The following is a 71,767-nucleotide window of genomic DNA, read 5'->3' on the forward strand; positions in this document are numbered from 1 at the left end:
AGCACTCAGGTGAGCACCGCTATCATTTCAGTCCATACCAGGCACAGCACCATACTGAGCCTGGCATTACAGTTTGGTCCCAATCACCTGAATATGATGCAGCCATTCTCAGACCATGTGACCGATGTACTTGACATCACAGTCCTGAGAAGTGGCTGCAGTGCTCCCCCGAGTGCCATGGTCTCTTCAGTCAGCTGACTGACAGGGATCCCGAACAAATATAAGAATGTATAAAATTAATTCCATTATGACTGCTTATTTTAACTTCTGATCACTTAAATGGGTTTTTCATCATTACACTATTGATGTCCTATCCTCATGATAGGTCATTAATAGTTGATCTGCAGGGATCACCACTTGGGATCCTCACTGATCAGCTGAGTGAAGTGGCAGCAGCGCTCAGGTGAGTGCCACTGTCATTTCAAGTTTATACCATGCACAGTGCCATACAATAAATAGTGGCTGTACCTGGTATTACAGCTCTATCCCATTCATTTTAATCTGATAGGGCTGCTCTCAGACCATAAGACTGATGTACATAAATTCACAGCCCATCATCCAAGTGCCTCTGTCCCTTCAGTCAGCTGAATGATGGGGATCCAAAGTGGTGGATCCTTGCCAATCAACTATTAATTACCTAACCTAAGGATAGGTCATCAATAGTGTAGTCCTGGAAAACCCCTTTAAGCCAACAGTGTCCTTTAGTACCTCAACTCTAAATCCAGTTCTGTTACCAGCACTTACTGTAAGTTCATGGAGGATTTTTGTTTAGAGATGCTGAAAAATCACATATACAGTGCTCAATGCCAAGCAGCAGCTGCAAAAGCAAGTAGAATGTCTGGTACATAGAATTATGACATTGGACTATTTCCTCCAAGACCTGCATGCTGAGCAGCATCATTTCCATGTGGAGGGGCTGCAGTCTGAACACCGATATGGGAAATGGGTTTCTTTCAGGAAGAGGACAGTAAGCCACTTCCCCCGCAGGCACATTACAGGAAGCTGCTGTATGAGGTTGGACGTTCCTGTTAATGGCGCAGACCTCAGACAGGATGTACTGTGTGGGTGAGCATCTATTAGCTGACCTCAGTTTAATGCAGCTTTGTCTCAGAGTCTCCAATTATCTATACATCTTTGAACACTTTGCAAAAAATCAGGTGTTTTTTTCCGCCTGTAGTATCAGGTGGGGGAACTTTCTGTGTTCTGAGTGCTACATTACATGTCAGAGCTGGAGCGGCGTCACATACAAGCCTGGTTGTGTTATTAAGTTAGGGCTTTTTCACATATGCGTATTTATGGCAGCAGGAAAATGGTACCCAATGACCAAATGGAACAGTCAAGAACCAAACATCTCCGAATGGACCCCATTTTGTACAATGGGGTCCATTAAGTTGCCAGCAGGCATTTTACAGGATTTGACATGATGAAATAGTGCTGCATGCTGCGCTATTTCATCCTGTTTTTTTAACAGAATTCAGTGATGAAACCTCTGATGCTGATGTGAATAAGCCCTAACAGTGTCAGCCGCACCAGCATGCTATAAAGTGGTGGTGGGTGCAAATGATGCAGGGATTCTATATACTTAGAGCTTTTCACGTGTTCCATTTGCAGATGCCACCATTACAGCAATAAAACAGCCGTCTGCAGCACCCCTCCCATATAAATCACTGTATAATCCAAGTAATACCTATGTCATTGCCCTCCAAAGCTCAGTGCCCTCCCCATATAGTACCCATCTACCATGGCAATATTATCTGCCAACCTATATTGTGCCACCACCATGCCAGTTACTGTTCTAAACAGTATCAGTCATAGTGTCCAATCTGTACAAATCACAGTACAGTAGCCCTTTGTGTAGTACTTGTAGTGCCCCTGAAACAATCACTATGCTTCTAATGTGCTCCCTAACAATGACCGTTCCTCTATTTAGTGCTAGTTACAGTCCCACCCAATCACAGTGCCCCCCGAAACAATCATTGTGCCATATAATGTGTATGGCATTCCGCCAGGATTCCTGTAGGTCTGGGCTTCAATGAACTTTGTGATTCGATGTTCCTGTCTGATGAAGGATCTGCATTGCAGAAACTTTTCAGAAGATAAAGAAATAAATTGCTGAATTCAAGGTGCTCTCCTGATGTATATTAATGAAGCTTAATCTCTGCATAATGACAAGTTCTGCAACTTCCTAATAGATTTTGTGTTGCAATTTCTAATCATTGTCAAGATCTGTATCTGCTGTCAGTGAATGAGAACAAACAGCCCAAAACAGAAACCACGTGCACAACTAGTTCTGCTTTCAACTGAATTGTGTCTAGTCTTGTTTGCTACAATGTATCAAGTTGGAGTCCAGGCTCTTTATCTCACAGAACATTATGTAGATTGATATAATTATATCTCATTCTCGGCAGATAGATATGAGACAGACAGATACGAGATAGATAGATAGATAGATAGATAGATAAATAACAGGATCCCCCTCGTCGTCCCCCCATCACACAGGGTCCCCCTCTCCCCCCCCCCCATCACTTAGGGTCCCCCTCGTTCCCCCCCATCACCCAGGGTCCTTCTCAGTCCCCCCCCCATAACACAGGGTCCCCCTCATACCCCCCCCCCATCACTCAGGGTCCCCCTCGTTCTCCCCCCATCACGCAGGGTCCTCCTCGTCCCCGTCCCCCCATTACACAGGGTCCCCCTCGTTCCCCTCAATCACACAGGGTCCGCCTCAGTCCCCCCCATCACTCAGAGTCCCCCTCGTCCCCCCCATCACACAGGGTCCCCCTCATTCTCCCCCCATCACACAGGGTTCCCCTCGTTCACCCCCTCATCACACAGGGCCCCCCATCACACAGGGTCCCCCTCGTCCCCCCCATCACACAGTGTCCCCCTCGTTCCCACACTCCCATCACACAGAGTCCCCCCCCCATCACACAGGGTCCCCCTCAGTCCCCCCCCCCATCACTCAGGGTCCCCCTCGTTCATCCCCCATCACACAGGGTCCCCTTCATACCCCCCCCATCACACAGGGTCCCCCTCATTTTCCCCCTATCACACAGGGTTTTCCTCATCCCCCCATCACATAGGGTTCCCCTTGTTCACCCCCCCCCCCATCACACAGGGTTCCCCTCATTCCCACCCCCTATCACACAGGGTCCCCATCGCCCCCCCCCCCCATCACACAGTGTCCCCCTCGTTCTCTCCCTCCCTCCCCCAATCACACAGGGTCCCCCTTGTTCTTCCCGTCACCGCCCCCTCCCCCAATCACACAGGGTTCTGCACCCTGACCGCAGTGACTTTCACTAAGGTCTCTGCGCGGGCCGGCAGCTTCTTCTGCATACCGGCGCTTCCTCCCGGACCTCCGCTCATACTCCCCCCCTCTGATGATCTCAGTGCAGAATCAGATGGGGGAGGAGCCTGAGCAGGGGTCCGGGAGGAAGCGCCGGTGTGCAGGAGAAGCTGCCGACCCGCGCAACGACCTTAGTGAAAGTAACTGCGGTCAGTCTGTGTTGAAAGAGGGTGACCCCAGCAACCCCAATATGTACGCCTATGGATAGATAGATAGATAGATAGATAGATAGATAGATAGATAGATAGATAGATAGATAGATAGATAGATAGATATGAGATAGATAGATAGATAGATAGATAGATAGATAGATAGATAGATAGATAGATAGATAGATATGAGATAGACAGTGTCTGCTAAACTCCCACCCCCTTCCCTCCTCTCTGCCCCTTGCTTGCTGTTTGCAATGGGAGGCGGCGAGAGCTAGTTGCTAAGCTCCCACCCCTTTCTGCGCTCTTCCATTGCTGGCAGCTGACAAGGGGCGGAGAGGGGGAGGGAGCTTAGTACACTAGCTTCCGCCCCGCCCTCTTCCTTTGCTAAGAGTTGTCGAGAGGGCGGAAAGGGGGAGGCACTTTAACAGAGGTAAACTTTCTCCTCCCCCCCACCCCTTACCCCGGGCCGACGGCAACCTGGTTTGCTCTATATGTGCCAGACCCAGGCCATCTGAATGGGCACACAAACGGCAGATTTGTGTGCCCATTCATGCGATTTTACGTAATGATGCCTACACTCGTGTGATTAAGGGCTTAGTAATAGAAAGCAGAGGGTGTTTATAAATGGTACATGCTCTGATTGGATCACCATTACTAGTGGAGTACCACAGGGGGCAGTATTGGAGGAGGTACTGTTACTAGTGGGGTACCACAGGGGGCAGTATTATTGGAGGTGTCACCGTTACTAGTGGAGTAACACAGGGGGCAGTATTGGAGGAGTCACTGTTTTGAGTGGGGTACCACAAGAGGCAGTATTGAAGGAGTCACTGTAACTAGTAGGATACCACAGGGAGCAGTATTGGAGGAGTCACTGTCACTAGTGGGGTACCACAGAGGGCAATATTGAAAGAGTCACTGTTACTAGTGGGGTACTACGGGACCTGGAAGAGGCCTTCACAGGGTGATACTGTAACTGGGTATCAGGTTGCTGCGGTATGGGAGAATAACCTTTCTAAGACTTCCTATATTAAAGGGCTTATACAGCACTCCATTCAGAGTGACGTCACTGTGAGAAGAGACGTGACACCCACAGTCACAGGAGAGCGGGACATGGGAGTCTTGTTCTTCACATTGGCAGGGGTCTCAGTGGTGAGCCCCCACAGATCAGCAAGTTCTCCTGTCATGTAAATAGTGGACAACTTTATATTCTGGTACAACCCCTTTAATATAAAACCCCAGATCAGATGTAATTTAACTTAAAGTAAACTAAGACTCCACATATATTAATATGAAAGCCTAAATATATTCAGCCCCCGGAACACATATTTATATCAGGCGACGAGCTTTATTCAGATGACTGACCAAATCCCCTAAATATAGTCAGACACCGAATCAGACAAAAATGTAATATTCAGTCCCCAGACCAGACTATATACTTACCCTCCTCACTCACAGTGACGTCACTCTGAATGACCAGACTATATACTATATACTTACCCTCCTCACTCACAGTGACGTCACTCTGAATGACCAGACTATATACTATATACTTACCCTCCTCACTCACAGTGATGTCACTCTGAACGACCAGACTATATACTATATACCTACCCTCCTCACTCCTGACTCTTCTTTAGCTCTCTACATCGCAGCACTGGGTCCTGAGCCTCGTCCCGCATAAGAATCTTCTGCACCCACTACCTGCAGAATGGAGTCAGGACACAGTAGACCAGGAGTGAGAAGGGTACGTAGTAATCCAATAGCTAATGGGTGATGTTGCTTTTTAGTTTTCTTTTTGCTGCACCCTATTTTTATCCTCCCTTCTTGGGAACAGGGTGAGGGAAGCTAAAAATAGGCTGACTAACTGTTACATTGCGTGAGGCAACATGTCTGGTTCTCAGGTGTGAAGAATTAGCTGTTGCATGTGAAGCAGGTGAACAGTATGTGATGACGCAGTGGTGACAGACCAAGGAGCAGGCAGTTTAATGCAGCAACAATCAACTTTACTAAAAAAAATCCCTAATACGTATATACACTCTTGTCAATCCAATCCCTACCCCGAAGTCGTTGGGATCAAAGTAAACGTACTCTGTGTGATTGTAACGTTGATATTAATAAGTGATTACAATATCAGAGCAAAAGGATTATTTATTATGGAGAACTGATTCCATGAAGGGAGGCACTAGGACCCTGTTGTACCGCCTCTAGCTTGTATACAAGATGTGATATGAGTGGGCATGGAGACTCTAGTACCCTGTTGTACCGCCTCTAGCTTGGATACAAAATGTGATGCAGGCATGGAGGCTCTAGCACCCTGTTGTACCGCCTCTAGCTTGGATACAAAATGTGATGCAGGCATGGAGGCTCTAGCACCCTGTTGTAGCACCTCTAGCTTGGATACAAGATGTGATATGGGTGGGCATAGAGGCTTTAGTACCCTGTTGTACCACGTCTAGCTTGGATACAAGGTGTGATACGGGTGAGCATGGAGGCTCTTGTACCCTGTTTTACTGCCTCTAGCTTGGATAACGATGTGATACAGAGTGGGGGCTTGGGGGGACATGGAGGCTCTAGCACAATGTTGTACCGCCTCTAACTTGGATAAAGATGTGATACGCACGGGCATGGAGGCTCTAGTTCCCTGTTTTACCGCCTCTAGCTTGGATAACGATGTGATACAGAGTGGGGGCTTGGGGGGACATGGAGGCTCTAGCACAATGTTGTACCGCCTCTAACTTGGATAAAGATGTGATACGCACGGGCATGGAGGCTCTAGTTCCCTGTTGTACCGCATCTAGTTTGGATGCAAGATGTGATACAGTTGGAAATGGAGGCTCTAGTGCCTTGTTGAGCTGCCTCTAGTTTGGATGCAAGATTTGATACGGATGGGCATGGAGATTCTAGTACCCTGTTTTACTGCCTCTAGCTCGGATGCAAGATGTGATACAAATGGGCATGGAGGCTCTAATACACTGTTCTACCACCTCTAGCTTGGATACAGGAAGTGATATGGGTGGGCATGGAGGCTCTAGTACCCTGTTGTACCATCTCTAGCTTGGATACAAGATGTGATACAGGTGGGCATAGAGGCTCTCGTGCCCTGTTGGGTCACCCCTAGCTTGGCTAAAAGATGTGATACAGGAGGGCATAGAGGTATACAGGTTCTTTATGGTATCCTGTGCTCTATCACTTCATATTTGCAGTCAATGAGCGTCTTAATAGTGGAAAATCATAGACTGTCAAAGTTGGGATCCCTGGTGGTCCCATACATGTTCTATTGGTGATAAATATGGTGACCGGCAGCCACGCAAGTGTGATAATGTTGTGGGGGCTCCTGTGACCCCCTTGTGTGTGCGGCCGAGCATTATCCTGCTGCCTATTGGATGCCGCCAGGAGAGTAACACATGTGGCTGCAGGATGTCCTGAACATATCGCTGAGCTGTCATTGTCCCCCGTATCTCTACTAGGGGTGACTGACTGTCGTATGCAATTGCCTCTCAGACCATGACACCAGCAGGGGGCAGTGTGCCACTCCACAGCAAAGACAGGACTGAGGCGCTTACCCCGAGGTCTTCAGACATGAATACGGCCGTCGTCAGTGCCAAAACTAAACCTGGATTTGTTGCTGAAGAAAAAGTGGCTCCACTGCATAGTAGTCCAGTTTCGGCGTTCACAACACCACTGCAAACAGAGGCTACGGTGGGTGTCAAAGGCAGTAAATGTAATGGAACTGAGAGACCAAAATGTTCTACAGGCAAGTACTTTGAAATGGTTTGAATAGACACAGGGGCCTGTGACACTGGTGCTACCTGTCTCTGGATGGTGGACAATTAAACAGTTGGAGCTGCTCGTGCTTGTCGGAGGATCAGATGATCCTCTCTACTGATGAACTGTAGAGGGAGTCCTGAGCCCATTCTCTTTCTGTGCCCTAACACATCCACTGGTCCCAACACCTTCTAACAGTCTGGACACAACGGCCCGGTGGGAGACAATTCATCGATACGACCATCCAAGCTTCTCACATCCCAATAATGCGCCCCTCTCCAACTCTGGTAATGGGATGAAATCTCTTCTCTGCATCGTAGAGGCGTCTAGTAGTCAACAAGCTCTGCACAAGCGAAAGAAGAGGTCACTACACACAAGAAGGCCAAAGGTGGAATGACTTTTAGAGCCTCAGGTGGTAAGACCGTTCATCTAATCACGACACAACTCTAATCATTTGCATATCTTCATGAGATGTAATGCATGTCAAGTTTTTTAGCAAATGGCAACTCTTTCTAAGGGCTTGATTTTCTTTTGTAAAGCGTGTACATATATAATAAGAGAGTAGACCCTGAGCTAGTACAGCTCCCTGATATTGACCCTGTATCAGGAAGGTCACCTCGGACTGGGCACCATGTAGTCACTGGTAAGTAAAGAAACTGGTGCTTGTGGAAATGGTCAACCTTTTAGGCCGCGTTCACATGGGCACGATTTTCTTGCGATGTGCCAATCGCATGTATGTGAAGCCCATGCTTTCCTATAGGTTACTTCACATTTGCGATGTTTTGTAGCATGCTACATTGCAAGTCAAAAACCCTGTGGGATTCGCGTTATGCATGAGACTTGTGAGGTTTGGTAGCCCATTTTTTCCTAAGGACTTTCCACTCTGTTGCATTGCATCACGTGAAAACGCAATTTTCGTGCGGTGCGATACAACTTTGACAGTAGAAAATCCTACTGTCAAAGCCCTAAACTAAGCCCTAGCTGTAGGAAAGAAAACAAGAATACATCACCTTGAAGCACTGTCCGGGGGTCCACTGCATCTTTTTCAAGGTCCCCGGCGCTGTTCTTCATCATCTCTTCTGGCCGGGGATTTTTCAATCCCCACCTCCTGGAAGTGCTGTCTCTGATTGGCTGAGCGTTGTGACTCTTAGTCCATCAGATCCAGCGCTTGACAATCTAATCATAGCCATTCATTGAGCACTGGCTCTGATTGGCTAAACATCACAGCACTCAGCCAATCAGAGGCAGCGCTTCTAGGAATCAGGGATTTTTTAATCCCTGTCCAGAAGAGATGATGAACAACAGTGCTAGGGACCGGGAAGAAGTTGCAGTGTAACCCTGAATGCTTCTAAGGGGGTGTATTCTTTTTTTTTTTTTTTTCCTGCAGCTAGGGCTGATTTTCAGGGTAGCGCTTATATTTCAAGCCCCCCCCCCCATCCTTAGAAGTGGTACTACAAAGTCGTGCAACTTTATAGCAGCGATACTGTGACAAATCACAGCAATATCATACATACCACTGATGCGATATTGCTGCAATTTTCTCGCAGTGATATCGCTTCACCCGTGTGAAGGAGGCCTTAGTGTGCCTCCACACGGGCGCTAAAATGCCACGTTTTTTTGCTTTATGTGAGAGTGAGTAAAAAGCAGATTTATGAAACCAATTTCTTTCAATTGTTTTATTTACATCTGCAATGTGTTCGCTGTTGTGATGCTGCAATAGCAAAAAGTTGCGGCATTTTCTATCTTTCAGGGGTTTTTTTGCCTTTTTATGCACCTATGTTTCCATATGAAGCCATCATTTGTTCGATTTTGGTGAAAAAAGGCTCAACGATGCACTTTACAAAGCAGACACACAAAAACGCAAACACCCGTGTGGAGGCACACTAAGGCCACAAAGCTTACTTGGAGAAAGTAACACTTGAAGTACATTATGTGCAGTCAAAGTCATTGTGCCGCATGAGCCATCTCTCCTCCATCTGCTCACCACTATCAAATTGCAGCATTTCAACTGTACCTTACTACAACACCGCATAAACAAAAGGTGAGTACCGTCTAGAGACATGGCAGGTATCTCCTGGGATACACGACCTACAGAATACAGAAAGTGTTTATACGCTTAGTCTTTGGTTTGTCTCATCCTGACTGTCCTCCTGCCAATGTATATTGGTTTGGTTCTGGACTTCACATCTTCACACTGTTTCTTGTCCAGGCTTTCCTTCCAACGTACCTGGTGAATCCTTTAAGTACCACAACTTGGAAACTCAACTGGGAAAGTTTACACCTCCTTGCTGGGTTAAGGGTGAAGAGCGGGGAGATTTCTGCGGCACACAACTCAGCTTTGCCATCTCCAAACTGCCTTGTGGTTCAAGCATTCACTTCTCAAGTAACATTTGTCATAGACTCACCTCAGTCACTATCCTGGAGTTACCAACTCCATCATCTAACTAGGTGAATAATGATGGCAGTCATATATTCAGCTTGCTGAATTCCCACTTCTTTCTACTTTACCAAATCTCTTTTAGATTGTAATCTCATATGTCCAAGAATCTCTGTACATTGTGTCCTGTGACATGTCATTGCTGTCATTGTTTATATTTGCATTAGGCAATGCAACCAGGAAGCCTCCAGGCCGTGTGTCCTAATCTCAAGATATTTGTTTAGACCTCATTGAAGCTATTTACTAATGTAAAGCAGGAAGGAATCAGCTGACTTTTATTCTACTTTATTCTAGGTGACATAATTAAAACTAATTAACCATTTATTGCATGTCCTCTGCCCACTATACTAACCCCACCATAAACTCCAGTAAAGGGGGCCACACAAGTGCACCAATAAATTTCAATTGACTCTCCTGCATATAAGTGAGGATGGCCTTCTTTACTTGCAGAACACGAGACCCCAACATAGTTGAGGACAGTTCCCAGAAATGAGACACCCACAGTCTTACTGGACACTAATGGCAGACACTGCTGATATGAGACACATTTATAAAGTAGAAAAACACCTTTAACGTCCTCCAATTATAGGGGAGTTCTGACCTTTGATGATCTTGTTTGAGCGCTCATTCATTTTGGGCATTTCCAAAAACAATGTCAAAAGAACATTGTAAGAATTGATACAAGATGGCGTCATCCACTGATCTCAACATCTCCTAACAGTCTGGTCAGAACGGCCCAGTGGCTGACAATTTGTCGATACAACTATCCAGCTTCTCAAATTCCAATAATGTGCCTCCTCTCAGACTCTGGTAATGGGCTGAAATCTCTTCTCTGCCTCGTAGAGGCGTCTAGTGGTCAACAAGCTCTACACAAACAGAAAAAGAGGACCACTACACACAAGGAGCATAAAGCAGCCCCCTAATATTGACCTTGTATCAGGAAGGTTACCTTGGGACTCGACACCAAGTAGTGACTGGTCAGTAAAGAGACTGGTGCTTGTGGAAATGGTCAACCCTTTAAGGATGTAAAGCCTACTTGGAGAAAGACTTTTGCCATGCTGGGCATGAGGACCTTGTTTCTTTTAGATCTTTTTTAACGCTTGAAGTACATTATGTACAATCAAAGTCATTGTGCCGCATGAACCATCTCACATCCATCTGTCTACCGCCATGCCATTGCACCATTTCAACTGTACCTTACAACAACATCACATGAGCACAAGGTGAGTATCATCTAGAGACATGGCAAGTATGTCCCGGAATACACGAACCTAGGACCTACAGAATACAACCAAAAAGTGTTTCTACCCTGAAGTCTTTGGTTTGTCTCATCCTGACCATCACCCTGGCAATGTATTTTGGTTTCAGACTTCACATTTTCACACTGCTTCTGGTCCAGTTTTTCCTTCCAATCTACCTGCTACCAATTGGTTTCTACTTTGTGGACCACAACTTGGAAACACAACTGGGAAAATTTACACCTCCTTGCTGGGTTAAGGGTGAAGAGCGGGGTGATTTCTGAGGCACACAACTCAGCTTTGCCACCTCCAAAGCACTTGTGGTTCAAGGATCCACTTCTCCAATAGCATTTGTCATAGACTCACTTCAGTCACTGAGGTGAATTATGATGGCAATTATGATTATCAGTCTAACTTGGTGAATTATGATGGCAATCATAGATTCTTCTTACTGAATTCCCACTTCTTTCCACTGCACCAAATCCCCTTTTGATTGTAAGCTCATATGCCCAGGGATATGTGTACATTGTGTGCTGTGACATGTCATTGTATATATTTGTTGACATACATTAGGCAATGCATTCTGTATATTTCAACAAGGAAGCCTCCAGGCCGTGTGTCCCAATGTCAAGAGATTTGTTTAGACGTCATTGCAGCTATTTATTTATGTAAAGCAGGAAGGAATCAGCTGACTTTATCCTACTTTATTCTAGGTGACATAATTGAGACTAATTAACCATTTACTGCATGTCCTCTGCCCACTATATTAACCCCACCATAAACTACAGTAGAGGGGGCCACACACGAGCACCAATAACTTTCCATCAACTCTCCTGCATATGGCTGAGGATGGCCTTCTTTACTTGCTGAACACGAGGCCCCACCATAGTTGAGGACAGTTCCCAGAAATGAGACACCCACAGTTTTACTGGACACTAATGGCAGACACTGCCGATATGAGACACATCTATAAAGTAGAAAAACACCCTTAATGTCCTCCCATTATTGGCGATTTCTGACCTTTGCCGACCTTGTTTGAACAATCATTCTTTTTGGGCATTTCCAAAAACAATGTCAAAAGAACAATGCCACAATGGCATCATATGGACATTGCCGTGTTGACATAGTTTATAAGTTATCCATTTAGAAAGGGGAAAAAGTCTCCACTCCTTTTTTTCTCAAGGGGGGACTAACCGTTTATGATTCGAGCGGTGCTGAGGGTCCATGGTCCGTGGTAAGTAAAGGCTCAATAACTGCATAAACAGAAATGCAATGTATAACTGCTCCTCAAATCAAGTGCATTGTAGCTATGGTGAGGGATAAGGGCCCAGGCCAGTAATGTCCAGGGGTCCAGATTATTCTCAGTCCTCCATTGTTCTTTCCTTTGCACTCAAACTCAACCCAAAGTTGCCCTAATATTTATTACAGCTGAATGGTGACAATACAGAGTGGGAGGGGAAGTGTTTCTCCTTGTGGAGAGCAGCAAGTTGGTGTAAAAATACTTATAGGCCATGCAATGCTCTTCTGTATAAGGGGTATGGTTGTTAATAGAGATGAGCGAGCACCAAAATGCTCGGGTGCTCGTTACTCGGGACGAAATTTTCGCAATGCTCGAGGGTTCGTTTCGAGTAACGAACCCCATTGAAGTCAATGGGCGACCCGAGCATTTTTGTATTTCGCCGATGCTCGCTAAGGTTTTCATGTGTGAAAATCTGGGCAATTCAAGAAAGTGATGGGAACGACACAGCAACGGATAGGGCAGGCGAGGGGCTACATGTTGGGCTGCATCTTAAGTTCACAGGTCCCACTATTAAGCCACAATACCGGCAAGAGTGCCCCCCCCCCCCCCTTCCAACAACTTTTACTTCTGAAAAGCCCTCATTAGCAATGGATACCTTAGATAAGCACCACACTACCTCCAACAAAGCACAATCACTGCCTGCATGACACTCCGCTGCCACTTCTCCTGGGTTACATGCTGCCCAACCCCCCCTGCACGACCCTGTGTCCACAGCGCACACCAAATTGTCCCTGCGCAGCCTTCAGCTGCCCTCATGCCATGAAACACTCATGTCTATTTATAAGTGCGTCTGCCACAGGAAAAGCAGGCACACACTGCAGAGGGTTGGCACGGCTAGGCAGCGACCCTCTTTAAAAGGGGCTGGGCGATAGCCCACAATGCTGTACAGAAGCAATGAGAAATATAATCCTGTGCCACCGCCATCAGGAGCTGCACACGTGGGCATAGCAATGGGGAACCTATGTGCCACACACTATTCATTCTGTCAAGGTGTCTGCATGCCCCAGTCAGACCGCGGTTTTTAATTCATAGACACAGGCAGGTACAACTCCCTATTGTGAAGTCCCTGTGGACCCACAGCATGGGTGGCTCCCTGGAACCCACCGGCGGTACATAAAAATATCCCATTGCATTGCCCAACACAGCTGAGGTAATAATGTTGTGCTTAATGCAGGTGGGCTTCGGCCCACACTGCATGCCCCAGTCTGACTGGGGTTCTTTAGATGTGGAAACAGATGCATTTATAATTCTCTGTGGACCCACAGCATGGGTGGGTGCCAGGAAGCCACCGGCGGTACATAAATATATCCCATTGCATTGCCTAACACAGCTGAGGTAGTAATGTCGTGCTTAATGCAGGTGGGCTTCGGCCCACACTGCATGCCCCAGTCAGACTGGGGTTCTTTAGAAGTGGAAACAGATGCATTTATAATTCCCTGTGGACCCACAGCATGGGTGGCTCCCTGGAACCCACCGGCGGTACATAAAAATATCCCATTGCATTGCCCAACACAGCGGATGTAACGTCAGCTGTAATGCAGGTGGGCTAAAAATTCATTTGATTACACTGTAGGCGAGGGCCCACAAAAATTGCTGTATCAACAGTACTAATGTACATCCAAAAAATTGGCCATGGCCAACCAAGAGGGCAGGTGAAACCCATTAATCGCTTTGGTTAATGTGGCTTAAGTGGTAACTAGGCCTGGAGGCAGCCCAGTTGAACGAAAAATTGGTTCAAGTTAAAGTTTCAACGCTTTTAAGAGCATTGAAACGTATAAAAATTGTTTAGAAAAATTATATGAGTGAGCCTCGTGGCCCTAAGAAAAAATGCCCGTTCGGCGTGATTACGTGAGGTTTCAGGAGGAGGAGCAGGAGGAGGAGGAGGAGGAATATTATACACAGATTGATGAAGCAGAAATGTCCCCGTTTTGGATGGTGAGAGAGAACGATGCTTCCATCCGCGGGTGCATAATACGTATTGCTTAGGTATCGCTGCTGTCCACTGGTGGAGAAGAGAAGTCTGGGGAAATCCAGGCTTTGTTCATCTTCATGAGTGTAAGCCTGTCGGCACTGTCGGTTGACAGGTGGGTACGCTTATCCGTGATGATTCCCCCAGCCACACTAAACACACTCTCTGACAAGACGCTAGCCGCAGGACAAGCAAGCACCTCCAGGGCATACAGCGCGAGTTCAGGCCACGTGTCCAGCTTCGACACCCAGTAGTTGTAGGTGGCAGAGGCGTCACGGAGGACGGTCGTGCGATCGGCTACGTACTCCCTCACCATCCTTTTACAGTGCTCCCGCCGACTCAGCCTTGACTGGGGAGCGGTGACACAGTCTTGCGGGGAAGCCATAAAGCTGGCAAAGGCCTTGGAGAATGTTCCCCTGCCTGCGCTGCCTGATCTCTGCGCCTCCCCTGCTACCTGGCCCTCGTAACTGTGCATTCTGCCACTAGCGCTGTCGGATGGGAAGTTTACCATGAGTTTGTCCACCAGCGCCCTGTGGTATAGCATCATTCTCGAACCCCTTTCCTCTTCGGGAATGAGAGTGCAAAGGCTCTCCTTATACCGTGGATCGAGCAGTGTGTACACCCAGTAATCCGTAGTGGCCAGAATGCGTGTAACGCGAGGGTCACGAGAAAGGCATCCTAACATGAAGTCAGCCATGTGTGCCAGGGTACCTGTACGCAACACATGGCTGTCTTCACTAGGAAGATCACTTTCAGGATCCTCCTCCTCCTCCTCTTCCTCCTCCTCAGGCCATACACGCTGAAAGGATGACAGGCAAGCAGCATGGGTACCGTCAGCAGTGGGCCAAGCTGTCTCTTCCCCCTCCTCCTCCTCCTCCTCATGCTCCTCCTCCTCCTCCTGAACTCGCTGAGATATAGACAGGAGGGTGCTCTGACTATCCAGCGACATACTGTCTTCCCCCGGCTCTGTTTCCGAGCGCAAAGCGTCTGCCTTTATGCTTTGCAGGGAACTTCTCAAGATGCATAGCAGAGGAATGGTGATGCTAATGATTGCAGCATCGCCGCTCACCACCTGGGTAGACTCCTCAAATTTTCCAAGGACCTGGCAGATGGCTGCCATCCAGGCCCACTCTTCTGTAAATAATTGAGGAGGCTGACTCCCACTGCGCCGCGCAAGTTGGAGTTGGTATTTCACTATAGCTCTACGCTGCTCATAGAGTCTGGCCAACATGTGGAGCGTAGAGTTCCACTGTGTGGGCACGTCGCACAGCAGTCGGTGCACTGGCAGATTAAACCGATGTTGCAGGGTCCGCAGGGTGGCAGCGTGCGTGTGTGATTTGCGGAAATGTGCGCTGATCCGGCGCCTTTCTGAGCAGGTATGACAAGTGGGGGTAGCTTTTCAGAAAGCGCTGAACCACCAAATTAAACACATGGGCCAGGCATGGCACGTGCGTGAGGCTGCCGAGCTGCAGAGCCGCCACCAGCTTACGGCCGTTGTCACACACGACCATGCCCGGTTGCAGGCTCAGCGGCGCAAGCCAGCGGTCGGTCTGCTCTGTCAGACCCTGCAGCAGTTCGTGGGCCGTGTGCCTCTTCTCTCCTAAGCTGAGTAGTTTCAGCACGGCCTGCTTACGCTTGCCCACCGCTGTGCTGCCACGCCGCGTGACACCGACTGCTGGCGACGTGCTGCTGCTGACACATCTTGATTGCGAGACAGAGGTTGCGTAGGAGGAGGAGGAGGGTGGTTTAGTGGAGGAAGCATACACCGCCGCAGATACCACCACCGAGCTGGGGCACGCAATTCGGGGGGTGGGTAGGACGTGAGCGGTCCCAGGCTCTGACTCTGTCCCAGCCTCCACTAAATTCACCCAATGTGCCGTCAGGGAGATATAGTGGCCCTGCCCGCCTGTGCTTGTCCACGTGTCTGTTGTTAAGTGGACCTTGGCAGTAACCGCGTTGGTGAGGGCGCGTACAATGTTGCGGGAGACGTGGTCGTGCAGGCCTGGGACGGCACATCGGGAAAAGTAGTGGCGACTGGGAACCGAGTAGCGCGGGGCCGCCGCCGCCATCATGCTTTTGAAAGCCTCCGTTTCCACAAGCCTATACGGCAGCATCTCTAGGCTGATCAATTTGGCAATGTGCATGTTTAACGCTTGAACGTGCGGGTGCGTGGCGTCGTACTTGCGCTTGCGCTCAAACTGTGGCGCTAGCGACGCCTGGACGCTACGCTGAGAGACATTGCTGGATGGGGCCGAGGACAGCGGAGGTGAGGGTGTGGGTGCAGGCCAGGAGACGGTAGTGCCTGTGTCCTCAGAGGGGGGTTGGATCTCAGTGGCAGGTTGGGGCACAGGGGGAGAGGCAGTGGTGCAAACCGGAGGCGGTGAACGGGCATCGTCCCACCTTGTGGGGTGCTTGGCCATCATATGCCTGCGCATGCTGTTGGTGGTGCCTCCCCAGCTGATTTTGGCGCGACAAAGGTTGCACACCACTGTTCGTCGGTCGTCAGGCGTCTCTGTGAAAAACTGCCACTCCGTAGAGCACCTTGACCTGTGCAGGGTGGCATGGCGCGAGGGGGTGCTTTGGGAAACGGTGGATTATTCGGTCTGGCCCTGCCTCTACCCCTGGCCACCGCACTGGCTCTGCCTGTGCCCACACCCTGACTTGGGCCTCCGCGTCCTCGCCCGCGTCCACGTCCTATAGGCCTACCCCTACCCCTCAGCATGGTGTATTACCAGTGATTTGATTTCCCAGGCAGGAAATAAATTGGCGCAAGCCTGCTGTTAAACGTAGCTGGCTGCGTATGATTTGTTTACTATCTCCACCCACCACACACGTACACAGAACGCTGAGGACTGACAGAGGCAGGGCACATAGAATGTTTCCCTTTTTTAAAAAAGAAAAGGCCCACTGACTATATTCAATCAGATAAGATATGTGTTGCACAGAAATGCAGTTATATGAAGTGCAGCACAGCGGTTACTTTTCCCAGGCAGCAAATAAATTGGCGCAAGCCTGCAGGACAAATTGAATGTTTCCCTTTTTGGGAAACGGAGGGCCCACTGACTATATTCAATCAGATAAGATATGTGTTGCACAGAAATGCAGTTATATGAAGTGCAGCACAGCGGTTACTTTTCCCAGGCAGCAAATAAATTGGCGCAAGCCTGCAGGACAAATTGAATGTTTCCCTTTTTGGGAAACGGAGGGCCCACTGACTATATTCAATCAGATAAGATATGTCTTCTGGCCCTGCCTACACAATTCTCTCCCTGTAGTATTACTGCAGGGCGCAATGCTCTGCAGACAGCCGATTTTGAAAAGAAAAAAAATGCAACACTGCTAACAGCAGCCTGCACAGTACTGCACATGGATAGATGTGGCCCTAAGAAGGACCGTTGGGGTTCTTGAAGCCTACACTCACTCCTAACACTCTCCCTGCCTAACCACCACTTCTGTCCCTGTACTATTAATGCAAGGCGCAATGCTCTGCAGACTGCCGATTTTGAAAAAAAAAATAATTGTGCAACACTGCTAACAGCACCCTCCACAGTACTGCACACGGATAGATGTGGCCCTGAGAAGGACCGTTGGGGTTCTTGAAGCCTACACTAACTCCTAACACTCTCCCTACAGCAGCTCCAACATGATACCACTGTCCCTCAGCTAACTCACAAGACATCTGAGCCGAGCCGCGGGAGGGGCCGACTTTTATACTCGGGTGACATCTGATCGCCCCAGCCACTCACAGCAGGGGGGTGGTATAGGGCTTGAACGTCACAGGGGGAAGTTGTAATGCCTTCCCTGTCTTTCAATTGGCCAGAAAAGCGCGCTAACGTCTCAGAGAGGAAACTGAAAGTAACCGGAACACCGCGTGGTGCTCGTTAAGAGTAACGAGCATCCCGAACACCCTAATATTCGCCCGAGCATCAAGCTCGGACGAGTACGTTCGCTCATCTCTAGTTGTTAACTATTTTATTGCTCATTTGATGTTCTGTGGTGTCACTTATTTGCAAACAACTGTGACTATAAAGAGCGGAGGCAACGAGGAGCAGAGCTGAACAGGAAGAAATGACAGGAAGTAGTTAGTCTTTGGCTGGAGATACTCCTCTGTGTCTGTGCAGCTATGCTGCAGTATGGGGAGCTGGGAATGTTCATCTGTGTCTGTGCAGCTATGCTGCAGTATGGGGGGCTGTGAATGTTCCCCTGTGTCTGTGCAGCTATGCTGCAGTATGGGGAGCTGGGAATGTTCCTCTGTGTCTGTGCAGCTATGCTGCAGTATGGGGGGCTGGGAATGTACCTCTGTGTCTGTGCAAATAGGCCCAATGTCCGCAGGCAGATTTTGGCTGCAGAATCCGGAGTGGGCATCCACCTCCGGATTCCGCAGCAATAACCCTCGATAGCATGCCATGGAAAAACGATCCTTCATGCACGCGTGCGGAAACCAATTGCAGTTTCTGCTCGCGATTAGAAAATTGCAGAATGCTCAATTTTTCAGCGGTTCCTGCACAGACTGCTTCCATAGAGGTAAATTGAAGCTGTTCGACCCGCGGTACGTCTTCAAGGCCCGTGGATTCTGCAATAAAAGCATGAGATTTAAAAAAAACAAACCTATACTGCATATGTTTGATGTCGAGCTGTGTGGACCATCCTTAGTAAAGAAATAGAAAGAAGATGTGACGTATGTGTGTGACGCCGCTGCTGGCAGGGTCAGATTCTGCTGCTGGCTTCCGCATGTGGAATTCGACCCGCCTGTGGACATGAGGCTTTACGCTGCAGTGTGAAAGTCTGTGCAGCCATGCTGTGGAGTGAGAAGAATGGGATACTCCCTGGTGTGCATGATTAGCCCTACCTGTGTGAGCTCCTCAGCAGGAGGATAAAGGCTGAGCTGCATACACGCACTGAAGAAACCTCTGCCTCCTTATTTCCCTCCTATTTTCTGCCTGGCAACAATGATGTCATACAGTAGAAACAAGCAGTTCAAGTGCCGTTTCAGGGCCACTCAGGACTGTATATCGGTCAGCTCCTACTTAGGGTCCACGTATATTGGGCTTCTAAAAATCTTTACCCAGTAACCGAGGTTTCAATCTTGGTCCTCTTTTGCCTTTGAAATGAGCTTCTATAAAGTCCTTGCCATTAATGTAGTCTTTGGCAGCCGCTGTATGACATCATTGTTGCCGGGCAGAAAATAGGAGGCAAATAAGGAGGCAGAGGTTTCTTTAGTGCATGCATGCAGCTCAGCCTTTATCCTCCTGTTGAGGAGCTCACGCCGGTAGTGCTAATCCTGCAGCCAGCTCATTAAAAATGTTAGTGTGGTGAAGTGGGCCTATGGAAAATTGCAACCGCTGTGACCCCTATAGCTATGCCACTGACCATGCTCCGTATATAACGCTAGGGGCTTCTTATGTGACAGAGAGGTCCTTCAGTGTTACTCCTATATCTGGATCCCCCATAGCTATACCCTGAGCAACGTATCCTGGTTCAACTAGTTCACTCCTGTTTAGTATTCAAACCATTGTGTGGAAAGAACAAGTGATGCAATAACTAGATCCTCTAACTTTGTGTAAAGAACTTGCTGAACAGGATGACAAACTTAGAAGCAGTGATTAAATATGCAAATATCCAACCAGAAAAGGCTGCTATAAATATAGGACCAGGACTGAGAGTCACACATAACTGTTCCAGAACCGGACTGGCAGGTAAAGCTATACTATTACACTATTCTTCTTTGCTGGCTTCAGTGTGTGCAGATGTAGCAGATAAGTTTGTAATTTGGTAACACTTCTGGTTTTCCAGATGACATCAGACTATTTCATTATTTTATTTCAGTCATTTTCGCCCCAAAAGGTAAAAGGTTTTTCAAGTTATTTCTTTTATATAGTTTTGGGCTCCACATGCCCAAAACTATATAACAGAAATATACTCATTGCAGTGCCGGACCGCCATTTGGGCAGCCCAGCGCTGAGGCATCTGACAGGTGAGGTCATCCAGCCAGCCCCGGGGCAGGTTTACATTGCTGCATTCAAAGTCCCATAACATTTTATTTTTCCATGGATGAAGCTCTGTGAGGGCTGGAATTTTACATGACGAGATGTAGTTTTTGTTTATACCTTTTGGGGTGCACCCAGCTTTATTAAATACTTTTATTGTGTTTTTTTGGTGGGAGGGGTTTTCTTTATGGTCCTGTTCAATTTATTGTGCAGGACATTATGGACATGATGATGCCAAATATTTGGGATATTTTTTTCTTTATTTTTACATTTTTTATACAAATACGGGAAAATGTGCAAAAATTTTTTGGATTTTACAAAATTTGTGTATATTTTCTACACTTTTTTATCTCCCTGAAGGGGACTTGAACCATAGCAGCTAGGATCATTATGATAATGTATTGCAGGACTTCTGTACCTCAATGCTTTATTGCTTACAATAGTGACTAAACACTATTATGCAGCTCAGGATAGATGGCCGCCCCGATAGTCATATATAGGCAACAGAATAAAAAATTCTGCAATCAGAAAATAAAAACAGATTAGAGAAATCGAAAATATTTCTCTATCTGGTTTTAATTGATACAAAACCTTTTTGGGTGATGTAGTCCCTTTAAAACTCAGCTCTGCTACATCGACCACTGTTGATATGTTGTCTTATGTTTTTTGTCTTTTGTTATTTGCTAGTCAACCGTGACCAACTCAGCTGTCCTATCCGGAGACATCATGGGCTTCTTAAGATGGAACGTGCTTTTCTTGGTGGCAGGTAAGTGAACCCTATGCTGCTCTTGCTTGTTTTATTGTTTCGGATTCTAGAGCTTCTCCTGGACTTTCCTTGGGTGTTTTTGCATATTTTTGTATTTTTAAGAACTAAAACTGATGCTCTGAGTGATGATTAGTGAGATGGAGAACCGTGACACAAGGTTTTAAAAATGACTATATCACCAACATTTTTTTATTAATTAAAACCAGATAGAGAAAGATTTTCCATTTTTCTAATCTGTTTTTACTCCATGATTGCAGAATTTTTATTCTGTTCTCCATATATAATTATGGAGGCGGCCAACCTTCCTGAGCTGCATATCACAGCATTTAGAGAGATGCTTTACAGCAGCTTCATGGGCCATTTTTTCACTATGGACAGGAGAGGAGACCTACTGACATGTATGCAGACTAGAAATGAGCGAACATACTCGTTTCGAGTAATTACTCGATTGAGCACCACGATTTTCGAGTACTTCAGTACTCGGGTGAAAAGATTCGGGGGGCGGGGGGAGGCGTGGCGGCACGGGGGGTAGCAGCGGGGAACAGGGGGGAGCCCTCTCTCCCTCTCCCCCCCCCCACTCCCCGATGCAACCCCCACTCACCCACGGCGCCCCCCGAATCTTTTCGCCCGAGTACGGAAGTACTCGAAAATCGCGGTACTCGGGCGATAAAGGGGCGTGGCCGAGTACGCTCGCTCATCTCTAATGCAGACTGTTCTAGACATGCTCTGTGACCTGTACATAGGTGATTGTGCAGGGAGGGGAGCAGATAGCCACAGGTTGTACCTATGGTGAATGGTGGAGACATAACGATCATCACACGTTTTTGTTAGTTTGAATGGATTTTGCGAGATAATCATCCCATGTAAATAGCCCTTGAGTGAGATGACTGCTGCAAGGTTTCCTCTACAGATCAAGAAGTGTCTGACAAGTATTGAGCTCTGTGGTCAGTGTAAAAAATGCAGGCTATAAGGATTTTTTAAAGAAAATATTGATTGTGACTAGAGATGAGCGAACGTGCTCAGCCACGCCCCTTTTTCGCCCGAATACCGCGATTTCCGAGTACTTCCGTACTCGGGCGAAAAAATTCGGGGGGCGCCGTGGCGGCACGGGGGGTAGCAGTGGGGAGTGGGGGGGAGAGGGAGAGAGAGAGGGCTCCCCCCTGTTCCCCGCTGCTACCCCCCGCACCACCACGCCTCTCCCCGCCCCCCGGCGCCCCCCGAATCTTTTCACTCGAGTACTGAAGTACTCGAAAATGGCGGTACTCGGGTGCGTAAGTACTCGAAACGAGTACGTTCGCTCATCTCTAATTGTGAATGATAAAAAAAAATGCAAATCTGGCATGCCACACTTTTTTATGGCCTTCATTGCACAGAATAAATATTGCCATATTTTTATACTTTGTATACTTTTACGTACATGGCGATACCAAATATTTTTTTAACTTCTAGAATTTCTTATGGTGACGGGGGTATTTTTTGAACTTTTTTACATTTTTTACCTAGTCCCTAAAAGGGGGTTAAACTAGCAATCATTTGTTCGCTGTACTATATAGTACAATACTGCAGTATTGCACTATATAGTGATTTTTAATGTTGCCTATCAAGCCTTGCCATGTAGGCTCTGGCCTGCCATGCTAAGACATCAACACCCCTTGATCGCATTATTGGGGATGCAGGTAAGGCGCAGAAAGGTGTTCCGCCCTCCCACTGACTGTGTAGATATGCAGTCAGTTTTGATTGCAGCATCTAAGCAGTTAACTGCCAAGATTAGAGCTAACTCTGACCGCAGCAGTTACCGGTGGCTGATAGCTACCAGGTCTTGAGCAAACTTGGCTCCCGAGCCCACTCCATATACTCTCCATGACTGCATGACATGTATTTATGGGAAGGGTTTAAAGGGGGTCAGTGGCCTATTTTCAAGACAGCACTTTTTGTCCATGAGCAAAACATGCCTGATACAGCAGCCCATCCCCATGGATGTGATTGTGGCTGGGATGTAATTCCATACATAGCCCATGGACAAGAGCAGCCCTGGTTTGAGAAAAGAAATTGGGAAAAAATGCAGACCTCTCTTTTTCAATCTTGCACATCCCCTTTAAGGAACACACTTTAAAGTGACCCTCTAGTCCCATGATGAAATGTTGTCCTGGAACAGGAGGACAGGGGTTATATCACCTGGTACCCTCTTTTATTCCTGTTCAGTTTACCCAATACACACAGTTAGAGATGAGCGAGCACGCTCGGTAAGGTCAGTTACTCGAGCGAGCCTCGCTCATCTCGAGTAACTGCCTTCTCCTCCGAGCGTGCTCGGGGAAGGCGGAGGGGAGCGGGGGGAGTGAGAGAGATCTCTCCCCTTACCGAGCATGCTCACATATCTCTACACACAGTGCATTGGTAGACTAAGACACTACACACTGCTCTGATTGGCTAGTGCTGCTCATGTGAGGAGCACTGGCCAATCAGGAAGCAGCATGCAGTGGCCATCTTAGAACACCAAAGTAGGGCCCAGCAACTCGATTATTCAATTCTATGCGCAAAAGAATTAGCGTCCAAATTTTACGTACGGAATGTATTTTTCTCACTTTCCGGTGTCATAGAAACGTGAAATTTGGCACGAGCATTGATTATGTCATAAATAGGAAAAGCTAATGGGTCCTAACTCGATTATTCAATTCTATGCGCAAAAGAATTAGCGTCCAAATTTTACGTACGGAATGTAATTTTCTCACTTTCCGGTGTCATAGAAATGTGAAATTTGGCACGAGCATTGATTATGTAATAAATAGGAAAAGCTAATGGGTCTCAACTCGATTATTAAATTCTATGCGCAAAAGAATTAGCGTCCAAATTTTACGTACAGAATGTCATTTTCTCACTTTCCGGTGTCATAGAAACGTAAAATTTGGCACGAGCATTGATTATGTCATAAATAGGAAAAGCTAATGGGTCCTAACTCGATTATTCAATTCTATGCGCAAAAGAATTAGCGTCCAAATTTTACGTACAGAATGTATTTTTCTCACTTTCCGGTGTCATAGAAACGTGAAATTTGGCACAAGCATTGATTATGTAATAGATAGGAAAAGCTAATGGGTCCAAACTTGATTCTTAAATTTTATGCGCAAAAGAATTAGCGTCCAAATTTTACGTACAGAATATAAATTTCTCACTTTCTGGTGTCATGGAAACGTGAAATTTGCCATAAGCATTGAATATGTCATAAATAGGAAAAGTCAATGGGTCCCAACTCGATTATTTAATTCTAGCGCAAATGAACCAGCGTCCAAATTTTACGTACGGAACCTAATTCTCTCACTTCTTGGTGTCATAGAAACATGAAATTTGGAACGGGCATTGATTATGTCATAAATAGGAAAAGCTAATGGGTCCCAACTCGATTATTCAATTCTAACTATTCTATATATTATACCACTGAAGTAACATGAAAGCTGCGCTGTGATTGGTTATCTATATATATATAAACGAATGTATGTATGCCTGTCTCTCTTCGCAGCAATGCGCGACGGGTAAGCTAGTGTAATATAAACCATCCTCATTTGTTTGTCCCTGGAAGTGTAAGGTTGTTTTTTTAGTTGTTTTCAGAGATTAAACAGATTCATTGTTATCTTCAGGTTTTCCATAGAAAAGTGACATTTCTAATCAAGAAATGTTTTTGCAAAATAAATGACTGTTTCTAGTAATGAGATCTCTTCCTCCTTCTCCTTCAGTCCTGCAGCAGCAGATTGACAGATCCAGTCAACAATTGACTCCACCAAGTATGTATAATTGTCTAATGGTTCCCCTCCATCTAGTGCTGACTAAATACTGGGGCATCAGTGCCTACGGGCACTAAAGAAGCCGATTGTAGTGTGCCGCCTGTGCCATCATACAGCACTGATCAGCTGTCTGAATGGGGCGCCGCTGAAGGCTTATGTCCACTATGAATACTCACTGTATGGCAGTTTTATTAAGCATTGTACACATTGGTCACTAGATTATGGCATGTATGGAGCTGCTGTTTGGTGACTGTTTAGCGATATTAGTTATATATTGCATATTAGTGTGATGAAAGGGGTTATGGGAGAAAAACAAAAAAATATGGGCTGGGCATTTGATAAAATGAAAAAGAGTACATACTCACCTATCTTTGGTCCCCCAGGACCCAGTTGACCAGCTTCCACAGCCCCAAGTTACTGTATGTATGGAGTTGTTATTCGGTCACTGCATGGCGGTATTATTTATACATTGTACAGTACAGTCAGTAGATTACGGCATGTATGAAGCTGTTATTTGGTCACCTAGAGAAGGTTCTATGGGGATTTTGGTGACGTACTGAGCATAAAAAATAGTCATATGTTGGCAGAGCACAACCCCATATGTGAACAGAGGCCGGTGTGTGGAGGAATGTACATATAATCCTACAGTCGCTGACATATTCTTCTTGGCTCTTATTCATCGTCTTGTAGATTATGGCTTTTGTGAGGTGGTGCTAGGTGGGGATTTGGTCTAGCTGGGTTTGGCTTGGGGTCCTTAGGCATAGCATGGCTTTGTGATGATAGGAGTTTGGACTGCTACTTTGTAGGTGGACCTGTAATGATAGCGCCCTCTTCTGGATTGTAAGGCACAAAGGTAGCCCGCCCAGCTCAGCTCTTCAGGTATTGCCGGGGAGGGAGGCTAAAAATTAGACACTACAAAAAATAAAAATCAGTCATTATCTATTAAATTAGTCCAATAAATAGTGACCTGTATACTTGCCTTCCTCATCTCCATCCCTTGTTCCTGATGCCATCCAGCATCAGGGTGTGGTGTGCGGAGGTGCAGACCCATGGTCGGGACCCAGTGCAGCGGTGCACATAGCAGAACAAGGAGTGAGGATGATCAGTACAACACATATTCTGGACTGGGGACTAAATATTTTTTTGCCTGACCTGGGATCCGAATAAAGTTAGGGGTTGGGTCTGGGGTCAGAAATTAATACAGCGGGGCTGGTCTGGGGTCTGAATTGAGTTAGGGGTCGTATATAAATATAGGGGGTCTGGGGTATGAATATATTTAGGGGGACAGTTTCTAGCTGATCCCACTCCATACAAGGCAGGTGCCGGCTGTCTATGATGCTGATTGGCTATTATCCCTCTAAATCCATCTAAATGCCTCCATTATCCCTCTAAATGTAAATTCTGACAGCGTCACTTTAATGCTCCGATCGTTGTGTGGGCGTCCCAAATGGACCTTCCACAATTAGATGTTCTGAAGGCCCCCAGGGCTGCCATGAATAAATGCCTGTGGCACACCTTCATGGACTTCCTGTCAAAAGTCAGTATAATGCTATACTGTGGTATTACATCACGAGCAATCAAACGATCGCAAGTTCAATGCATAGGGACTAAGAAAATGTAAAAATCCATTTACGTAAGTGTATTCATTGGTAAAAAATAAAAGCAAGCTTAAAAAATGAACATTTTCCTAAATTAATATAAAAAAATAAGAATAAAAATACAAGCATATTTGGTAAATCCATTAAAATAGGAGGTCTGAATATATTTTAGTCCCGCCCTTTTATATAGGCCACACCTATTAGAAACACCACTCTTATTTTTTTATGTGACCTGCTGCTCAAGTATCACCCTGTGAAAGGCTCTTCCAGATCGCCATCTCTGTATATGGTATAGTACATTGTGAGGCTGGATTCACTCAGGCGTCTGCGTTTTTAAGTTCGCTTACCGGCGATGTGAAAATGCATGAACGGGCACACAAATCTGACGATTGTGTGCCGTTTCAGACGGCCCTGGTCTGGCGACTATACACTAAGGCCGCAATGCCATTGGGCGGGATTTCCTTCCCCCTCGCCGTCTCTCCGCAAGGGGAGGAGGCGGGACGTGCTGGGAGCTGGTGTGCTAAGCTCCCACCTCCTCGCCGCCCCTTGTTGCAGCCAGCAATGGGAGGGGGCGGAGAGGAGCAGAGAAGGGGGTGGAAGTTTAGCAGTCATGCTGCTAAACTGTCTCCCACCTCCCTTCTCCGGCAGCTATCATAAGCTCCCATAGGGGTCTATGTAGCCTCCGGCATAAAAGTGCCCGACCAAAATAAACTATCTTGGCCGGCTGGACACTTTTACACTGCGGAAGTATGCCCATGTGAACTGATGCATTGTAAACCAATGCATCAGAGGGGCTGCGTATATAGCCCGGGGCATGAAAACACGGCCGATATACGTCCTTGTGAATCCAGCCTAATACTATACCCTATATGGAGGGCGCAGAAGGTACGGCACACAGTGTGATCCAATATAAGGCTCCGTAGACAAATAAATATCTGTCTTCATTTCAGCAGGTCTTAATTGTCCTCCGAACAGTTCCGCTGCGTGGATTACAGACTGTGACTTAACGTGTGCGACTGTAGATTACAGACAAGATTGTGACTCAACTATGAAACCCGGGTGTCGGTGTAACCAAGGACTCTACGCTCAGACCGGGACATCTGGGGAATCTGTAAACTGTGTTGAACCTAAATATTGCAAAGTCAAATGTGGTCCCAATAAGTACTATGACCCGCAGGCAAACGGCTGCCAACCAACGTGCGAATGGCCAGATCTCCCTAAATATTGTAAAGCTCCCCAAAGACCAACATGTGTCTGTAAGAAGAAATATATGCTTTCTGAAACATATAACAAGGCATGTATAAAATGTAACAACCCTACAATTAAGTCATACTAGACGAGGGGTCTCTCGTTTAGGACCCTCACCTATTAACTGGAGTGGAGAGCGGCTACAAAAGGTGGTTCTCTCTTTGGAGAACTCAGTATGACTATTGATATAATAACTGTGTAATGCTTCATTCCCCCTATGGTGGTGCTGTTGCGGAAACTGAAATCGTTCAGTTCAGCTAATCGCTGGTTGTCCCAGCAATGCCCCCTGAGGGGGAAGTCTAGCCTATAGATACTGCAGCTTTAGGTGAAGATGTAACATGACTTTGTGGTCCTGTAATTACTGGATGTCCAATAAAGATGTGTAAACCCTCATACTGACTGTGCGGATGGATTTATTTATGATACAGATAGTTGCATAATTGGAAGTAATAAAAAAGAAACGGCAAAATAAAAAAAAAACAAAAGTATAACATTTCTAATAAAAACTTGATTTCCATGATAATTTATTGCTGCCATTGTTACCCGCCATCCTTTGGGAAGAACACAGAGGAAGCCATCATGTTGAGGATTTTCTTAAAAGGTTTGTCTGGTTACAAAATCACTTTCACATGGGCGAGCGCAATTTCGGGCCGAGAAACTGGATGGGTGGGTTCGCCAGAGAAGGAGGTGGGAGGTTAGCAGTCACGCTAATTGACAAAAGTCTTGCCCTTTCCTACAACCTAGGGCTCCTTCGCATGAGTGTAGGTGCATTTGCGCAAACCTCATCGCAATGCATTTGGGGAACAAACTATGTTTTTTGCGCAGGTATTGGCGTAATTTACTGTAGTTTTTCCACCTGCAGGGCATGTTGAAAAAACAAGATACACTGTTTGAAATGGCTAATTTAGTCTAATGAGCTCCAGATGTCTTCTTTTTTCCAGCGGAATAATGTAGCATATTATGCATCTTTTTGTGTATTGCACATGCATTTGCACCTCCCCCATCCCCCACCCCCTTCCCCATCATTAGCCTTTATGGGCACCCTCCAGTTTCAGGACAAAATTCTATCCCCGGACCAGAATGTGAATGAGGTATATAATTTGCAGTTGATCTCCATAGTCACTGCTCACTGTGATCCATCGGGTCCTAGTCCCATTTCTGACCCTCCCAGATGGGCGACGCAATCTTCAGACTACACAATAGTGCTTAGACTTCCAGTGAACTATAGCTGCTCTCTGAAAAGCCAGAGTTGTTCATGTTCGTGTGATTGGCACTATCCAATCAGAGAGCAGTGCACAGTGTGCACTAGATAGTTAGAAAATTGATGCCGCCATCTTGGACAACTGAAAATGGTGTCTGAATTGGGCAAATTCGAGGGGCGGAAAAGAACAACTGCAGGTAATATGTTTTCCCTATGGAGAAATTTTGTCCTGAAACTAGAGGGTCGCTTTAAGACATTGTGCAGATTGAAGATAAGTCAAGTTCTTTTGGTCAGTAAGGAGATGGCTTGGAGCCTTCCAGCAGGTGTCTCCACTCCTCCAAGGCAAACTTAATAGCAAGCAATTCTCGGCCTCCAATCAGATAGTTCCTTTCAGTGGATGTGAATAACTTGGAAAAATACCCATAAGGATTATACTTATCTATGGAGTTTTTCTGATACAATAAAGTTTCAATAAACTCCCTGATAAAGGAGGTTAGTGGTATCCGAGTGATGAAGAATGAAGGCAATAGCAAACCTCTATTTTAACTGAGAAAATACCTCCTCAGACTCAGGAGTCCATTTTTTGGGGTCAGCAACCTTGACGGGTCATGGCAGACAATGGTGCAGTCAAGGAGGAAAAATGTGGTATAAAGTGCGAGTAATAGTTTGCAAAGAGCACAGAATAGATCATTCACAAATTCCTAGAAGACAGCAGGGGCGTTACACAGACCGAAAGACATTGCCAAATATTCATAATGTCCGTCTCTAGTGTTGAAGGTCGTCTTCCACTCATCTCCTTTACATACCCTGATAAGGTTATAAGAGCCACGAAGATGAAGTTTAGTGAAGATACTTTGGACAGACGTGCTCCTATTGGAACCACACAGGGGTGGCTGGCCTGCAAAAAAATAATTGCCGGCTGCAAGCTGGCAAGGCAGCAACCCCACAGGGATTGTACTTATTTTGTCCACCACCCCAGTCTACCGGCAGCCACCGCTGCTGTAATTTGTGTGACCCTGACCTCTCCCCATGGGCATCTGTATTCCTGCCGGGGTCAAACTGATTACAGCATCAGTGCCAGCTGGCGAAGAGAGTGAGTGAAACGCTTGTCTTGTAGCTGCCCTGCAGGAAGTTCTCTATGGGGGACACTGTTACTACTGGGGCCACTATAGTTGTCGTTTGCATGATATCCATTTTGATTCGCTTTTATATGAAAAAAGTATACGTATAAGTTTTGTATTTCAATAGTTTTTGTTTTCCTTCATCACAAAAAATGTTTACGTCTCACTTAACGTTTCTAGGCGATTTTTGTTGACTGCAGTGATAAGAAAGTAGACATTTCCATACTTTTTTATTTTTGTAGGACAGAAAAGCACGTTAGGCTATACTTTTAAAAAAAATTCTTTATTTATCATTTTTAATTTCCGTACATTGCCATTTTGCCACAGTTCTGCAGCAACAGCGTATATGGTACAGTATCTACAAAACCTGTTCCACAAGTATAACTGTTCCAGTAGGTAACGAAACAATCATGGAAGAACCTACATTTCCGTTTTCTCCCAACGCTAAACTCTCTCTATCTGGGCACATAAACACATTTTTTAAAAGCCTTGTCTTTTCTCTCAAACACATAGTAAAAGGGAGGAAAACATATAAGGGGAACTTCATATATTGTGAGGGAGAAGAAAAAGAGAGGGAAGAAAAAAACTAAAGAAAAACACAATCCAGTTCAGGAACTGTACAATAGCCTGTACTCTTCAGTGTTCTGAAATTCTATCCAATAATACCAGGTCTTTATAAATTTGTCTTGCGTACCTCTTAGTGAAGCCGTGGGATCCTCCATCTCCTTAATCCAATTTACAGAATTGAGCCACATCTTGATGGTGGGTGGAGATGTCTGTCTCCAGAGTCTGGGAATGCAAGATCTCACCGTGCTAATCAGATTGCGCACCACTGACTTTTTATAAGTCGATAGTGGGATGTCACAGTGATGTACAAGGAAGAGGGCTGGCGATTTAGGTAAGGCACATTGAGTGAACTTAGAGGAAAGTCGCCATACTTACGACCAGAAGTCCACCTGCACCAGGCAGTCCCTGAAGACATGTATCAGCATCCCGTGTTCAACCCCGCATCTCCAACGTAGAGAGGGGACCGAGGGGAACATCTTGTGTAGGCGGGAGGGCACCCTGTACCAGCGCGAGAGAATCTTATAACCCGACCCCTGTATCTGGCTTGATATGGAGGCTGAATGCGTCACTGAAAAAAAAATTTCCCTCTCCTCCAGACTGAATCTGATAATAAGGTCTTTTTTCCATTGCTGTAGAAAACCTGGGGGTGTGGCCTCTGTTTGTGTATTTAGGATACCATACATTCATGATAGTGTATGTCTGGAGGGACCCTCTTCACTGCACGCCGTCTTAAATTGCGCCTTGGGGCGGGAAAATAAGCTTGGATAAGGGAGAGACCGGGGAAAATGTCTCAATTGAATGTTCTGCCAAAACGGAAGTCGGGTTTGGCCGGTCGTGTCCCCCAGATCTTCTCCCGATAGCCAGTGGCCCTCACGCAGAAAATGACCTGCTCTAAATCTGCCACACATGAACCAATCCCAAAATCTTTTGCTCTCATTACCTGGAGGGAATTCCGGGTTGCCTAGAATCGGATACATAGGAGAAGGTCTGGGGGAGACGCCCGCCCCCCAAGGATCCTTGTTACAGTTGACATTGTGGGGCCAGTCGTGGGGTGACATGCTAATTCTGATGTGACCTGTTCCTGTAACCATGGGAGAACTAAAAGGGATACTGGTGCTGATATCTGTTCCAAGTCAATCCACTGTTTAAGGTCCTGATGTCTGTGCCAATCCACTATGCGCATTAGATGTGCTGCCTGGTAGTATCGGGGGAAGTTTGTAAGGCCCATACCCCTGTCCTTTTTTGGTCTGGTCAGTGTATTGCGAGCTATGCGAGTTGGTTTAGTAGCCCAGACAAATTTGGACATAAGAGAGAGTTATTGCTGAAAAAAATTGTCTGGAGATGTGGATCGGTAATGCTTGGAACAGATAGAGCAGTCTCGGTAGGATATTCATTTTGAAAATGGCACACCTCCCAAACCATGAAAAAAGTCCCTTTGTCCAGAAATTTAAATCCTGTCGGATCCTGTTTATAAGTTTTGGGTAGTTTGGAAAATACAGCCCTGCTACAGTAGATGTAAGGTGGATCCCTAAGTATAGAATCTGGTCTCTCTTCCAGGGGAATGAGATAGAATCTTTAAGCTCTTCCGCTCAGGCATGAGGGAGCGAGATGTTCAATGCCACTAATTTGTGATAATTGATCTTAAAATTGGATAGCGATGAATATCAATTAATTTCTGATACCAGATTTGGTAGGTAAATTCACGGTTTGGTGATAAAAAATAGAAGGTTATCTGCATATGCTGCAGTCTTATGCTCTGTGCCTGCCAGTGTTAACACCCCCTCCTACATTCTGATTAGAGCGAATGTTACCTAGAAGTGGCTCCAGACATATGATGAAGGTCAGAGGTGATAGTTGGCAGCCTTGCCTTATCCCGTTCGTGATAGAGAAGGGTGTCGAGGGCTGACCATTTACTCTAACTGCAGCTGTTGGACGTGAGTAGAGACTGGATAACTATTGTACCATATGAGGGACTACCCCAAATGTGATAAAGTGGCAAATAGGAAATTCCAGTCCACTCTGTTGAACGCTTTGTCTGCATCCGTTGACAGTAAGTAGGCTGGAATAGAGAGTTTTTGGGCATGGTAAATCAGGTTGATAGCTTTCGTTGTGTTATTCCTAGCCTCTCTAAGTAGGAGAAAACTTACTTGGTCTTTGTGAATCAGGTGTTGTAAGAATGGGGAAATCTGATTTGCTAATATTTTGGAGAATAGTTTTAGATCCGCGTGTAGCAGGGAGATAGGCCGGTAACTCTGACACTGTGAAGGATTCTTTCCGTCCTTTGGGATCACTGTTATGTGGGCCCTTAGGGTATCTCTAGGCATTTCATTCCCCGATGTCAAAGAGTTAAAGGCCCGTAGAAAGTAGGGGAAGAGGGTCTCCGCAAATTTTTTGTAATATGGCAATATAAGCCCATCTGGGCCAGGTGCTTTCCCTGTGGGGGACTTCAAGAGGGCTTTTGCCAGTTCATTTTGTGTTATTGGGGCCTCCATGAGCTCTATTGCTTCTTGCGTATACCTGCCCAAATTCGATTATTGGAGATATTCCCGAATCAACAATTTTCGGAAATTCCCATACTGTTCTGACTGGGGGGGTGACAGGTTATATAATGCCTGATAGTATTCCCTAAATGTTTCCAAGATCTGTTTGGGGTCCTGCCACTAGAATTTGTAATATGTGGTACATACGTTCTTTCTCTGCCGTTACGTAATGCCTGGGCCAGCGTCCAGCTAGGCTTATTGCCAAATTCAAAAAAATGTCATCTGCATTTTGCCAGGTTTATCTTTGCCTCATCTAAGCTTATCTTGTGCACCCTGTCTCTAAGTTACGCTAACTCCGCTCCCTGTACACAATCTAAGGTAGACTTCTGAGCAAGTTCCAATTTCCGAATGCGCTCTAGCATCTCACGCAGCTGAGCTCCTTTCTGTTTTTTAAGGCGGGACCTGAGACTGATACAAAACCCACGGATAACGCACTTCTGTGCTACCCAGATCATCAGAGGGTTTACTTCTGGAGTATTATTATGTTCAAAGTAGTTTTGTAGGGCTGTATGTATCTCCTCTGATGCTGCGGAGTAAGGATTCATTGAGGCGCCACTGCCAGTCTCTGTTGTGTAAAGTAGGGAACGACAGCAAGAGGGTAATAAGGGCATAAAGGGCATCAGAAAATAGTCGATTCTAGAGTCCGTGTTATGCAGAGGAGAAAAAAAGGTAGAATCTTTGGTAGTAGGGTGCAAGATCCTCCATGCGTCTATCAGCTGGTGCTTATGTAGGGCTTTCTTGAACCTACAGTGGGCAGATAGCGGGAGACAGCTACTACCCCTAGAGGTGTCCACCTGCGGATCTAGTAGAATGTTAAAATCGCCCCCAGTATCAGGGCGCCCTCCTTGAATTCGCCCAGGTCCTCCAGGGCCCTTTCCAGAAAGGCCACCTAACTGGAGTTGGGAAAATACAGGGAACAAAGCGTGACTGGTATGCTGGCGAACTTACCCTTGATGAAAAGATATCATCCTCCTGGATCACTGCGCCTCTCTGCATGTTCCCACGGTACTGAGTTGGAGATCAGGATCGAGACTCCCTTTGATTTGGTTTCCACATTCGTGTTATGATAAACACTCAGGAATCTCGCATTCGCAAATGCCGGGACTGCATCTGTCCGAAAGTGGGTCTCTTGAATGAAGGCTACCTTTGCCCTTTTTTCCATAGAAGATGGAAGATGGAGGACCTCTTTTCCGGAATATTTAGTTAAAAAGGGAAGACAGGAGGGAGGGCAGGAGGGGTGAACAAACGACACTATACTAGATGCACAGGGGGAAGGCAGACCAATTACAAAAGACAAAAGACAGCACTATCAATTTTGCAATTAGATGCTCAAAATTATTCAGGCAGTCCGGCCTTCCTCCTACCAGAAAGGGGCTCCGGAGTTCCCTACTTGGGATTATGTGGAAAAGCGTTGGACGAGCAAGGCAGCAGACCTAACGTAAAAAAAAAAAACAGTGAAAAAATGCAAAAGGAGAGACACTATGCAGAGCAAGGAGTTAAACAAATGCGTCCCTCTCTTGTCATAGCAATCTCCTAACAATTTAGCATATAAATCAGGAACTCCGCTTTGCTGCATTCTGTCAGTCCTGGACGGGGATGTGGTATGCTGTATCGGGTGCACGGCCTTTATTCATCCGCTCAATAGCCAACGGAGGGAGGATAAATGTCCTTCTCTGTGCCAGTGGGCACTCTGAAGTACCGGGCAGTGACCCATGAGCACGAGGCTTAGGCTATGTCCATAAGGTCAGCGCTAGCTGTTCCTGAGCTTGCTGGCACCATTGGGCAGATCCAGTCCAGCACCAGGATCCGGGGGGGACTTCCAGAAAAACAAACGCTCCTTCCAGGTCTGCTGGTGTTTTCACCGTGTAAAGACGACCTCTCTTGCGGAGTATCAGGTGGAATGGATGGCCCCACTTGTATGTCGCGTCCGCTCTGCGTCCTGCGTCTAACAATGGGCAGATTACCCTCCGGCTATTTAGGGTCGGCCTCGATACGTCGGGTAGAATGATGATCTTATTCCCATAAGAGTTGACCGGGCCCCGCTCCCATGCCAGGCGGAGAATCTCTTCCTTCTGCCTATAAAAGTGGACACGACAAATCAGGTCTCTTGGTAAATTTGTATTCTGGACCCTCCCACCGAACAGGTGGTGGACCCTGTCCAATTCCATTACTCTGTCTTCCGGGCGATGTAGTAACTTGTTAAACGCTGCCGTAACACAGTCATGCAGAGCTTCTGATGGAATGTCCTCCGGGAGACTTCTGAGCTTTAGGCTATTTTGGTGGCCGCGATATTCAATATCGTCTAGATGTAGTGTCAAATCTCTGAGCTGCTTTTGTTGCTTCTCTACCGTGACGACAAGTTGTTGAAAGTCCATAGAAGGAGCGCCTGCAGTCTGTTCCAGAGTAGTGACCCGCTCTGCAAGTACCTGCACAGAGTGGTGTACCGCATCAATGACCACCTCATGTTTCTCCTCAATCCGCCTCAGCTGCATTTCCCGATCCACTTTAGTGGGTAAAGCGCGCATCATGACCCACAGCGCCTGCAGGGTTTCAGTGTTATCTATAGGTAGTTCTGATGGGTCATTGCGGGCAGCAGGAGCAGCAGACAGCACATTGCTCCCCAGCACATTGTGGGGAGTATGGGGCAGCCTCATGGCTTAGGCTGTGTGCTGCCTTGGTGGGACTGTGTGCTGGCCCCTGGGCTTTATACATAGCCCTTTCTTCCTGCTGGGGCTCCTGGATGGTGGTAGGGGTGCTTGGGGGGCCCTCCGGTGGTGGCTTCCCGCTCCCTTCACTAATCTGACCCGGCATCTGAGGAGTGTGCCACGCCGGTAGCAGTAATTGCTATCCTGAGAGTAGAGAGGACAGCTCCACGTGGTGTCCCGGCGCCATGTTGCTCAGGTGCCTCTTGCTTTCAGCGGCTCCCACGGCACTCAGGAACCTGCTGATTGGTTTTCCCACTGCTGCTGTTGGGTCTCCCCTCCACTTCCCTCCTCTGGTCATCGCAGGAAAGGGCTCGATATAGCTGGGGTAAGGTCTGCTGATTGATCGGCGGCAGCAGAGCTCCTGGCTGTGCGACCTTACTCCTCCATGTCCAAACCACGCCCGCCTAGCCTATACTTTTCAATCCCACAAAAAAAACCTGAAATGTATGCTAGTCAAACGTCTCCATAGTTTAACTATGTTCAACCTATTATAGACTATGGATCCGTGAAGCCCTACATTTTCATCCATTTTTCCAAAAATGTGTGCATTTCACAGATTACAAAAATTTAAGTGTGGATGGCCCACAGACACTATATGCTGCTGATGAACCAGTGCAGTCCCCATGAGCGCCGCTGGCCAGTCACAACAGCATGTAGTGTCCTAGACCACCAATGCATACTATTGCACAAGGTGCATCAGGTAGCCAGAGAAGCGGTGCGGCCATCTTTATTTTTCCAGCACCAGAAAGTAATTTTTAGTCAGTTAAAAATATGTGCTGAATAAGAATGGAAATTACACCCGTGTGACCGGGCCCTAATGGTGGTCTTCTGAGTAAGTCCTTACCTACAACCCCAATCAATTGGGATCCACAGTCTGGGTTGGGATGACCTCTCTTTAGGAATACAGCCCCACAACCAACATTACGGTCCCTAAATTGTTGCCTATTGGGAATGGAAAATGGTGAAAGTCCAGTGTTGGATAAAAACGTTTCAGCCTTTATTAACCCCTTAAGGGCCAGGCTGTTTGGTACCTTAAGGACCAGACACTCTTTAGGGATTTTACCCATGTAGTAGTTTAACTGCCCTATTTTTTTACCTTCAGCTACCAAAATTATTTTTGCTGCATTTTTTTTCCATGAATAGGGCTATTTTTAATATCTTTTTCACCGACTTTTCTTTCTGTTTTTTAGTTTTATTGGTAGTGAAAAGCTTAAAAAATGATTTTTTTAACAGTTATAGTTGTTTTTTTAAATTTGTATATTTACGCTAAATTAAAGTACAAGAACGGGTTCCTCATTTTGTTTTGGACATTTTGATATATAATATGTATGGTTTTGGATTACAGGGCGCACAGGGCTACGGTTTTGGTTGGCTTTGGCTTTGGGTCATTTTCTTTCTTATATATATATTTTTATTTTATTCTGTAATTTGTTTTACTGATTTATGTAATTATTTTTTTTACTATCTATGTCACCCATGACGTCATATTAGGTCTCTGGGGAACATTCGGATGCTTTTTGTTTTTGTTATTTCATATTTTCCCCTGTAGCTGAGGCATTCATAGGAGCCTCAGTTACAAGGAGAAACATCCCCTGTGGTGACAATAATCACTGGCAGAGCTTATCAGGGTTGGTGGGACCCTGTGCTCTGCTGTGCCAGGGGATCTCAGCGTTCACGTGACTGCCAGCTTGCGTTGTGTAGTTATACTTCCACTTTCACTTCTTAGTACATAGTGCTCATTGAGCGCTGTGTACCCAGAAAGTGAGAAGGCATAAGCAGTTAAAAAAAACCCTCCTGCCTTCTCCTCTGGGTTGTTAGCTGTAACTAACACTTGACAACCTGACCTGCTTCTGATTGATTGCAGAAGCACGGGCTTTAATCCCCCCCACCTAATTGAAGCCCAGGACCAAGCGCCGTAAATTTACAGTGCTTGGTCCTTTCTGGGTTAAACAATCCAGACAAACATGAAGGAACAGAAAGCATGTGCTGTCTTACATGTTTTAGGCAAGCATATTGCCCTTAATCATAGTGATTAAGGGCAAAATTATTAATAATAGTGTGCCAGGGACCTAAGACAACTTTTATAACACTAAATAATGCAGTTACCATATCAGATACCAATTTTACACATTGATAGTGATTACAGTGCAGTTGCCTCCAGATATCACAGATGATGTCTCCTCTGAATGCTGTCATTACAATAAATTGGGCTAGCCGGAGCATGATGTGGCTTGTAGTTCTACAACTAGTCATCACTGAACATGAGACTCTAGCATGTCCTGTAATGTAATTAATGGAACATGCTGAGAAATGTAGTTCTGCACAAGCTGCATGTAGTCCCATCTATGTTACCTGGTGTCCCTCCCCTGCAGTCTCCTTTTCAATTTTCTTGCCCTGCTGTTTCCAACTGAGCTGAGGTGTCCGCCTTACTATGTCCCCCCTCTCTGGCTCCATTACTCACATTGCTACACCACAGCCAGTCAAAGCCTCTTTCGGAACATATCACAGACTGGCTCCTATCATAGCAGTAGCTTCATGAGGACCTGCGACTGTGGTAAGGAGGGCCTTTGGGCCACCCCATTGGGTGGGTCACAATTTTGACCCCTTCGACCTCTATAGCTACGCCACTGGATATCACACTGTCACATAGTATGCAGGGGAGGGAAACAGCCAGCTCATTAAAAATGTTAGTGTGGTGAAACGGGCCTATGAAAAATTGCAATCGCTGTGACCCCTATAGCTATGCCACTGACCATGCCCCGCATATAAGGATAGGGTCTTCTTATGTGACAGAGAGGTTCTTTAGTGTTACTGCTAGCTCAGGATTCCCCATAGTCATACTATGAGCAATATATTCTGGTTCAACTAGTTCAATCACAAAACCTGTTCAGTATTCAAAACATTGTGTGGAAAGAACAGGTGATGTCATCATAACTAGATCCTCCAATATTGTGTAAAGAATTTTATGAGCTGAACAAGATGACAAACTAATCATATTTGCATATTTAATCATTAGAGGTAATAACTAAATATGCAAATATCCAACCAGAAAAGGCTGCTATAAATATAGGGCCAGCAGCTGAGAATCACACACAACTGTTCCAGAACCCGACTGGCAGGTAAAGCTATCCTGTTATACTATTCTTCTTCACTGGCTTCAGTGTGTGCAGATGGAGCAGATAAGTTTGTAATTTGGTAACACTTCTGGTGACTGCATTGCTTTATTTACAATTTTTCCAGATGACTTCAGATATTTCATTATTGTATTTCAGTCATCTTCATGTTGCTCCAAAATTTAAAGGGGTTTTTCAAATTATTTATTTTATATAGTTTTGAGCTCCACATGCCCAAAACTATATAACAGAAATATACTCATTGCAGTGCCGGACCGCCATTTGGGCAGCCCAGCGCTGAGGCATCTGACAGGTGACGTCATCCGGCCAGCCCCGAGGCAGGTTCACAAGACATCACTTGTGCTGTCCCTGCAGGCTTTCTATTGGCTGCAGCCGTCACATGGGTAAACAAAATTCACATGAATGCTGCAGCCAATGTAAACAGAGGACTAAAGTGATGGCCAATAGCGACAGGGAGGCAGCACACAGAGGGAGGTGTGAATTTTTTTTTGTTGTTTTACTCACACCTCATCCCCCCAGTGCCATCAATGTTAAAAATGACAGAAAACCCCTTTAAAGGGGATGTGTCATCAGAAAATGACCTATTATGCAAATCACGTTTCTGTGTTAAACATATTTTTTAGACTTTTTGGTGATTTTTATTTTCTTTTTAAACTTTCAGCCACAGTCTATATTTTTAACCCCTTAGTGACATGGCCTATTTTGGCCATGAGGACAGAACGATTTTGGGGTGATTTTCATCTCCACTTTTCAAAAGCCATAACTCTTTAATTATTCTGTCGACATAGCTGTATGAGGGCTTGTTTTTTGCATGGTGAACTTTAGTTTTTATTGGTACTATTTTTGGGTAAATGTAATGTATTGTAAAACTTTTTTTTTTTTCTTAGAGAAGGGCAGGGAGAAAAAAACGTATCAATTCTGCCATTTTTTACAGCATTAGGGCTTATTCACATGAGCGTATATTGGACAGCGTTTTCACGGCCGCCCGATATATGCTACCACGTGATGCACTGGATTCCAATGCATCGGATCACACATGCGTACTCCCGCAGGGTAAAAGCACCCATCCGGGTGCTTTTAAACTGGGCAGGATGCCATCTTCCTGGCCGGATTATGGCCGCTGCCATTGACTCCTATGGAAGCCAATGACAGTGACTGGAGAAGGGAGGTAGGAGAGAGTTTAGCAGCGTGACTGCTAAACTCCCTCCCCCTTCTCAGCTCCTCTCTGCCCCTTGCTGCTGTTTGCAATGGGACAGCACGGGATGGGGTGGAGCTAAGCGGGGCTGTAGGGGGCAGGAGGCTAGCTCCGCTCTCATCCCGCCCACTCCCACTGCAAAAAGCCAGAGGGGAGGAGATAGGAGGTGAGCCGGCAAGGAGTAAAGAAAGGTGGAGGGAAGGGGGAGATAGCTCAGCCGAGCTAAGCTGTCTATCCCTGCCCTACGGCCTATATGCCAAGGCCGTGCATCACATGGTAGCATATATCGGTCGGCCGTGAAAACACCAGCAGATATATGCTTATGTGAATAAGCCCTTAAACATACAGCATAAATGATATCATAATTTTTTTTTCCCGCGGGTCGGTACGATTATAACAATACCAAAAATATTAAAATTTTCTTTACGTTTTTGCACAATAAAAACACTTTTTTTGGAAACTAATATTATTTTGACAATAATACATTCAAAGTCTCGTAACTTTTTATTTTTCCATGGATGAAGCTCTGTGAGGTTTGCGTGACGAGCTGTAGTTTTTATTTGTGCGTTTTAAGGTACACACGGCTTTATTGATCAGTTTTCTTGCGTTTTTTTTTGGGGGGGTGGCAAAATGAACAAAATAAGCATTTTGCCTCCGCGTTTTAGGGGTTTTCTTTATTGCTTTTACTATGCAGGATAAATAGTGTGTTCAATATATTGTACAGTCATTATGGACACGATGATACTAAATATATTGGTTTAAAAAAAAAATTATAGAAATAGGGGAAAATGCACAAAACCATTTTTTTTTTATTCCTTTTTTGGTTTTACGCTATTTTTATATTTTCTTACACTTTTTATCTCCCTGAAGGGGACTTGAATCATAGTAGCTAAGATCATTATGATAATGTATTGAAGGACTTCTGTACCTCAATGCCTTATTGCTTACAATAGCAACTAAACACTATTATGAAGCCTAGGAAAGATGGCCGCCCCCATAGTCATATATAGGCAACAGAATACAAAATTCTACAATCAGAAAATAAAAACAGATCAGAATAATGGAAATGTTTCTCTACATCGGCTTCTGCTTGTGAGGTTGTCTTATGCTCTTTGCCTTTTGTTATTTGGTAGTCAACCGTGACCAACTCAGCTGTCCTATCCGGAGACATCATGGGCTTCTTAAGATGGAACGTACTTTTCTTGGTGGCAGGTAAGTGAACCCTCTGCTGCTCTTGCTTGTTTTATTGTTTCAGATTCTAGAGCTTCTCCTGGAGTTTCCTTGGGTGTTTTTTGCCTGTTTTTTGCAGATTGGGTGCAGGAAGGTGTTCTCCGCCTCCCACTGACTGTGTACATATGCAGTCAGTTTTGATTGCAACATTTAAGCAGTTAACTGCCAGAGTTAACTCTGATCGTAGCAGTTACTGGTGGCTGTGAGCTGTCAAAAACAGCTGATAGCCACCAGGTTTTGAGCGGACTTGGCTCCTGAGCCCACTCCATACACTCTCCATGACTGCATGACACATATTTACGGGAAGGGTTTAAAGGAGTATCTACCTATTTTCCAAAGACAACACTTTTTGTCCCTGGGCTGTACCTGATACAGCAGCCCATCCCCATGGATGTGATTGTGGCTGGGATGTAATGCCGTACATAGCCCATAGACAAGAGCAGCCCTGGTTTGAGAAAAGAAATTTTGAAAAAAACGCAGACCTCTATTTTCAATCTTGCACATCCCCTTTAAGGAGCACACTCTAAAGTGGCCTTCTGGTCCTGTGATGAAATGTTGTCCTGGAGCAAGAGGACAGGGGTTATATTACCTGGTATCCTCTTTTATTCCTGTTCAGTTTACCCAATATACACAGTGCATTAGTAGTCTAAGACACTACACACTGCTCTGATTGGCTAGTGCTGCTCATGTGAGGAGCACTGGCCAATCAGAAAGCAGCATGCAGTGGCCATCTTAGATCACAAAAGTAGGGCCCAAGAACTGATGAATGGGTAGCTGTATGGGAATAAAGGAGGACACCATGTAATAGAAACCATCAGAAACCAGTGACATTTCTGATCATGAAAATGTTTTTGCAAAATAAATGAATTTTTCTAGTAATGAGATCTCTTCCTCCTTCTCCTTCAGTCCTGCAGCAGCAGATTGACAGATCCAGTCAACAATTGACTCCACCAAGTATGTATAATTGTCTAATGGTTCCCCTCCATCTAGTGCTGACTAAATACTGGGGCATCAGTGCCTACGGGCACTAAAGAAGCCGATTGTAGTGTGCCACCTGTGCCGTCATACAGCACAGATCAGCTGTCTGAATGGGGCGCCGCTGAAGGCTTATGTCCACTATGAATACTCACTGTATGGCAGTTTTATTAAGCATTGTACACTATGGTCACTAGATTATGGCATGTATGGAGCTGCTGTTTGGTGCCTGTATAGCGATATTAGTTATATATTGCATATTAGTGTCATTAAAGGGGTTGTCCCGCGGCAGCAAGTGGGGTTATACACTTCTGTATGGCCATATTAATGCACTTTGTAATGTACATTGTGCATTAATTATGAGCCATACAGAAGTTATAAAAAGTTTTTTACTTACCTGCTCCGTTGCTAGCGTCCTCGTCTCCATGGAGCCGACTAATTTTCGCCCTCCGATGGCCAAATTAGCCGCGCTTGCGCAGTCCTGGTCTTCTGCTTTTCTGAATGGGGCTCCGTGTAGCTCCGTGTAGCTCCGCCCCATCACGTGCCGATTCCAGCCAATCAGGAGGCTGGAATCGGCAATGGACCGCACAGAAGAGCTGCGGTCCACGGAGGAAGAGGATTCCGGCGGGCATCTTCACCGGTAAGTATAGAAGTCACCGGAGCGCGGGGATTAAGGTAAGCGCTCCGGCAAGCTTTCTTTAGGTCCCTGCATCGGGGTTGTCTCGCGCCGAACGGGGGGGGGGGGGGGGGGGGTTGAAAAAAAAAAAACCCGTTTCGGCGCGGGACAACCCCTTTAAAGGGGCTAGTGAGAAAAACAAAAAAATATGGGCTGGGCAGGTGAGAAAATAAAAAAGGGCACATACTCGCGTATCTTCGCTCCCCCAGGACCCAGTTGACCAGCTTCCACAGCCCAAAGTTACTGTATGTATAGAGTTGGGGATTTTGGTGACAGACTGAGCATAAAATAGCACCCCCTTCCCCGAAGACCATGTAAGGCTTTATGCATATGCGCCATTTTTGTTGCCTTTTCCAGAAATATGCATATAGCCACGGCACAACAAACAAGATGGCAGATGAAAATTACTTAATTAATCAGAGTCCTGTATATGCGCTGTCCTATATAAGTCTACGGGATTCTACAAAGAGTCATATTTTCGGCCAGCACAAACTGTACAGGTGGGCACCGTGGGAAGCAGCAAGCGGGTTACTATGACAAACACCTTACCTGGCTTCCTGTCATCTACCCTAACAGCAACATACATTTGTTTGTGGTGCTTTAGACAGGTGACAGATTAGAGTACCTTTACATGGCACGATTATCACTGGAAACAGCAAATTTGTGCAATTCTCCCCCCCCGCGTACAAGCAGCCCGCGACAGGGCACTGAGCAAGAACATCGCTCACTTCTTAGAGTTGCTTGGTTTATAGCAGGGCTAAACAGAAGTGCTGATTGGCTTGTAGACACAGGAGTCATTGTTCTTTGAGTAATGGCCTATTGGCAGTGAATGCAGGTGGGTGGCCAGAGTGACCTTCGACCCGCTGCACCTCAAATCATAGAATGACTATCGCTCCTCTGTAAAACAGAAAGTGGCCGTATACTTACTAATATAAGTGGGCAGGTAGAAGCACCACATTCCTCAACATGTAGATAGCCAAACTGCCATATGGAGGAGCCACTGCTCAGGTGAAGGTACTGATGGACAACCACTCACACACCTTACTTATATTGAGAGTGCGGATGCTTAGTACTATTCTTGCATAAAAAAGCATATATAGTGTAGCAGGCCATATGGTACATGTAGTGCACCATGCAGGCTTACAACCTAATAATGACGCCATGTTTTAATCCAGTGAGCTGCCCTGCACCCCAAGGGTGAACCATACTGGCACCCTGGCCTTCCCCAGTGTTCAAAGCCGCACTGCATGCTACTGATAAATATCAATAAATACAAGGTATTGGTTACAATTTTTACCAGAATACACAAGCTAACAACCCACGTCAAGGGTCCTCGTTTACTTGGGAGTCCCTACACTATTATCAATAAATGCAGGCTATAAGTCATGATCGGGTACAAACATTTGCCTGCATGTTCACTTGCCCAATCCATGTAAATATGCCCCTAATCAGCCAACAAACCAGCAAAAGCTAATTTGTTAGTTGCTTTGATCTTTTATGTGGGCATAAAAAAATAGTCATTTGTTGGCAGAACACAACCCCTTTTGTGAACAGAGGCCTGTGTGTAGAGGAATGTATATATAATCCTACAGTCACTGATAAATTTTCTTGGTTCTTGCTCATCGTCTTGTTGATTTTGGCTTTTGTGAAGTGGTGCTAGGTGGGGATTTGGTCTGGCTGGGTTTGGCTGGGGGTCCTTAGGCATAGCATGGCTTTGTGATGGCAGGAGTTTGGACTGCTACTTTGTAGGTGGACCTGGAATGACAGCGCCCTCTTCGAGATTGTGAGGCACAAAAGTAGTCTGCCTAACTCAGCTCTTTAGGTATTACCGGGGAGGGAGGCTAAAAATTAGGAACAGCAAGAAATAAAAATCAGTCATTATCTATTAAATTAGTCCAATAAACAGTGACCTGGATACTTGACTTCCTCATCTCCATCCCTTGTTTCTGGGTCCTGATGCCATCCAGCATCAGGGTGTAGAGTGTGGAGGTGCAGACCCATCGTCGGGACCCAGTGCAGCGGTGCACAGAGCAGAACAAGGAGTGAGGATGATCAGTACATCAAATATTCTGGTCTGAGGACTAAATATTTTTTGTCTGACCTGGGATCTGAATAAAATTAGGGGTTGGGTCTGGGGTCAGAAATTAATACTGCGGGGCTGGTCTGGGGTCTGAATTAAGTTAGGGGTCGTATATAAATATAGCAGGCCTTGGATACAAATATATTTAGAGGGCCAGTTTCTAACTGATCCCGCTCCATACAAGGTGCGTGCCGGCTGTCTATGATAGCGCTGATGCTGATGCTGATTGCGGCTATTATCCCTCTAAATCCCTCTAAATGCAAATTCTGACAAAGTAATTTTAATGCCCCGATCGTTGTGTGGGGGTCCCAAACAGCCCTTCCACAATTAGATCTTCTGAAGTCCCCCAGGGCTGCCCTGAATAAATGCCCATCAAGGCATGCCTATGGCACACCTTCATGGACTGCCTGTCAACATGCAGTATAACGCAAAATTGTGGTATTACATTATACTGTATAAGCAATCAAATGATCACAATTTCAAGTCATAGGGACTAAAAAAATCTAAAAATACATTTACATAGGTGTATTAATTGGTAAAAATAAAAGCAAGTTAAAAAAACAAAACATTTTCCTAAATTAATAGAAAAAAATAAGAATAAAAAAACAAGCATATTTGATATCGCTGTGTACATAGAAGTTCAATCTATCAAAGTAACACATTAATTATTTCGCACTGCGAATGTCGCCAGAAAAAAAAATACACACTTCCAGAATTGCACTTTTTTAGTCACCTTGTCTTCAAGAAAAAATTTTCTAAAAAGTGAACAAAAAGTTACAAGCCCAAAATGGTACCAATAGAAGCTATAGGCCATCCCCCCGAAAACGAGCCCTTACACATCTATTTCAATGGGGGAAAAAAATCATGGTGTTCAGAAAATACTTTTTTTTCCAGAGATATTTTAATTTTTTAAAGTCAAACTATTAATTTGGTTATTGTAATCATATTCTCCCATAGGATAACTTCCCCATGTCATTTTTGTTGCAATATGTATGCCATGAAAACAAGACAAAGATGTCGGGATTGCATTTCTTCCATTTAACTTCACTTGGAAATGTTTTAAAGTTTTTCAGTACATTAAATAGCACCAATGAAAAGTGCAACTTGTCCTGCAAAAAACAAGCCCTCATACAGCTGCGTCAATAGAAAAATGAAAGTTTCGATTTTTTGAAGGTGTGGAGGAAAAACCGAAAATGAAAAAGACAAAAGGCCCCATTCTTAAGGGGTTTCTGGGGTCCCAAATTAATTTTGTGGTTTGATATTAAAATAGGAGGTCTGAATATGTTTAGTCCCGCCCTTTTATATAGGCCATACCTATTAGAAAGGGCACTCTTATTTTTTCTGTGACCTGCTGCTCAAGTATCACCCAGTGAGAGGCTCTTCCAGGGCGCCATCTCTGTATATGGTGTAGTACATTGTAATACTGTACCCTATTTAGAGGGCACAGAAGGTACGGCAGACGGTGTGATCCAATATAAGGCTCCGTAAATAAATTGTGTTTCTATTTCCACAGATCTTAATTGTCCTTCAAACAGTTCCGCTGCATGGGTTACAGACTGTGACTTAACGTGTGCGAATGTAGATCACAGACAAGATTGTGACTTAACTGAGAAACCCGGGTGTCAGTGTAACCAAGGACTCTACGCTCAGACCGGGACATCTGGGGAATCCGTAAACTGTGTCGAACCTAAAGAATGCAAAGCCAAATGTGGTCCCAATAAGTACTTTAACCCGCAGGCAAACGTCTGCCAACCAACATGCGAATGGCCAGATTTCCCTGCAACGTGTAAATTTGCTCCAGTACCAAGATGTGTCTGTAAGAAGGGATATATCTTTTCTCAAACGTATAACAATGCATGTATAAAACTGAGTAAATGCAATAACCCTAAAATTAAGTCATACTAGGGGAGGGGTCTCTCATTTAAGACTCTCACCTATTATCCGGAGTGAAGAGCGGCTACAAAAGGTGGTTCTCTCTTTGGGGGACTCAGTACGACTATTGTCTTCAGACATCCCAATGATTTCTATGATAACTGTGTAATGCTTCATTCCCGCTGTGGTGGTGCTGTTGTGGAAACTGAAAACCCATTGTAATGTTCAGTTCAGCTAATCATTGGGGTCTCAGCAACCCCCCTCCCCCAAGCGAAAAGTCTAGCCTATGGATACTGCAGCTTTAAGGGAAGAGAAGATCTAACATGACTTTTTTGGTCCTGTAATTACTGGATGTCCAATAAAGATGTGTAAACCCTCATACTGACTGCGTGGATGGATTTATTTATGATACAGATAGTTGCATAAGCAGAAATAATAAAAAAGAAACGGAAAATGAAAAACAAAATTACATTTCTAATAAAAACTTGATTTCTATGATTTATTGGCGCCATTGTTACCTGCCATCATACGGGAAGAACACAGAGGAAGTCATAATGTTGAGGATTGTCTTGTGTAGGTGCATATGCGCGGACCTCATCACAATATATTTGTGGAACAAACTATGTATTATTTGGCACTGATAGCAGGGTGAAAGTTTTAGGGTCACTGAATTACTGTTGGGGGGGGGGAGGTCATCAGGCTAGAAATGCTACAAGAGGTGCGCAACATTTTTAGCTAAACACTGATAAGGGAGTGAAAGTCTATGGTCCCAGAATTACTGTTGATGGGGGTCTTATCTGTGCAATAAATGTCTCACACCTCCCATTCACGCATAAATCCTGGGGAATAATTTAACCCAGTATTCAGAGTGTCAAAGGTTGTTATCAATTTATATTCCCAAATTCTTCTATGGGTTTGTGACTGGAAACCACCCTTCAATATCAAAACTCTCATATCTCCTATGTCATGTCCATGACTAGAAAAGTGCTCCGCCACAGGTAATTCTGTCTTCCTTGATGGACAACCCCACCCCCCACCCCCCACAAGAGTAATTCACGGACCCTAAAACTTTCACTCCACTATCAGTGCCTAGACAAAAAAGTTTGTTTGCTGTTGCAGAATTCCTTTTAAGTGCGAACCAATCACATCCATATCTGCGCCTTAAAGGGGTTGTCCCACGGCAAAAGATAATTATTTTTTTTTGCACAGACCCCCAGTTAGTCCACAGTAATGCCGTATCCATGTGTTATTTTATTATTTTTTAAATTCTCTTACCTGGATCCCCGTTCTGCAACTTTGAAGATTCTTCTTTCCAAGATGGCGCCGCTGATCTTCTCCCACGGTGCACCGCGGGTCTTCACCCATGGTGCACCGTGGATGTTCTTCTGCAGTCTCGCTCCACTGCCGTTTCCAGCCACCTCATTGGCTGATCGGCACCACGTGACGGAGGCGGAGCTTCTCGATGATGCGAAGAAGAGGGAGGAGCCAGGACGCAGCTCCTGAGCCCGGACCATCCAGAAGAGAAATCGTCTGTGCGCAAGCGCGACTGTTCCTGCGTCCAGAGGTGAAGTTTGGTTGGCACCATGGAAACGGGGACGCCAGCACAGGGAGGGGGGGACCCCCTGTAGGTAAGTAAACTACTTCTGTATGGCCAATATTTAATGCACGATGTATATTACAAAGTGCATTAATATGGCCATACAGAAGTGTTTAACCCCACTTGCTTTCATGGGACAACCCCTTTAAGTATGTATGTTATATAGAGATTAGCGAGCATACTCGTCCGAGCTTGATGCTCGTTCGAGTATTAGGGTGCTCGAGATGCTCGTTACTCGAGACGAGCACCACGCGATACTCGTCTCGATTAAACGAGCACTGACCATTGAATTCAATGGAGCCGGCAATACAGCCGACTCCATTGAAAGCAATGGGCTGCCGGCGTACGCGGGATGAATTGTCGGGAAGGGCTTAAATATATAAGCCCTTCCCTGCAATTCATCTAGAAATGTGTAAAAATAAAAAATATATATATATACTTACCTTGTCCCGGCAGAACGATGTTAGCCCATTGAATTCAATGGAGCCGCAATACAGCCGACTCCATTGAAAGCAATGGGCTGCCAGCGATCGCGGGATGAATTGTCGGGAAAGGGTTAAATATATAAGCCCTTCCCTGCAATTCATCCAGAAATGTGTAAAAATAAAAAATATATATATACTCACCTGGTCTGGGCAGACGGAGTTCAGCGCGGCAGGCTGCAGTTCTCCTGAACTGCTCTGAACAGCTGTGAGTAGTATTCAGCAGCCGGGGATTTAAAATCCCCGCCTGCTGAATAAGATGCCTCTGATTGGTCACAGCCTGACCAATCAGAGGCCAGCCCTCACTCACACCCATTCATGAATTCATGAATGGGTGAGTGAGGGCTGCCTCTGATTGGCTCAGGGGCAGGAGAGTTTTCATTATGTTCAAACAAGATACACTGTTTAAAAAAGGCTAATTTAGTCTAACGAGTTCCAGATGTGTTATTTTTTTCCAGCGGAATCACGCAGCATTCTATGCATCTTCCTGTGTATTGCACATGAATTTGCACCCACCTTCCCCATCATTAGCCTTTATGGGGACCCTCCAGTTTCAGGACAAAATTCTATCCCCGGACCAGAATGTGAGCGAGGTATATAACCTGCCGCTGATCTCCATAGTCACTGCTCTCTGTGATCCATCGGTTCCTAGTCCCATTTTTGTCCCTCCAAGGTGGGCGAAGCAATCTTCAGACTACACAATAGTGCTTAGACTTCCAGTGAACTATAGCTGCTCTCTGAAAGGCCAGAGTTGTTCATGCTTATGTGATTAGCACTGTCCAATCAGAGAGCAGTGCACAGTGTGCACTAGATAATTAGAAAATTGCTGGCGCCATCTTGGACAACTAAAAATGGGGCCTGGATTGGGCAGATTGAAAAGAACAACTGCAGGTAATATGCTTTCCTTATAGATAAATTTTGTCCTGAGACTAGAGAGTCTCTTTAACCCCTTAAGGACCAAGCCTGTTTGTACCTTAAGGACCAAGCCAAATTTTTGAAATCTGGCATGTGTTACTTTAACAAAGAATAACTCTTTAGGAGATTTGCATATCCAAGTGATTCTGACACAGATTTTTCGACACATGTACTTCATTTAGGTGGTAAAAATAGATTGATATGATATGTATTTTTATTGAAAGTACCAAATTTGCGGAAAATGTTAAAAAGTTGACGTGTTTTCCTATTTTTTTCTTGTTTTCAGCAGCTGTATAACACATATGTATATACATGCTCTACAATTTTTGGATTTTTGCTGAATTTAGGAGACTAATTATGAAAATTGTGAAGTACATTTTATTTTTTTACACCAACGCAAGTTTGCAGAGGCTCATAGGTGTCAGACTGATAGTCACCCCAGAATATGCCCCCATTTTGGAAAATATACCCCTAAATGTATTCATTGAGGGGTGTTGTTGGTATTTTTATCCCACATTTTTTTTGCAGGAATTAATGCAAATTATGTGCAAAATACTATAATTTCATTTTTTTTCATGAATGTGTTCTTTGGAAAACAATTTTTTTTTTTTTTTTGAAAACTGAGAAATACACCCCAAAATTGATATCCCTGTTTCTATAGGGCTCAGAAATATGCCCATTGTGGCCCTAATCCTATGTCTGGATACATGGCAGGGCCCAAAATGAAAGGAGCACCCGGGAGCGTTCAGAACACAAATTTTGTTGGTGAATCCTTCAGGCCCCATTGCACAATTGTAGAGGCACTGCACTGCTAAAACAAGAGAAAACCCTAGCAAATGACCCCATTTAGAAAACTAGACAACTTACGCATTCGTCTAGGGGAATAGTGAGCATTTTGAGCCCAGTGATTTTGAGTGATATTATGCAACGCAGTTGGGAAAAAATTGCGATTTTGAATTTTTTGACAAATGTGTCATTTCAAAGTTATTTTTTTCAGACAGCTTACATGAAAACAGAGAAATGCACCCCAAAACTGAAGCTCCTGTTTCTCCTGTATTTAGAAATATGCCCATTGTGGCCATAATCCTACGTGTGGATGAATGGCAGGGCACGGAATGAAAGGAGTAGCAGGAGAAGTAGACCCCTTTATCCATTCATCCATTGGAATAGTGAAAAATGTGAAAGTTTAGATTATGGAAAAAAATTGTATTTGTAACATTTAAAATATGCTTCACTATCATTTTTGTTCATGTCTTGTGATATTCAGCTTATCAAAAAGTATCAAGTATCAGGGACTCCAACAAATGTATCAATATCAGGGCCTCGAAGAAAAAGCATCAATTCCACACAGTTATAGGAGATGCTTTTATAATACTATGTGAATAAAAAAAATGGGATTTGTATAAAAATGATTTTTTTAAATAATGTGGGAGAGTGTGATACCTCTTAAAACATGGGAAGATGCAGAGGCCAGGTTTTGTGGGAAACTTAGGGCTATAGTAGCGCGATTGAGGGCTCAGTCACATGGGCGCCTCGGCACCCCTACATCAGCGTCGATGTGCCCGTGTGACTGACAGTTAGAAGACGGACGTCTTCAGGTACGGGCGTCTGCTACATGGAGTAACACAGGCGCCGATACACCCGTGTGACTGAGCCCTCACTGCATCTCCCATGTTTGCCACACACTCTGCATCTTTTCTGTGGGATTGTCTTATTGGCTGTGATGGGTACTCGGAAAATAAAATGTCTTTCTCTTAGTCTTCGGATATCTTCAGATTAATGACAGAGTCGGGGGTCTTTAGTTTGAAAGAGGAAGTGTATGATTACATACCCCTGATGATCAAGATATGAATCTCTGCCTCCTCTGTTTTTGTACAGGACAAAACTGTTATGGCCACTTATGAATGAGGGAGGGGCGTAACTATAGAGGATGCAGGGGATGCGGTTGCACCTGGGCCCAGAAGCCTTAGGGGGCCCATAAGGCCACTCTTCTCCATATAGGGAACCCAGTACGATGAGTAAAGCATTATAGTTGGGGGCGCTGTTGCAAGTTTTGCATCGGGGCCTGGGAGCTTCAAGTTACGCTTCTGGAATGAGGTATATGGCCACTTAGGAATGAGGCAGGGGCGTAACTATAGAGGATGCAGGGGATGCGGTTGCACCCGGGCCCAGGAGCCTTAGGCCTCATGTCCATGGGCAAAAGAAGAATTAAAATCCGCAGCGGATTTTAACTCTTCTCCTGCTTGCGGATCCGCACCCCATAGTAACATAGTAACATAGTATGTAAGGCCGAATGAAGACATTGTCCATCTAGTCCAGCCTGTCTATCCTACTGTGTTGATCCAGAGGAAGGCAAAAAACCCCAAGGCCAGAAGCCAATTAGCCCTCTTGGGGGAAAAATCCCTTCCCGACTCCCTAATGGCAATCAGACTGTTCCCTGGATCAACCCCTAATAGTTCCTACCTGCCTATATACCAGGATTGACACTTAACCTAATATTTATATCCTGTAATATCCTTCTCCAGAAAGACATCAAGTCCCCTTTTAAACTCCTCTATGGATTTTGCCATCACCACTTCCTCCGGTAGAGAGTTCCACAGTCTAACTGCTCTTACAGTAAAGAACCCCTTTCTGTGTTGGTGATGAAACCTACTTTCCTCTAATCGTAGCGGATGTCCTCTTGTTACCGTCGTGGTCCTGGGTGTAAACAGATCGCGGGAGAGATCCATGTGTTGTCCCCTCATGTACTTATACATGGTTATTTGGTCGCCTCTTAACCTTCTTTTTTCTAGAGTAAATAGTCCCAATATTGATAACCTCTCGGGGTATTCCAGTCCCGTCATTCCATGTATTAGTTTAGTTGCCCTTCTTTGAACCCCCTCAAGCACTGTGACATCTTTCCTGAGCACCGGTGTCCAGAATTGTAAGCAGTATTCCATGTGAGGTCTGACAAGTGCCTTATATAATGGAAGGATAATGTTCTCATCCTTCGCCCCTATACCTCTTTTGATGCACCCTAAGACTTTATTTGCCTTTGCAGCAGCGGACTGGCATTGGTTACTCCAGTTTAGTCTACTATCCACTAGTACCCCCAGATCCTTTTCCATATCACTATTCCCTAGTTGTACCCCATTAAGTGAATATTTGTGACATCCGTTCCTCCTGCCCATGTGCATAGTCTTACATTTTTCAACATTGAACTTCATTTGCCATTTTTCTCCCCAAGCCCCCATCTTATCCAGGTCCGTTTGTAGCCGTACATTGTCCTCCGTTGCATTAATTATATTGTATAATTTTGTGTCATCTGTAAATATTGATATTTTGCTGTGCAGCCCCTCTATCAGGTCATTGATAAATATGTTGAACAGAGTGGGGCCTAATACTGAACCCTGTGGCACCCCGCTAGCGACTGTGGTCCAATCAGAGTACGAACCCTTTATTACCACCCTCTGCTTTCTATCATTGAGCCAATTTTTTTAGCCACTTACACACGTTTTCACCCAGTCCGAGCTGCCTCATTTTGTATATTAGCCTATTATGTGGCACGGTGTCAAAGGCTTTAGAGAAGTCCAGATATACAAGATCAATAGATTCTCCCATGTCCAGCTTAGAGCTTACTTCATCGTAGAAACTGATCAGATTTGTCTGACATGAGCGACCCTTCATGAATCCATGCTGGTGAGGAGTTATTCCCTTATTCTCCTTGAGGTACTCATCGATGGCGTCTCTCAGAATCCCCTCGAAAATTTTTCCCGTTACTGAAGTGAGACTTACTGGCCTGTAGTTACCAGGCTCACTTTTGCTCCCTTTTTTGTAAATTGGAACCACGTTGGCAATGCGCCAGTCCAATGGTACTACTCCGGTCTTGATAGTGTCTAGAAATATTAGGTATAGCGGCCTAGCTTTCTCGTCACTTAGTTCCTTTAGTATCCTTGGGTGTAATCCATCTGGGCCCGGTGATTTATCAATTTTTGTTTTCTTTAGACGCTTCCGCACCTCCTCCTGCGTTAGGTATGAGATATTTTGTGAGGGGTTCGTTTTATTCCCCTGCATCTCGTGTGGCATTTCCTTTTCTTTGGTGAACACACTTGAGAAGAAACTGTTTAGTAGATTTGCTTTCCCTTCGTCATCATCAATGATTTCTCCTGCATTGTTTTTTAAAGGGCCAGCGCTCTCCCTGCAAATCCTTTTGCTGTTTATGTAGTTGAAAAATAGCTTCGGGTTGTTTCTGCTCTCTTTTGCGATCCGTCTTTCTGCTTCCTCCTTGGCAGTTTTGATCGTATCTTTGCATATTTTGTTTTTTTCCCTGTATGATTTTAGTGCTTCTTCGCTGCCTTGTTGCTTTAGTAGTTTGAACGCTTTCTTCTTTTCGTTTATTGCCCCTCGTACCGTCTTGTCGAGCCACATTGGTTTCCTTTTAGCTGAGTTTCTTTTATTTTTAAAGGGAATGAACTGCTCACATGAGGCGATTAGGATCCTTTTGAACTTTTCCCATTTTTCCTCCGTACTGATATTTTTGAGGATGTTGTCCCAATTAATGTTACCGATAGTAGTTCTAAGCTCATCAAATTTTGCTTTACTAAAGTTTAGTTTCTTTGCCACTCCCTGATAAGGCTTCCTATTGATTGACAGCTGGAAGTTGATTATATTGTGGTCGCTGTTCCCCAAGTGCCCCTCAACCTGTACCCCCTTTATTCGGTCTGGTTTGTTAGTTAGTACTAGGTCCAGAATGGCTCTCCCTCTTGTTGGTTCCTGCACCAGTTGGTTCAGGTAATTGTCTTTAATTACTCTCAAGAACTTATCACCCCTGTGAGATTTGCAGGTTTCGTTCTCCCATGTTATATCTGGGTAATTAAAGTCCCCCATGATAATTACTTTGTTTCGTTTTGACACCTCTTCTATCTGCCTTAGTAGTAAGTCTTCAGTTTCTTCTGTTGCTTTTGGTGGTCGATAGAAGACCCCTATCAGGATTTTGTTATTTTTTCCTCCCTGTATTTCTACCCACAGAGATTCCACCTGTTCGTCTCCTACCCCTATATCCTCCCGTAGCCTCGGCTTCAAGTTCGATTTGACGTACAGACATACCCCTCCCCCTTTCTGGTTCCTTCGGTCTCTTCTGAAGAGATTGTACCCCTGCAAATTCACCGCCCAATCGCACTTATCATCAAGCCATGTTTCAGTAATTCCGACTATATCATAGCTTTCATCAGTCATTCTCGCTTCAAGCTCACCCACTTTACCGATCAGACTTCGTGCATTCGTGGTCATACAATTTATATCATTTTTTTTGTTTTTTAAATTTGTTTTGTTGCTATTCGTACTTATGGCTGATCTATCAGTTCTAACTGTACTAACCCCACCCCCTGCTCGTCCCCCATTCCCTTTGCTTGGACCCGGATCGCTAATTACACTGGCTACCCCACTATTTCTCATTTTACCCTCCCCCCCAGTCCCTAGTTTAAACACTCCTCCAGCCTTCTAGCCATCTTTTCCCCCAGCACAGCTGCACCCTCCCCATTAAGATGCAGCCCGTCCCTACGGTAGAGCCTGTAGCCGACCGCAAAGTCAGCCCAGTTCTCCAGGAACCCAAATCCCTCCTTCTTACACCAACTCCGGAGCCACTTGTTTACCTCCCTAAGATCCTGCTGCCTTTCTAGTGTGGCTTTAGGTACAGGTAGTATTTCCGAGAAAACTACCCTGGAGGTCCTTGCCCTGAGCTTGGACCCTAAGTCCCTGAAATCATTTTTGAGGGCCCTCCACTGACCTCTAACTTGTTCATTGGTGCCAACGTGCACCATGACTGCTGGATCCTCACCAGCCCCTCCCAGTAATCTGTCAATCCGATCCGCGATGTGTCGAACTCGAGCGCCAGGAAGACAACACACCGTTCGACGATCCCGGTCTTTATGGCAGATTGCCCTCTCTGTCCCCCTAATAATTGAGTCCCCCACCACTAGAACCTGTCTAGCCTGCCCTGCGCTCCCCGTCCCCGTCTCACTGGAGCAGTCATCCCCCTGGCGTTCAGAGGGCGTGTCGTGCTGCAGCGGTGCTGGCTCTGTAATGGCATCCCCCTCATCTGCCAATCTTGCAAATTTGTTGGGTTGTGCCAGTTCAGGACTAGCCTCCCTGGTTCTCTTCCCTCTATCCCTCCTTCTTTCTGTCACCCAGCTGACTGCCTGCTCCCCCTGCTCTTCCGTACTACCATCCGCCTCCGCCTCTACCCCAGCGAGTGTCTGCTCAGTGAGCACCAAACTCCTTTCCATGATGTCAATGGCTCTCAGTGTTGCCAGTTGCCCATTTAGATCCAGAATTTGGGCTTCTAAATGTTCGACGTGCACGCATCTTGCGCAACAGTATGCACCCTCGATCGGCTGATCAAGGACCGCATACATTGCACAAGTAGCACACTGGATGGCATTGCCAGGCATGGAGCTCATCCTAATGGGGATCTACAATTTACTTGTGGAAGTAGTGAAGATAGACTTGTTCACACTCCGCTCACACGCTGCCGCAACCGCTGACCCGCTGCCGCAACCGCTGACCCGCTGCCGTAACCGCTGACCTGCTGCCGCAACCGCTGACCCGCTGCCGCAACCGCTGGCCCGCTGGCGCAACCGCTGGCCCGCTGTCGCAACCGCTGACCCGCTGTCGCAACCGCTGTCCCGCTGTCGCAACCGCTGTCCCGCTGTCGCAACCGCTGTCCCGCTGTCGCAACCGCTGTCCCGCTGTCGCAACCGCTGACCCGCTGTCGCAACCGCTGACCCGCTGCCGCAACCCCTCACCCGCTGCTGCAACCCCTCTCCCGCTGCTACCTCTGTGCAACCACTCACACGCTGCCGCTCTCGCGCAACCTCTTACCCGCTGACACTTATGCGCAACCAGTCAAAATTTATTTTTTTTTATTCCCCCCTCACAAACACTTAAACCCCCAGACACACACACACAGAAGACACAACTAACCAGATACACAGAAGACACACACTTAGCTCACAAACACACACAGAAGATACTTATCAGCTCCTCCACTCCTCCTGGTGACGTCACCCGCTGTCCCGGCGGCCGCTCACTCTGCCCTCCTGTCTCAGCTGCTCCGCTGAACTCCTGGTGGCCTCTTGGCGCCAGCTGCTGCGCTCCGGTCTCACTGGTCACTCCTGCCCCCGCACCTGCTTCGGCTGCCGCTGCCCCCGCACCTGCTTCGGCTGCTGAGCTGCTCCGCTGCTCCGCTGTCCCCTTCAGCTCCCCGCTCGTGCCTCCGTCTCGTGCCGCTGCTCCTGGCATAGGGATGCATTGACCACCCGCGGGTAGATAAATACCTGCGGATGGTCAATAAAAGTGATTTTAAAAAAAATTGAGCATGAAAAAATCTGGACCATGCTCCATTTTCGTGCGGGTCTCCCGCGGGGATGGCTCCCGCAGGCTTCTATTGAAGCCTATGGAAGCCGTCCGGATCCGCGGGAGACAAAAATCAGAATTTACTCACCCGCTCCGGTTCTTCCCTTCGCCGCGGCATCATCTTCTATCCGTCGCGGCTGGATCTTTTTTCTTCGGGCCAGCGCATGCACGCGGCACGCAACCGACGTGCCGTGCACATCCGCCGGGCCGAAGAGAGAAGATCCGGCCGCGACGGAGAGAAGATGAAGCCGCGATGAAGGGAAGATCCGGAGCGTGCGAGAGGTGAGTTTATTCTTATTTTTATGCCTCATGTCCGCGGGGCAGGATGGACCCGCTACGGATTCTCCATGGAGAATCCGTAGCGGTCCTGATTTTCCCCGTGGACATGAGGCCTTAGGGGGCCCATAAGGCCTCTCTTCTCCATATAGGGAACCCAGTACTATGAGTAAAGCATTATAGTTGGGGGCGCTGTTACAAGTTTTGCATCGGGGCCTGGGAGCTTCAAGTTACGCCTCTTGAATGAGGTATACGGCCACCTGAATGAGGTATATGGCAACTTAGGAATGAGGTATACGGCCACCTGAATGAGGTATATGGCCACTTATGAATGAGGTATACGGCCACCTGAATGAGGTATATGGCCACTTAGGAATGAGGTATACGCCACTGTTTTATACCAGGATCTTGTTTTCCGTTTAACCAAATGTGGCTACAATACCTGATCTGCTAAATCAATGCCCCCATGAAGTTATTATAATTTATTATGCACACTGGCTTTTGCTTTTCGGATAAGAATCTCTCCCTGACGGCTTCTGTGGCATTTGTATGGACTCTACTGAGGACAAACACATCTTTTCGGTCCCTTTATTTGACACCCAGCAGTTCATCACTTTGAAAAAAGCAGGATGTTCCCTTCAGAATTAGTATTCCCACCAGCCTCTGTGGAAAGCCCTTTTTATTTTTACGGATTGTCCCACATACTCCGGTGCTTGATGTGTGCAGGAGTTTGAACAAAGGCACACTTGTATAAAGTTGTCCTTGTAGAGGTGATGCCCCTCATGGAGGAAGGGCTGGATTAGCTCCCAGAGGATTTTACCACTTATGGACCGATTAGGGGGACACCGTGGAGGACGGATTTTACTGTCCCTGCCCTCATAAATTCTAAAAGCGGTGGTATATCCTGTCTCGCTTTCACAAAGTTTATAAAGCTTCACTCCATAACGCGCCCTTTTAGTTGGGATATACTGCTTGAAATGAAGTCTCCCCTTAAAACTCATTAGGGATTCATCTATGCTGAGGTTTTTTTCTGGGGTGTAATGAGTTTTAAAGATCTCATTTAAATATGTCATTAATGGCCGAATTTTAAATAACCGTTCATAATTTGGATCTGTTCTGGGAAGGGCTTGCAGATTATCATTGAAGTGAGGAAATGGTAATAATTCTTCATAGCGATGTCTGGGCATTACTGCAGAGAACACAGGGGTGGCATGCGTCGTACTAGAGGCCCAGTAAGATTTAATTGTGGGTTTCTTGACAATCCCCATATTTAACGTGAGCCCCAGGAATTTTTTAAATTCGCACAGGGTTGTGGGCTTCCAATTTTTGGCGTGTGTCGAAAAAGGATGCTGAGCAATGTATTGTCTAGCATACAGATTAGTTTTGTGGACTATGTCCATCAGGAGTTCATCACTTATAAAATGTGAAAAATAATCGATGAGGAAGAAATGAGTGACATCCAGGCTTATTCCTGGGGTGGCGGTGAAGTCAGCTATTTGGGGGGTAAATGATGTGGTGGGTGTCCACACAAGGTTGGCGACTTCAATTGGAGGAACCAGTATATTCTGCGCTGCAGCGCTACTGGGCCCTGCTAATTCTACTTGTGGGTCTGTGCTAGCGGCCCTACAAGAGTTATCGGAAGCGCTGTCGCTGTCACTCACGAGAAAAGCTGTATCTGAGGAAGTGTCTGTCTCGGTTCTGAATCAGAATCGAGCAGAACAGTTCATACGCCTCCTCCAAACTGTATAGCCTTCTGGCCATTTTATAAAAGAGAGCCGTGTAAGAAGAAAAAAAATGGCCCTCCGACACTGCTTTTTAGTGTGACGTAGCGTATAGAATATGCAGCACACGAAGTGATAAATATATACAATAATATGAGATGCCCTAACTTGACAGAACTTATGATATAGATATATAATATATTACGTGTAACGCTCCAACGTACAAAAACGTACACTAACCCCTAACGGACAGTAACGTGATGTCCTAACGTACAATAGAACCTGTAAATATTCTGTAGCACACTAAAGTATGTATATATATATAGTAAAACATAAAAAAGGTGTAATGCCCTAAAGCTGTAAAATCTACACTAACTCTTTGAAACTATTTCCGATGATGTAATTCATATCATGTGATTTTTTTTCGCTGTAACTGCTTCACAGGCAGCTGTAACATCTGCCTACTTCTCTCTGCTCAGAAATGAAGTGATCTGAGGAGAGAAGGGGGCAGAGTGAAGCTGCCTGTCACTTATTTACTAAACATTTGTGACTGTGACCACCATGATTGGATCTCATGGTGATCACATATGTGGAGGGACACATGATTGGTCCCGTTCGTTCCAGTGGCTACAGTGTCTATGAGCATGAGTTTGGCAGCTCGGGCACTGCCACACGGGAACGTGCATGCACTCGCTACACGTGCCCGAGGTGTAAAGCGCCGCTGTAATTTGACTTTCGGCGGAGCTTTAAGCCCAGGACCAGGCACCGTATATTTACCGTGCGTGGCCTTTAATGGGTTAAGACATTGTGCAGACTGAAGATAAGTCAAGTTCTTTTGGTCAGTAAGGAGATGGATTTGAGCCTTCCAGCAGGTGTCTCCACTCCTCCAAGGTAAGCTTTATAGCAAGCAATTCTCGCCCTCCAATCAGATAGTTCCTTTCAGCGGATGTGAATAACTTGGAAGAATACCCATAGGGATTATACTTATCCTTGGACAGTTTCTGATACAATAAAGTTTCAATAAACTCCCTGATAAAAGAGGTTAGCGGTATCCGAGTGATGAAGAATGGAGGCAATAGCAAACCTCTGTTTTAACTGAGAAAATACCTCCTCAGACTCAGGAGTCCATTTTTTGGGATCAGCAACCTTGACGGGTCATGGCAGACAACGGTGCAGTCAAGGAGGAAAAATGTGGTATAAACTGGCAGTAATAGTTTGCAAAGAGCACAGAACAGATCATTCACAAAATTCCTGGTGTCCCTCCCCTGCAGTCTCCTCTTCAATTTTCTTGCCCTGCTGTTACCAACTGAGCTGAGGTGTCTGCCTTCCTATGTTCTCCCTCTCTGGCTCCATTACTCACGTTGCCACGCCACAGTCGGTCAAAGCGCTTGTGGGAACATATCACAAACCGGCTCCACTCATAGCAGGAGCTTCAGGAGGACCTGCGACTGTGGTGAGGAGGGCCTTTGGGCCACCCCGTGGGGTGGGTCACAATTGTGACCCCTTTGACCCCTATAGCTATGTCACTGGATATCACACTGTCACACAGTATGCAGGGCAGGGAAACAGCCAGCTCATTAAAAATGTTAGTGTGGTGAAGGAGGGCTATGAAAAAGTGCAACCGCTGTGACCCCTATAGCTATGCCACTGACCATGCCCAATATATGATGCTAGGGTCTTCTTATGTGACAGAGAGCTCAGTCAGTGTTACTGCTAGCTCAGGATCCCCCATAGCCATACTATGAGCAACATATCCTGGTTCAACTAGTTCAATCACAGAACCTATTCAGTATTCAAAATATTGCGTGGAAAGAACAGGTGATGTCATCATAACTAGATCCTCCAATATGGCGTAAAGAACTTGATGTGCTGAACAAGATGACAAACTAATCATATTTGCATATTTAATCCTTAGAGGTAATAACTAAATATGCAAATATCCAACCAGAAAAGGCTGCTATAAATATAGGGCCAGCAGCTGAGAATCACACACAACTGTTCCAGAACCCGACTGGCAGGTAAAGCTATCCTGTTATACTATTCTTCTTCACTGGCTTCAGTGTGTGCAGATGGAGCAGATAAGTTTGTAATTTGGTAACACTTCTGGTGACTGCATTGCTTTATCTGTAATTTTTCCAGATGACTTCAGACTATTTCATTATCTTATTTCAGTCATCTTAATATCGCCCCAAAATTTAAAGGGGTTTTAAATCATTTATTTTATATAGTTTTGAGCTCCACATGCCCAAAACTATGTAAAAGAAATATACTCATTGCGGCGTCAGACCGCCATTTAGGCAGCTCAGCGCTGAGGCATCTGACAGGTGACGTCATCCCGCCAGCTCCGAGGCAGGTTTACAAGACATCACTTGTGCTGTTCCTGCAGGCTTTCTATTGGCTGCAGCCATCACATGGGTAAACAAGCCACATGACAGCTGCAGCCAATGCAAACAGAGGACTGAAGTGGTGGCCAATAGCCACAGGGAAGCAGCGCACAGAGGGAGGTGAGTATTTTTTTTTTTGTTTGTTTTACTCACACCTCATCCCCCCAATGCCATCAATGTTAAAAATGACAGAAGACTCCTTTAAAGGGGATGTGTCATCAGAACATGACCTATTATGCAAATCAAGTTTCTGTGTTAAACATCTTTTTAAGACTTTTTGGTGATTTTTATTTTCTTTTTAAACTTTCAGCCACAGTCTATATATTTTTTATTTCTGTTGACATAGCTGTATGAGGACTTGTATGTGTCGTGGTGAACTTTAGTTTTTATTGAGTACAATTTTTGGGTAAATGTAATGTTTTTTTATTTTTTTAGAGAGGAGGGCAGACAGAAAAAAACTATCAATTGTGCCATTTTTTTTAAAGTGTTAGGGCTTATTCAATATTCACACGAGCATATATCGACTGGTGTTTTTACCGCCAGCTGATATACGCTACCATGTGATACATTGTATTCCAATGCATCATATCACACAGGCGTATTCCACCGGCGTAAAAGCGCCAGGCCAGGCGCTTGTACGCCGGGAAGGAAGCCATCTTCCTGGCTGGACTACGGAAGCTGCCATTAGCACCTATGGGAGCCTATGACAGCAGCCATAGGAGTTAATACCCCTTGCTGCTGTTTGCAATGGGAGGTGGCGGGATGGGGTGAAGCTAACTTCCACCCCTCACATTGCTGGCTGCTGACAAAGGGTGGGAGGTTAGCCCCACCCTGGTCCCACCCACTCTTATTGCAAACAGTAGGAGGAGAAGAAAGAGGAGGTGAGCCAACTGGGGGAAGGTAAAAGGGAGGGAAGGGTGAGACTGCTTAGCTGAGCAAAGCTGTCTACACCCGCCAAACGGCATATATGCTTAGATTGTGCATCACATGGTATCATATATCGGCTGGATGTGAAAACACCAGCCGATATACGCTTATGTGAATAAGCCCTTGATCATACAGCATAAAGGTGGATTCACACGAACGTATATCGGCTCGGTTTTCACGCCGAGACGATATACGTCATTGTCATCTGCAGGGGGGGAGGATGGAAGAGCCAGGAGCGGGAACTGAGCTCCCGCCCCCTCTTTGCCTCCTCTCCACCCCATCTCCATCCCTCTGCACTATTTGCAATGAAAGGAGATGGGGCGAGGGAGGGGCTAAGTGATGAGAATTGGACACGCCCCTGTCCTGCCTCTCCCCATTGCAAATAGTGCAGAGGGGCGGAGAGGAGGCAGAGAGGGGGCGGGAGCTCCCCCCCCCCCTGCAGAGAGAGACGACGTATATCGGCTGGGCGTGAAAACCGAGACGATATACGTTCATCTGAATCCAGCCTAAATGACATCATAAAATCTTTCTTTGGGTCGATACGATTACAACAATACCAAAAATATGATTTTTTTTATGTTTTTGCACAATAAAAACACTTTTTTTTGGAAATTAATATTATTTTTATAATGATTAAAGATGAGCGAACACCAAAATGTTCGGGTTCACGTTATTCGAAACGAACTTCCCGCGATGTTCGGGTGTTCGTTTCGAATAACGAACCCCATTGAAGTCAATGGGCGACCGGAACATTTTTGTATTTCGCCGATGCTCGCTAAGGTTTTCATGTGTGAAAATCTTGGCAATTCAAGAAAATGATGGGAACGACACAGCAAGTTCTCCTCTGCCACAGCTGTAACAGCTGTGGCAGAGAAGAACGATGTTAGCCCATTGAATTCAATGGAGCCGTCAATACAGCCGACTCCACTGAATGCAATGGGCTGCCGGCGATCGCGGGATGAATTGTCGGAAAGGGGTTAAATATATAAGCCCTTTCCTGCAATTCATCCAGAAATGTGTAAAAATAAAAAATATATATATACTCACCTGGTGCCGACAGACGGAGTTCAGCGCGGCAGGCTGCAGTTCTCCTGAACTGCTCTGAACAGCTGTGAATAGTATTCAGCAGCCGGGGATTTAAAATCCCCGCCTGCTGAATAAGATGCCTCTGAATGGTCACAGCCTGACCAATCAGAGGCCAGCCCTCACTCACACCCATTCATGAATTCATGAATGGGTGAGTGAGGGCTGCCTCTGATTGGTCAGGCTGTGACCATTCAGAGGCATCTTATTCAGCAGGCGGGGATTTTAAATCCCCGGCTGCTGAATACTACTCACAGCTGTTCAGAGCAGTTCAGGAGAACTGCAGCCTGCCGCGCTGAACTCCGTCTGTCGGCACCAGGTGAGTATATATATATTTTTTATTTTTACACATTTCTGGATGAATTGCAGGAAAGGGCTTATATATTTAACCCCTTTCCGACAATTCATCCCGCGATCGCCGGCAGCCCATTGCATTCAGTGGAGTCGGCTGTATTGCCGGTTCCATTGAATTCAATGGGCAAACATCGTTCTTCTCTGTCACAGCTGTTACAGCTGTGGCAGAGAAGAAGGATTTGTCTTCTATATGTTCTCAATGGGGTTGGCGCTGCTGCCGCCGGCCCCATTGAGCGCATATAGAAAAGATTTCTCAGGGAAGAAAGTTAAAGTAACCCGAACATCGTGTGGTGTTCGTTACGAATAACGAACATACCGAACACCCTAATATTCGCCCGAGCATCAAGCTCGGACGAGTACGTTCGCTCATCTCTAATAATGATACATTCAAAGTTTTATTACTTTTTAGTTTTCCATGAATGAAGCTCTGTGACGGCTTGATTTTTGTGTGCTTTTAAGGGACACACGGCTTTATTGATCAGTTTTATTGGGGTGGCAAAATTAACAAAATAAGCATTTTGCCTCTGTGTTTTATGGGTTTTGTTTATGGTTTTTGCTATGCAGGATAAATAGTGTGTTCAAATTATTGTACAGTCATTATGGACACGATGATACTAAATATATGGGATTTAAAAAAAAAAAAAGTTTAATAGGAATAGAGGAAAATGCACAAAAATGTTTTTTTTGTTCAATTAAGTTCTTTTGGTCTTATGCTATATTTATATTTTTTTTACACTTTTTATCTCCCTGAAGGGGACTTGAACCATAGCAGATAGGATCATTAAGATAATATATTGCAGGACTCAATGCTTTATTGCTTACAATAGGGACTAAACACTGTTATGCAGCTCAGGATAGATGGCCGCCCCGATAGTCATATATAGGCAACAGAATATAAAAATCTACAATCAGAAAATAAAAGCAGATTAGAAAAATGGAAAATATTTGGTTTTAATGAATACAAAACTTTTCTGGTGATACAGTCCCTTTAAAACTCAGCTCTGCTACATCGACTTCTGTTGAAATGTTGCTTATGTTTTTTGTATTTTGTTATTTGCTAGTCAACCGTGACCAACTCAGCTGTCCTATCCGGAGACATCATGGGCTTCTTAAGATGGAACGTACTTTTCTTGGTGGCAGGTAAGTGAACCCTGTGCAGCTCTTGCTTGTTTTATTGTTTCAGATTCTAGAGCTTGTCCTGGAGTTTCCTTGGGCGTTTTTTGCCTGTTTTTGCAGATTGGGTGCAGGAAGGTGTTCTCCGCCTTCCACTAACTGTTTAGATGTGCAGTCAGTTTTGATTGCAGCATCTAAGCAGTTAACTCTGACTGCAGCAGTTACTGGTGGCTGGCAGCTGTCAAAAACAGCTGATAGCCACCAGGTTTGAGCGGACTTGGCTCCTGAGCCCACTCCATACACTCTCCATGACTGCATGATACATATTTACAGGTAGGGTTTAAAGGAGTTATCTACCTATTTTCCAAAAAAAAACAACACTTTTTGTCCATGGGCTGTGCCTGATACAGCAGCTCATCCCCATGGATGTGATTGTGGCTGGGATGTAATGCCGTACATAGCCCATGGACAATAGCAGCCCTGGTTTGAGAAAAGAAATTTGGGAAAAAAACGCAGACCTCCATTTTCAATCTTGCACATCCCCTTTAAGGAACACACTTTAAAGTGACCCTCTGGTCCTGTGATGAAATGTTGTCCTGGAACAGGAGGACAGGGGTTATATCGCCTGGTACCCTCTTTTATTCCTGTTCAGTTTACCCAATATACACAGTGCATTGGTAGTCTAAGACACTACACACTGCTCTGATTGGCTAGTGCTGCTCATGTGAGGAGCACTGGCCAATCAGAAAGCAGCATGCAGTGGTCATCTTAGATCACCAAAGTAGGGCCCAGGAGCTGTATGGGAATAAAGGAGGACACCATGTAATATAAATAAACCATCCTCACTTTTTTGTCCCTGGAAGCGGAGGGTTTGGTTTTTTAGGTGTTTTCAGAGATTAAACAGATCCATTGTTATCTTCAGGTTTTCCATAGAAAAGTGACATTTCTGATCATGAAAATGTTTTTGCAAAATAAATGACTGTTTCTAGTAATGTGATCTCTCCCTCCTTCTCCTTCAGTCCTGCAGCAGCAGATTGACAGATCCAGTCAACAATTGACTCCACCAAGTATGTATAATTGTCTAATGGTTCCCCTCCATCTAGTGCTGACTAAATACCGGGGCATCAGTGCCTACGGGCACTAAAGAGGCCGATTGTACTCTGCCACCTGTGCGGTCATACAGCACTGATCAGCTGTCTGAATGGGGCGCCACTGAAGGCTTATGTCCACTATGAATACTCACTGTATGGCAGTTTTATTAAGCATGGTACACTATGGTCACTAGATTATGGCATGTATGGAGCTGTTGTTTGGTGACTGTATAGCGATATTAGTTATAATAATATCATTAAAGGGGTTATTTGAGAAAAACAAAAAAAATATGAGCTTGGGCAGGTGAGAAAATGAAAAAGAGCACATACTCTTTTTGGCCCAGTTGACCAGCTTCCACAGCCCCAAGTTACTGTATGCATAGAGTTGTTATTCGGTCACTGCATGGCGGTATTATTTATACATTGTACAGTATGGTAAGTAGACTACGGCATTTATAAAGCTGTTATTCGGTCACCTAGAGAAGGTTCTATGGGGAGTTTGGTGACCGACTGAGCATAAAAAAATAGTCATTTGTTGGCAGAGCACAACCCCATATGTGAACAGAGGCCGGTGTGTGGAGGAATGTACATATAATCCTACAGTCACTGATATATTTTCTTGGTTCTTGTTCATCGTCTTGTTGATTTTGGCTTTTGTGAGGTGGTGCTAGATGGGGATTTGGTCTAGCTGGGTTTGGCTTGGGGTCCTTAGGCACAGCATAGCTTTGTGATGGGAGGAGTTTGAACTGCTTCTTTGTAGGTGGGCCTGGAATGATAGCGCCCTCTTCTGGATTGTAAGGCACAAAGGTAGTCTGCCCAGCTCAGCAATCCAGCATAAAAAAGCATCCCTTTCCCAGAAATATGCACATAGCCACAACAAAAAACAAGATGGCAGATGTAAATTACTTAAAGGGGTTGTCCCGCGGCAGCAAGTGGGTCTATACACTTCTGTATGGCCATATTAATGCACTTTGTAATGTACATTGTGCATTAATTATGAGCCATACAGAAGTTATAAGAAGTTTTTCACTTACCTGCTCCGTTGCTGGCGTCCTCGTTTCCATGGAGCCGACTAATTTTCGCTGTCTAATGGCCAAATTAGCCGCGCTTGCGCAGTCCGGGTCTTCTTCTTTTCTGAATGGGGCTCCGTGTAGCTCCGTGTAGCTCCGCCCCGTCACGTGCCGATTCCAGCCAATCAGGAGGCTGGAATCGGCAATGGACCGCACAGAAGCCCTGCGGTCCACCGAGGGAGAGGATCCCGGCGGCCATCTTCAGCAGGTAAGCAAGAAGTCACCGGAGCGCGGGGATTCAGGTAAGCACTCTCCGGTGTTCTTTTTTAACCCCTGCATCGGGGTTGTCTCGCGCCGAACGGGGGGCGGGGGGGGGGGGGGTTGAAAAAAAAAAAAACCCGTTTCGGCACGGGACAACCCCTTTAATTCATTACTCAGAGTCCTGTATATGTGCTGTTCTAAAAAAAGTCTATGGGATTCTGAATAGAGTCATATTTTCAGCCAGCGCAAACTGTACAGGTGTGCACCGTGGGAACCAGGAAGCGGGTTAGTATGAGAAATACCTTATGCGGCTTCCTGTTACCTGCCCAAACAGTAGGGTTGCCTGGCCGGTAATTCACCGGCCTGGCCAGTATTTTTTCCACCAGGCCGGTGCCGGTATTTTTTCTTTTACTGGCCCTATTACAGGCCGGTATTTTGGTCAGGCTGCCGTGGCCCCCACGGGGATGAACAACCCATCTGCCACATTTGGCAGATGTTTTCTTCATCCCCGTGGGGAATAAAGAATTCCCTACCGCAGCTGTCACAGATGACAGCTGCAGTAGAGGATCCAGCTGCCGGTACCCCTTAATTGTTTTTCAGGAAAGGGCTTTAAATATAAGCCCTTCCCTGAAAAACAACCCAAACTGGTGTAAAAAATAAAAAAAATCATACTCCCCTTTCTTCAGCTGCTGGGGCTCAGCCGCGTCCTGTCTCCGCTGTCCCGGGCTCTGCACTGAAGTTCTTTCAGCAGGCGGGGAATTAAAATCTCTCCAGCTGAAAAAGCTACTACTGATTGGCTGAGGCGCTCAGCCAATCACAGGCAGCTCTCGCCTGTCATTCATGTGGCAGATGCATTCTTCAACCCCGTGGGCGACACCATTACTACAGAGGTCACTGTGGGATGTCACGATTACTACAGGGGGGAACCTGTGGGAGGTCACTATTAATGCTGGGGCCGCTGGGGAATGTCACTATTACTACAGGGGTCACTGTGAGATGTCACTATTAATGTTGGGGCCACTCTGGGGGATGTGACACGCGCCTGCATGTAGATTGTATGCGATGCGAGCGTCTGCAGACTGCAGCGTGTTCTCGCGAGTAGATGACGATTAGTATGAATCACACTAAACGTCATCTACTCATGAGAACATGCTGGCCTGGATGCTGCACATGCGCACAACCACTGGACGAGATCCAGGGGACATAGAAGTGGAAAATGCTGTGAAAAGCCACGACCGCAAGACAGGCCCCTTTTTACCATGGCCGGTATTTTTTCGTGATAAAGGTGGCAACCCTACCGAACACCAACATATATTTGTTTTTGGTGCGTTAGACAGGTGACAGATTAAAGTACCTTTAGATGGCGCGATTATCTCTGGAAACAGCAAATTTGGGCAAACGTCACCCCGCATACAAGCAGCCCCCGGCAGGGCACTGAGCAAGAACATTGCTCACTTCTCAGAGTTGCTTGGTTTTTAGCAGGGCTAAAAACAAGCGTTTATTGGCTTTTGGACACAAGAGTCGTCATTCTTTGAGCAATGGCCCGTTGGCAGTGAATGCAAGGGGAGGGGGGCCAAAGTGACCTCCGACTCGCTGCTCCTCACCTCACAGAATGACTCTCGGTTCTCTGTAAAAGCAAGAGTAATAACAGAAAGTGGCCGTATACTTACTGATATAAGTGGGCAGGTAAAAACATTATGTGGCATGCCAGCATGGGGATGGTAATAGCGGTGGCTCTACTATTCTCCACAGAACGACAGCGGCCGACAGAATAAACTGGCTTAAGACTTTAAATGATATGCTACTCTTGATAGAGTAGGGGATGATGGTAACAAATCAATCAGTTCATGAGGCCAGCCTTTCACGGCTCCCCCCCCCCCCATCAACCCCCAACCCGCTGGGGCAAAAATAAAATAAAATGTATAAAATAAAAGTTGGGGGATACTCCTTCCCCTGGAAGATGGTCCCAGTGTGGTAGTGCAGAGGTTGCTGTGGGAAGAAGGGATTCCAGGAGGCAGGAATGGGCGGGAAACTAAAACAACAGTTTATTTCTTTTGAGAGCCGTCTTCAATATAGTCATACATTTCCTGAGGTAGATGACTTTATATATGAGTACAGGAACCACATCTGTGCTCTAATTCTGTTTCTTGTCTTTTGTTAGTACTCGCACTTCTGCCTTCTTGCTGCACTAAGCTCTTTCTTTCCTTCTCTACTCTTTATGTCCTCTCCTCACACTCCCCTCTCTCACTCATCCCATATGCCAGCGTACGCACACTTAAAATTACTCTGACTGGAATTCCTCCGCCAATCACAGACGTGTTGCAGGGTGGTGAAATACCCAATCAAAAAAATGCCCCTGACAGCCAATCAGAGAGAGGCTGCAGGTTGTCTGGTAGAATAAAGGATCAGTAATAAATAAACATTTACTTTTAAAGGTACATATACACTTTAAATATGATTAGACACATGTATATATTTTGTAGTGCCCAACTCTGGGACACTGCAACCACATCCCTCAACATGCAGACGGCCAAACTGCTATATAGAGGAGCAATCGCACATTTGCAAGGTACTGATGGACAACCACTCATACACCTTACTTATATTGAGGGGGTGGCTTTTCTTGCGTAAAAAAGCATATATAGGGTAGCAGGCCATATGGTACATGTAGTGCACCATGCAGGCTTACAACCTATTAATGATGCCATGCTTTAATCCAGTGGGCTGCCCTGCACCCCATAGGTGAACCATAGTGGCTTCCTAGGCTTCCCCCGTGTTCAAAGCCACACTGCGTGCTACTGATAAATATCGCTAAATACAAGGTATTGGTTAATATTTTTGCCAAAATACACAAGCTCACAACCCGCGTCAAGGGTCCTCGTTACCTTGGGAGTCCCTACACTAACATCAATAAATGCAGGTTATAAGTCATGATCGGGTACAAACATTTGCCTGCACGTTCATTTGCCCAATTCATGTAAATATGTCCCTAATCAGCCAGCGAACTACCAAAAGCTAATTTGTCAGTTGCTTTGATCTTTTATGTGGGCATAAAAAAATAGTCATTTGTTGGCAGAGCACAGCCCCATATGTGAACAGAGACCTGTGTGTGGAGGAATGTATATATAATCCTACAGTCGCTGACATATTCTTCTTTGCTCTTGTTCATCATCTTGTTGATTTTGGCTTTTGTGAAGTGGTGCTAGGTGGGGATTTGGTCTGGCTGGGTTTGGCTGGGGGTCCTTAGGCATAGCATAACTTTGTGATGGGAGGAGTTTGGACTGCTACTTTGTAGATGGACCTGGAATGATAGCCCTCTCTTCTGGAATGTAAGGCTCAAAGGTAGTCCGCCAAGCTCAGCTCTCCAGGCATTGCTGGGATTTTTTCTGTGACCTGCTGCTCAAGTATCACCATGTTAGAAGCTCTTCCAGGTGGCCATCTCTGTATATGGTGTTTTACATTGTAATACTGTACCCTGTATGGAGGGCACAGAAGATACGGCACACAGTGTGATCCAATATAAGGCTCCGTAACTAAATTGTGTCTCTATTTCCACAGATCTTAATTGTCCTTCGAACAGTTCCGCTGCGTGGGTTACAGACTGTGACTTAACGTGTGCGACTGTAGATTACACACAAAATTGTGACTCAAATATGAAACCCGGGTGCCGGTGTAACAAAGGACTCTACGCTCAGACCGGAACATCTGGGGAATCTGTAAACTGTGTCGAACCTGAATATTGCGAAGCCAAATGTGGTCCCAATAAGTACTTTGACCCTCAGGCAAATGGCTGCCAACCAACGTGTGAATGGCCAGATCTCCCTCTAACGTGTAAAGCCCCCCCAAGACCAGGATGTGTCTGTAACGAGGGATATATCCTTTCTCAAACGTATAACTACGCATGTATAAAACTGAGTAAATGTAATCACCCTAAAACTAAGTCATACTAGATGAGGGGTCCCTCATTTAAGACTCTCACCTACTATCAGGAGTGAAGAGCGGCTATAAAAGGTGGTTCTCTCTTTGGAGGACTCAGTACGACTATTGTCCTCAGACATCCCATTGATTTCTAGATAACTGTGTAATGCTTCATTCCCCCTGTGGTGGTGCTGTTGCGTGAACTGAAAACCCATTGTAACATTAAGTTCAGCTAATAGTTGCTGGTACCAGCAATGACCCCCCCCCCCCCCTCCCCCCGCCCCAAAGAACAAGCCTAGTCTATGGATACTGCAGCTTTAAGTAAAGAGAAGATCTAACATTACTTTGTGGTTCTGTAATTACTGGAT

General features: G+C 45.6%; 3 protein-coding genes across 4 annotated transcripts in view; all 3 read left to right on the plus strand.

The window, feature by feature from the left end:
• Nucleotides 1–19,749: 19,749 nt before the first annotated feature.
• Nucleotides 19,750–27,972, plus strand: LOC136631971 (zonadhesin-like). 2 transcript variants are annotated; one of them, XM_066606488.1, is made up of 4 exons: nt 19,750–19,900; nt 20,879–20,957; nt 24,686–24,733; nt 27,285–27,972. In XM_066606488.1, exons 2-4 carry the CDS (start codon nt 20,918–20,920, stop codon nt 27,665–27,667), a joined length of 471 nt encoding a protein of 156 aa, XP_066462585.1. In that variant the 5' UTR covers nt 19,750–19,900; nt 20,879–20,917; the 3' UTR covers nt 27,668–27,972. The 2 variants fall into 2 exon arrangements, with proteins under 2 accessions (XP_066462585.1, XP_066462584.1); XM_066606487.1 differs by having other exon boundaries at nt 19,751–19,900; nt 27,282–27,972.
• Nucleotides 27,973–38,806: 10,834 nt separating this feature from the next.
• On the plus strand, nt 38,807–47,254 carry LOC136631973 (zonadhesin-like). The gene is made up of 4 exons (XM_066606489.1): nt 38,807–38,832; nt 41,176–41,254; nt 42,179–42,226; nt 46,517–47,254. Exons 2-4 carry the CDS (start codon nt 41,215–41,217, stop codon nt 46,906–46,908), a joined length of 480 nt encoding a protein of 159 aa, XP_066462586.1. The 5' UTR covers nt 38,807–38,832; nt 41,176–41,214; the 3' UTR covers nt 46,909–47,254.
• A 14,000-nt stretch (nt 47,255–61,254) lies between these two features.
• The window catches only part of LOC136572023 (inducible metalloproteinase inhibitor protein-like), a 10,539-nt gene continuing 26 nt past the window's right edge, over nt 61,255–71,767 (plus strand). Inside the window, exons 1-4 of the mRNA XM_066572643.1 lie at nt 61,255–61,276; nt 65,068–65,146; nt 66,139–66,186; nt 71,040–71,767. The exon at nt 71,040–71,767 is cut by the window's right edge and continues 26 nt beyond it. Coding sequence (XP_066428740.1) covers nt 65,107–65,146; nt 66,139–66,186; nt 71,040–71,431 — 480 coding nt within the window. The 5' untranslated portion in view covers nt 61,255–61,276; nt 65,068–65,106 and the 3' untranslated portion in view covers nt 71,432–71,767. The remainder of the gene's footprint in view (nt 61,277–65,067; nt 65,147–66,138; nt 66,187–71,039) is intronic.

The sequence above is a fragment of the Eleutherodactylus coqui genome, chromosome 6, assembly GCF_035609145.1.
Source record: "Eleutherodactylus coqui strain aEleCoq1 chromosome 6, aEleCoq1.hap1, whole genome shotgun sequence".
Classification (NCBI taxonomy): Eukaryota; Metazoa; Chordata; class Amphibia; order Anura; family Eleutherodactylidae; genus Eleutherodactylus; species Eleutherodactylus coqui.

Excerpts from the sequence above, each read along its gene's own strand:
- LOC136631971 (XM_066606487.1), top strand. The coding sequence starts at position 20,918 with ATGGGCTTCTTAAGATGGAACGTGCTTTTCTTGGTGGCAG. Across the intron at positions 20,958-24,685 it reads CGTGCTTTTCTTGGTGGCAG|TCCTGCAGCAGCAGATTGAC; the intron begins GTAAGTGAACCC and ends CTTCTCCTTCAG. Across the intron at positions 24,734-27,281 it reads TCAACAATTGACTCCACCAA|CAGGTCTTAATTGTCCTCCG; the intron begins GTATGTATAATT and ends TCTTCATTTCAG.
- LOC136631973 (XM_066606489.1), top strand. The coding sequence starts at position 41,215 with ATGGGCTTCTTAAGATGGAACGTACTTTTCTTGGTGGCAG. Across the intron at positions 41,255-42,178 it reads CGTACTTTTCTTGGTGGCAG|TCCTGCAGCAGCAGATTGAC; the intron begins GTAAGTGAACCC and ends CTTCTCCTTCAG. Across the intron at positions 42,227-46,516 it reads TCAACAATTGACTCCACCAA|ATCTTAATTGTCCTTCAAAC; the intron begins GTATGTATAATT and ends CTATTTCCACAG.